General features: G+C 43.6%; 1 protein-coding gene across 2 annotated transcripts; it reads right to left on the reverse strand.

The window, feature by feature from the left end:
• Positions 1-9,307: 9,307 nt before the first annotated feature.
• Positions 9,308-44,866, reverse strand: LOC146072340 (uncharacterized). 2 transcript variants are annotated; one of them, XR_014473072.1, is made up of 4 exons: positions 42,899-43,089; positions 39,903-39,984; positions 9,513-9,661; positions 9,308-9,432 (listed from the first exon to the last, which is right to left on the reverse strand). XR_014473072.1 is itself a non-coding variant. In XM_083179625.1 (4 exons), the coding sequence occupies exons 1-4, from the start codon at positions 44,788-44,790 to the stop codon at positions 9,374-9,376; spliced, it is 309 nt and encodes a 102-aa protein (XP_083035751.1). In that variant the 5' UTR covers positions 44,791-44,866; the 3' UTR covers positions 9,308-9,373. The 2 variants fall into 2 exon arrangements, 1 of the variants encoding a protein (XP_083035751.1); XM_083179625.1 differs by lacking the exon at positions 42,899-43,089 and adding an exon at positions 44,772-44,866.
• Positions 44,867-72,089: the final 27,223 nt, after the last annotated feature.

Genomic DNA, 72,089 nt, shown 5'->3' on the forward strand with positions numbered 1-72,089 from the left:
CAACCTATAGAGAGTGATAAGAAGAAAAGGTTGCCCAAACCAACCATCCAACTACTAATCATTTATCTAGTGCAGTCTTTTAAATGTGAAACTTCTTGATTGTTTAGGGTTACTTATACACTTTCTCTCTCACCAAATCTTGACACAACTCCCTCCATGATATCATTGAACTGAGGCACCTTGTTATGCAAAATAATCTGACAAAATTAAGCAAACCCACACTTCAACCCCATTAATAATTGTTACTACTGTTGGTGCTCTCAGCACCTGTCCCTCAAAGCATCAGCGGAAGCCTCCAGGCATACTGTAGTTGCCAGATCATCCCTTTAATAAGCCCAAGATATATATTACACAGGTTCTTGACTACTTTTCAAACTTTTCAAATTTAATGACAGTTGGTATGAACTCTGTCACCTCCCAACCATACCAGCTGTCATTACATTTGAAAAGTTTGAAAAGTAGTCAAGAACCTGTGTAATATATATCTTGGGCTTATTAAAGGGATGATCTGGCAACTATGCCTCCAGGCTGTTTGTCCTGGTGTGCTCACATCAATGCTTGAGGGCAGTCCGCAGTGTGCCCACACACTGAGAGCCATTAGCGGGTTTCCTGTCAGTGAGCCCTGAGGAGAAGGTGATCCCGCGCTGTGCAGCCCTGCTGAGAAAGGACTGTGCCATTGTAGAGATAGCCTGTCCTGGGTCCTGACAGCTATCCCTGCCGGAGGTAGTGGTCAATCGCCACCAGAGCTCCTGCACATAGCGCCGCAGCACTACCCCCGAAGTCAGCCATCACAGACCTCCAGCTTCAAGTCAGCATGGCTATGCAGACTTCTCTTCAAGATAGACCTCCATATGTCCACTTCTTGCTACAGGATAAGGATAAGTACCTGCACTCATACACCTGCCTGTTATACGTCTGCTATATTCTGATACCTGTAAGTTAACCCTTGACTACCCTCTTAACTCTGTGCTCATTATTAATAAACCTACATTCCTGGTTAAGCCACCAAAAGTATGTCATCTAACAACACCACAAGCACTGCTATATACTCTGCCAACAGGTTATGGACCTAGACCCTGCATGCTTGGAATTTTAACCCCTAAAGTACACAAGTGATAGCACTGTATATAAAAGATCACACAGATAAGTTTGGAGTGACATTTTATAGAAGAGTTAATGAGATGTATAGCACAGGGCACATTATGAGCTTTGCTAAGCTAAAAGGTTCGGAGAACTAATCCACGTCGAAGTTCTCCATGAGGTGCAACTTAAGAGGGAAAAGTTATGGAAGGTCACGTTAGAGACAGGAGAAAGTCCAAACCCAGACGAGGTAGACAAAGCCATCAGAATGATAGGTATAGCTGTGGAGCAGCATGTCTATTCCTTAATTAGTGAGAAAGTGTCAGCTTAGGTGCGTATGAAGATAAAGGTCTGATGAGAAGGAGGCGCATGCTATATGGAACGGAGTTAAAGGGCCTGCAAACAAGAATGATTACATTGATAAAATCTTGTCGATAGCTCAGCAGTTAGCATCTGTGGGGGCACAGGTGTACAAGGAATAAGTAGCAATGGCGCTGCTGCAGAATTTGATGGCAGAATTTGACTAATCAGTAGTTACCTTAGAGTCAAATGACACCAAGCTAATGACTAATATTGTAAGAGCCAAGCTATTGCAGTTCCATTAGTGTATTACCGTAGAGACCATAGCTGAGGATTCTGCCTTGATCACAAAGGGCACAAAGTTTAAGAAGCACAAGTTCAAGTATTTTGTATGTCACAAGATAGGACATAAAGCTTCAGATTGCTGAATGAAAAATACAAGTGGTGTGCAGAAGCAGCATGGCAAGCAAGACGAGTCTGCACTAAATGTAGCAGACAGCCACAGGAAGGATTGCTGGTATGTGGACTTGGGAAACACTAAGCATTTTAGCTGCAATCAACATTGGTTCAATTCTTTAACACCATGTGCACCCGCTACAGTTAGAAGGATCGAGAACAGGGTCCTTACTGCATCTCAACCTGGGTCAATCACAGTATGTTTAAGAAATGGAGGAGAAACAGCTGTTACAGACATGCCAGATTTGGAAAGTAACCTCAATGCTATTATGTGTATTGGAAGAAAAAAGTTACAGAGTCAAGTTTAAAAAGTTTAGGTGTATGGTGCATAATTAAAAGAGAGACTGTAAGTGCTTCAGCAACCTGATGCAACAAATTGTATGTCCTGGACACAGGAATGTTCAGCAAGATGGCCTATGATGACAGAAAATCAATGGAGCTGTGGCAAAAACGATTAGGTCATATGGGATATGAAAACGTTGAAAACTGATGGATGCGATAGTAATAGGAATCACCGTGAGCAATGCTGAAAGACCTGTGTGTGAGCTGCATAAAAGGAAAGCAAGCTTGCAACCCATTTCCAAAGTCAGTCAGTAGAGCAGAGACACCGCTAGTGATTAGTGGCTACAGATACTTTATGACTCTCATCGATGACGCCACAAGAATGACGCACATGTACTTCATTAAAGAAAAAAGTGAAGTAGTCAGCAAAATAGTGGAGTACAAATCCTTAGTGGAGACTTAGACAGGTCTGAAGTTAAAGATCCTGAGATCATGAGATGCAGTATCTACAGTATTGTAATTTACCTAAAGAATTGAGCACCTACAGTCAGGGCCGGCGCTACCCACTCAGCAGAGGATGCAGTGCAGGGATGTGATGGGCAGTGCACTATGTAATATTTTTCTTCTTGACCTTTCTGCTACTTTTGACATTGTGGACCACCCTTTCCTTCTCCAAATCCTTCACTCTCTTGGTCTGTGTGATACTGCTCTCTCCTGGCTACGTCTATGACCTCTCCATCTCTGCCTCCTGTCATGACTGTACCTCCCCTGCAATTCCACTGACAGTATGTGTCCCCCAAGACTCTGTTCTTGGTCCTCTCCTTTTCTCTCTAAATACATCCTCTCTATGGGCCTTATTCTGGTCTGTGCGGCCGGAGCCGAATATGCGGCCAGGACCGTGCGTCCTAATCCCCGCCTTCTGCACGGATCGCTCACTCCGTCCGAATGCGGTAAGCCTCTGACCGCATGGAGCACGAGTGGATTTCTCATGTATACACCTCCTCCATCTTTGGGAACCTCCCCCATCATTCGATGGTCGCAGACCATCGAATGAAGGACCGAGTGGTCAGGCAGCTCCCGCGAGCTCAGACCACTCGGGCATTTCTCCGTGCAAAAGCAGGGATCTGGGCGGGCAGCTGACATCCGGCAATGTCATATGTCCGCCCCCTACACGTGCGTCACGGCCGCATTACCATATGTACGCCCAGCGTTTTCATGTGAACGCCCATGAAACGCAGGGCGTATGCATATGTTAATGAGGCCAAACAACCCTTCACGCCCCTCTCCTCCCCCTGTTCGTAGTGTAAACAATTCATGCGGAATTTATGTCCCATGTATGTCCCTTTCACACATGCGCAGATATGCCTCTGCACATGCGCAAACACAAAACATCGGCGGAACGAACGCACACGGACATATCCGCACCAACCAGAATAAGGGCCTATGTGAGCTCATTCACTGATTTGACTTCCAATATCACCTCTATGTGGATGATACTCAAATCTACCTTTCCTGAAATCTCCTCTCCTCGGATCTCCTCACTTGTATTTCCAGCTGTCTCTCTTCTATAAAAGAGAAAAAGGAAGAAGTAGCGTTAAACCAATTCAAAAGAACAATATTGAAAATAAATAGTGAAAATAAATAAGAAATTGAATAAAAAATGGATGGTCTTTACAAAATTTGAATAAGACATATGGTAAAGCATTACTATATAATAAAATATAGTAATGCTTTACCATATTTCTTATTAAAACTTTGTAAAGACCATCCAATTTGTATAAATTTTCTTTTAAGTATCGTTCTCTTTTGTATATGTATATGCAGGATTGACTACCCTGTTTCTAGTTTCTGAGAAGCTACCCATAATAAGTGCCCCTAGTTCCAACCCCCTTAGAGAGTTGGTTCGATATTTATTTTCCTTTGTCTCTCCGCTATCTCTTCTTGGATGTTCCATTGCTTTCTTAAACTAAACATGTCTAAGACTGATTATCTTCCCACCCTCCCGCATAACCCCACAATTTCACTATCCATTGATGGATCAACTATCTCCTCTAGCCACCAAGTATTAGGCCTTGTCATTATTCTTGATTCCTCTCTCTCCTTTAAACCACACTTCAACACCTCTAACAGTCATTTTGTTTTCCACCTCAAAAATATTTCCAGGATTAGACCCTATCTCACTGAAGGTGCTACAAAGACCCTTATCCACTCAATGGTCATCTCCATACTACTGTAATATCCTACTTTCTGGCCTCCCTGTAAAAAAACTCTCTCCATTCCTATCTATCCTCAATGCTGCTGCCTAGCTCATCTTCCTTTCCAAATGTACTATGTTAACCTCTTCTCTCTTACCAGCCTTACACTGGCTCCCCTTTCCCTTCAAAATACAATTCAAGCTCCTCACACTCACGTACAAAGCAATCACTCCCCAACCTACATATCTAATCTTATCTCTCTTTACACTACCACCCGCCCTCTTCGCTCCACAAATGCACATCGCCTCTCCTGCCAACTGGTTACTTCTGCCCATTCCCGCCTCCAAGATTTTGTCCGTTGTGCTGGGTACCTCTGGAACTTTCTACCTCTCCCTATCAGACTAACTACCTCCCTACAAAACTTTAAAAGGGCTCTCAAGACACACTTCTTCATTAAATATAACCATTTACCATCCTAACCTGTTTATGCTCACTTCTATCCCTGCTGTGTCACCCCAGTTTGTCTGCCCCTTCCCTTCAGAATTTAAGCTCTCACAAGCAGGGCCCTCTCTCCTCATGTGCTTCTCTAAGAATATATTTCTGCCACTTTTATAATTGCACCAGTATCCGCTCTGCAACAGTTTTATTTACCATGTACTCCTAATTTGCAGTTGCTTTTTTTTTTGCTCATCTATGTATTGGCAGGTGTTACAGAACCCTTGTGTTGCCATATAAATAAATTAATAATAATAGATACACTGTAGTAAGTTATTTGTTATTTTGCATTTGTCCCTTCAGGGAAATGTATTTGTCTTTCTCATTACTTCAGTGAAAGGCCATACTGTGCATTTGAGCAATAACAATCACACATACTATACTCACAAATCAAAACAAAAGATCCCACACCAGTGCAAAGCTCGCTTAAATGAAATCCTCTTCTCCCTATTCTTATAAATTATAGGAAAATATACTCCACTATAATTATTATGGAAGGTGGTACCCACTACTTATATATGGATCTGAAACACCCAAATAAAAAAAAGAAAGTATCTTTAGGGTGCACTGAGGTTCAAATAATAATTAAGAATTCACTTTTATTAGGTATCATAAAATATGGCTTCTTGTTTCAATATACATAAGCCTAAATAACGTCCTGGGTGAAATATTAAAATGTCCATGTCGACCTTAAGCTGTGGATCACAGCTTAAACTGTGGATCACAGTGTATACAATAAAATATGTTGTTCAGGCACTGCACTTAAAACAAATAACGTTCAGTAGGTGCCACCATTACAAATGAATGTGATTTTATTTATTCTACCTGATCTGAGGCCAGCTCGATGAGGGTTTGATCTTTCGTGACACTACTAATTGTCTGACAGTGACATTAGCGAGGTGGGGTTGGGATACCTTCAGGAGGCCTTCCCTGCTGAGGAGGTTGTGGAGGAGGTTGCAGAGTGTTTTGGTGAGGAGCTTGATGAGGTGGTTGCTGGTCAGGACACTTCTGGCAGTGGAAAGAAAGTACATATTGCCAAATTTAGTAATGAGGAGAATAGTGCCCTCATCTGTGTCCTCATTAATTTCCACAAACTCATGTTTGGCCTTGGAGCTAAAAAGGTCTCTACACATCGAAAAAATGCAATCTGGGAGAAAGCAAAGGATGCAGTGAATGCAGAGGGCAGTATATAGCGTTCACTTGACAACTGCAAAAAACTATTTTATGATATTAGGGGCGGGATGTACTAAGGGGAAAATGCATTTTCCTATGTATTAATACCACGCCACCACGTTACCGCATTGAAAGGTATCGCAACCTTTGGGTGGCGATACCCTATAGAAGCCTATGGGCTTCTTTTCGCCGACCGACGCCTCCGCCGCAAACCCGCCGACCCCCCCTCCACCTCCCTCTAGCTTACCTTAGTCCAGCTGGATGTATTTTAATACATCCTGCTCTAAGAGACTTGCTGTGAGAGTCCTTTCAGAGGTGAAATTCACTTTCTATGGATGGTGGCAGCCCTCATACCACCTGAACTAATTGATTCCCCTGGGGTAATTGACTCTGATGCTATACATGCTGCTGAGTATTATTGAGCACTTGTACTGAAGGACCAATGGTGTTGTGCATATGTCACTGTGCCATGTCATTGTACTATATACTTTAAGGAGATGCATTCCCAATAACAGCACAATTTATTTTCTTCCAGCAGCATCATGTTTATCTGCCACACTGTAGACACAGAAAGGGGTTTTGTTATTCGCACAGAACCCTCATTATGGTTGAGGAAATTGGGATGGACCCCCTTAAGTAATATTGAAAACTAGGTATGTTCCTTTAATTTCCATATACAGGAGGTGTGCTACCACTGGGCATAAACAAGATATATGAAACCAGAAGAAGAGAGAAGTATGTCACGGCGTGGTGCACCTAAGTGGACTTTGACAAATAAAAGTTAACTTTTATTGACTTTGTATAAAAAGAGCGAAATATAAAAACACACAAAACAAAAACAACATGAATGTGGTGTGTTAAAAAACGGCAGCTCACTCACTCAGCACAATTCGTTAGTAATACGTATATGTCTATTCTGTCGACAGGTGGTCCCTGTTGACACTTAATATATTAAATCAATTCTGATATCTCATGTAGAGGTGTCTAGACGGGGTTGTTTTGCCAATCAGGGGTGCAAGCACTGTGTATGGTCTTCCTGTATGGGTACAAGGGATTGTATGTACCCTGTAAACATAAATAAATAGATAGGCAAGAAGATTCCAATAATGGATTAATGGATATTGCTGCCAAGCAGAGAGGTGAATATTAGCAGTGTGCAATAGTTCTATATATTAGTGCAGATGTGTTTTGCCCTTTCAAGGTCTTACACGGTCAAGATCATATAGATAATTAGAAGGATAGGGTTAATTACCCTTGTTATCCCTTCAAAAGGGCAACAGTGATATTCAGCCTAAATTTACACTGTAGCCTTGTGTCTAGGCAGAGACCTTCTTACTGTACATATTCGTATACAGTTGGAAAAGCACTGTGTGTAATGGTGCTCATAAGTAAGTTGGTTAGATCGTTGTCCTACTGTGGATTACACTATGTAACAGTATCTATGCACTTTAATATGATGCTTCACCTTGTGGGCAGTTGATACAATGTGTAGAGTAGCAAGAGACAGTAGGAGTTTAATACATTGGAAAGTTATATTACACTTTAGTCCTCTGTCTGGGGAGGCCCTTTTATAAGGCACTGTTGAAAACGGTCAACACCAATGTCGACCAGTGAGTGATACACCTGTGTCGACCAGTAGGTGTTGTATAAGTGGCAGAATGTAAATCAGAGCCTGGGAATATTGTGCATAAGGGCACTGCTATCCGCAAAGATCAGCAGTTAGCTATATGCTAGTTCCCATGCTGGTCAATTAGTGGAGCCTGCTATTGGGTAGTTTTGATATAAACGGCGTTGACCCGGCTATAATCAGTGGTAATGCTGGTTATATGCAAATATATGCGGGTAAGCCATATAAATAGTGTAGCAGGCTTGTCCACTTATATGTACAGGTTAACAGAGTGCTCAAGAGTATCTGCTGAAATAAAGCAAGTATAGGAGCTGATTACAGACGTAGAGACCCCGCACGTGGCCGGGTGTAATAATATGTATCGTGGCGTCCCCAGAACCATGTATACTCTACATAGGTCAGTAGGAAGACTAGTGCAATCATACAGTGTGAAAGCTCACCATCTTATCAACACTCCTGTCGGGAAAAATACAGATCAACATACATTCCTAATGTGGCGAGTGAGTGAGCATGCCGCTAGCCGGAGCGCGCTTCGCTTGCAGCTTTTTCAAGGCCAAACCTTGACAGTTTCCTCAGAAGATATGGAAGATATATCTTCTGACGAAACTGTCAGATCCCTATGACACAGAAACGCATAAAGACTGGAATACATCTTTCCCAATTCGACAATCTCCTGCTACATCTCTGATTTCCAATTCATAAGTTGATACCCATGGAGCCGGCTCCTCTAAACCAGAGGGAGACCTGCGGCGATCCCTCTGTGTTAACCCAACTTCAGGACGCCGAGAGCAGCAGCAGGGTATTGGAAGCTAAACAAGTGAGTGTTTGTGGCTGGGGAGAAGTCACTCCCGGCGTCGGCGCCTGTACTACAGTGCTACGCCGATAGAAGCGACTGACCTGTACACCTCCAGCCGCACTGTCATCTCCTCTTTGTTCACACTCCCGGTGGTGGGTTAATTCCAACTACTGCACGCCGGTTGAGTTTCTTTAAAGCATCATCATTTAAAGCACCATCACTTACCACCCCAGCTGCATGGCTTAAAGTCCACCGGATTCACCAGTATCAAAGGTTACAAGGACTCAGTGTATATCATGGACATTTAATATTCAATTCATTCCCCAATAATTTAGTGACCTTTACTGCACACCATAAATCTAAAATTGGCTCTCCTTTTGTTTCATGGACATTCCATCTACCAACGAGAGTGCGTAAGAGCATTATTGGACATTAAGTTCACCTGCATGAAATTTAATTCCCATGAACATTTATCAATTTATATCGTGATAATCAGAGTATGATACCAGTTGTGTGATTTAATTGAGCTAAAGTACCTATATTGGTTTTATATATTTTTAATGTTATAGTGTAATTAATTGCTTTTTAATAAAGATACCACTGTGTGAACAATAGAGTGCGCTCTCCGAATTATTCTGAATAATTGCTATTTTTTACTAAAAGGGGATGTTAGGATTGTGAATTTTTTGTTTATTTCTTTTTGGGTGGGTGGATTTGGGGGGTGGTGGTTTTTGTGGGTGGATTGGATGGTTCTTGAAGTAAATGTTTCACAATTCAAATTGTTTCAAATAAATTAGCAAACCTTATCGTTCAAAACATTAACAATGTGACATTTGTTTTGTAAATAAATATATATTATAAGGTATATATTGTAGAAAAAAACATACATCAATATGCCCAACAAAAAATAACAACAACTGTTGTAAGGTCCACACAAAAAATGTTGTGCCATCCAACCAAAAGCTTCCATCAGGTCGCAGTAAACTGTTTTGCTGTGTTCATAACAGTGTTTTGAAGCAGTTTTTGATCTAACAAAATATAGAAGTAAACCCATTACTTGTTAATAATGGTCACAAGCAACGCAATACAATACTTAACACAAACTTACCTTCAAAACAGTAAAAGCTTGTGCAGGCAGCCTTGCTGGCCAGAAAACACCACTGCATGATCCACTTGTAATCATGGCCAAATGTGATGGCCATACCATATGTAGCAGACACAGCATACAAAGGTGGACAGATGGAAGGTGGTTTTAGGCTAAGATGAAGAAATTATGTTAGAAATAAATGGAATAAAAAACGTAATGAATACATTAATGAAGGTGGGGTAAATTTACCCAAAAGAAAAACACCATTTGCATCCCTACATACAGTTCACCAAGGTTTTTTATGCACATTAACAAGGTTAACATATACCGTAACTGTAACTGTAGTGGATTTGCTACGACAATTCCAATTTTAACTAGCATGTACACTGGTATCAGTTGGTATTTGCAAGGCCACCATTAGTCATAACACCATGGTTTTTAATATTTTTTTGGGCGTTGTGTCCAAATATATTCATAATTACTAATATATGCTGATAATGGAATAACAACTATATGTACTTCAGGGGCAGGCTGGGCCGGGGGGCAGGGTGCCATGTGCCCCCCAGGCCGCTCTATCAAGTACTGCTGCGGGCCGCCCGGTGGTCCAGCTTATTTTTTACCTCCTCCTCCTGTAGGCGGCACCGGCCGCGGCTTTCAGTATACCGCCCCAACTTCAAGAAAATTGCCGCCGTCCTCCTGCATGAGGACATTTCCAGGGACCGGGTAAATATGAGAGGGGCTGACTGATGCCGCATGAAGTGGCGTGGGGGAAGAGCCGGCGGGCGGAGGATGGAGGAAGCCTCTGTTATGTGACTTCTGACCTCAGGTAGTGCTGCTGATGCACGCAAGCCGCTGCCAGTAGTACAAGTTCAGTGTAGAGAGGGGGAAGCACTGCAGGGCCTGCTGTGCACCCAGCGGTCAGTTTGCCGGCAGTCAAAAGACAGATCCGTTATCCTATTATAGATATTCCTGACAGGGGCCCTGTAAGGGATCTTACCTTTTCCCACTACCCCCCAACCCTCTCCTCTAATGTCTAACCCTAACTCCCTGGCAGCTACGGAAGCTCTGCAGGTCCAAAATTAGCTACAAAGCAAACTTATAAGGCCATGCTGCCATGCATAGGCGGCTGTATCATAGTCAGTGAAACTTGCTTGAGCGAGTGACAGCCGAGCTCAATCAAGTATCTATGTATTATCAACTCCAGGCCTAAACTTTTTTTATTAATACATATTTATAAAAAAAAAAACTTCATTTAACGATGCGCTGTTACTTATGGGCCATTGCTCTGGATTTGCCCCCCAGGCTAAGAGTTGCCAGCAAGCCAGCCCCTGATGTACTAAGTACATGAAACAGCATTACTAGTGAAATGTTGTTAGCACAAAAAATGGACCATTCCTACTGCAGAAGTGTATGAAACTTACACACTCATCCGGGTTTGTTTATATGTCACAAAAGCATAATATAGTGCTTATATACACATTTTAAGTAAATTTACATTTATCGGTCAGTAGGGATGCTGCTATGAACAAGCAATGACAACTTTACTATAATATTTGAGATGGGTGTGATGTTCATACAACTGCATTCTTAAAAGGTAGCCCTTACTATTTATTTATTTATTATGTATTTACAGTTTCTTATAGAGTGCAGCATATTCCGTTGCGCTTTACAATTGGAAACAAAAGTGATTAAACAAACTGGGTAGATACAAACCTACATAGAGGTAGGAGGGCCTTGCTCACAAGCTTACAATCTATAGGGATAATAGGAGGGATACAGAATGATAGAATTCCAGAGCATGTCTGTCCCATCAAATTACAAGACAGTCCTGATGGGGTGCAATTAGATATAAATGCTACTGGAGGTTGTGTGGGGGTTCCTGAATATGATAAGCTTGCCTGAAGAGTTGAGTTTTCAGGGAACGCTTGAAAGTTTGGCTAGAGGGGGAAATTTACAAAGATAGGAGTTGTATTTCACATGGGATGTTGCTTTTTGCAAACAATCAGATCCTGTCTAATATCTTCCAGAGGGTGCTAAATAAATAAGAAGTATATTCTGATTGGTTACCCATAGCAACATTCCATGTGAAATACAACTCCCATTTTAGTAAGTTGCACCCCATATGCTTGTAAAGGAGTATATGAATGTTTCTCGATCATTACCATCTGGTAATGAACACAACATTAGAAATGTTAGCCATTAAGGTTGGTGTACTCACCACTGAAGGTACCCTGTATGAGTTGTTGACTTACCTCTATTCCCATTTCTGAACTCTATCTATCCCCAAATCTTACTACTTCCGATGTAGGCTGACTTTCCTCTCCATCCTCAATAAGTGGTAGCTGTTCCACACAGAGTTATGGAGAAAACAGCAGCACATCACAATTTTCGACATGTTTTCAGGCCGATACAACAACAGCCCACCAGACTTGTCAAGACACCTGGGGTGAAATGTAATAGGATGAGAGATTCAGAAAGTGAGAGATTTGGGAAGAAATCTCCAGTTTTTTTAAAGGGGCAATCATTTACACTGCAAAACCAGATTGATTTTGCAGTGTAAATGATTGCCGCTTTAAAAAAACTGGAGATTTCTCCCCAAATCTCTCACTTTCTGAATCTCTCATCCTATTACATTTCACCCCTGAACCTATATTTTAACAGGCCAAAACACCACTCTATCACACATCTGGTGAGCTGATGTGAACAATGAAAATTGTGATCTGCATCAGAATGTGGGATAGACAGTGGAGTCAGCAGCCAGAATAAACAGGGGAACAGGGGAAAAACAATGAATAACATTTAGTACAAATTAAAAACAACATTCTCCATAATTTTCACACACAACAATAGCAGGTTAAAATATGTGAAAAATGATACACACACACACTCATATAATTTTCAAAACCATTGCTGTGATATAGTATCCCTATAAGACTAGGCTAAAGCTGGCCATACATCAGAAAGATCGATCTTAAGATTGATTGCGCTCATGATTGTGTACAATTTCCCTTGAAATCCCCAGAAGTCCTTGGTGGTTTTTGGACACACAATCTACTCACAATCCATCATACAATCAGTCATACAATCCATCTGCTGCATGATTGTATGATTGTGTACACAAGATGTGCACACAATCTGCATACAATCCATCTTACAATCAATTGAGATTGTATGATTGGGTACAATATCTATCTGATGTATGGCCACCTTACAAAAGCCAATGGTTAAATGACTGCCAATCCACCATCTTGGATAAGGAACACAGACACCTGTACTTTTTGTGAAGTTTTGGCTACCTTTTTTGCCATCATCAGGATACCAACATAAAACAATGCTACCATAATATACCTTATCACATGTGCAATCAAACCACAATGGCAGTTTATCAGAAAATAGCATGCTGTTTCATCAATCAACCACAAGAGGGTGCTGTATCCATGTTTGTTGGTGTCATGAAAATTACTAGAGAGATTTCTATTAAGCATGCATTATTGTAATGAAAACTTTCAATTTATTTGCTTAAAATGTGGTGGTCATATTTCAGGTAACACAGACATAAAATTTGCAGATATAATTGATTCTGAGAAGTATAATTTTAATTTATATATATATAATCACCACCATCATATTTATATAGCACTCTATCTACAACAGCGCTCAAGGGTGTAAATTTACTAAGAAGGGAGTTCTATTGAAGATTGGATGTTGCCGATAGCAACCAATCAGATTTTACTTCTTATTTATTTAGCACCTTCTAGAAGACAATAGATATACTGTAACTGATCGGTTGCTATGTACAACATCCCATCTTTCAAGAACTCCCATCTTAGTATATTTACTCCTAGGGGCTTAAAATATAGAATTAACATAACACAGTACAGAAACAATGACGTCTAGAAAAGCCGTAAAATAGAGAGAGCTTGGATACGGTCACTAGGTCGACCTATTTAGGTTGACATGCATTGGGTCGACTACTGAAGGTCGACAACTGAAATAGGTTGACATGACTAAGGTTGACATGGTTGGAAGGTTGACAAAAGCATTAGGTCGACAATGGCCAGGTTCACAGTCAAAGGGGGACATTTACTAACACCACGAATACAAAAAGTCGTATGCATATTTCTCACTACGAATGGCTACGACTGACTACGCATGGTGAAGTCGTAGTAAAATTCGTGTTCCGGAGGATAATTTACTAATGTGGCGTATTTGTGGATTTCGTATTTTTCTATGTCGTATTGTGTCCTAGGTGTACGCTTGTTTTTTGCGTAAGGGATGTCGTGTTTTCGTGACGTATTTTGCATTATCGTAACTTTTCCACGTGGCGTATATAATATTACGACATTCGTAGCACATCTCTACATTTGTGACTAAACAAATACGAAAAATCGTAAATGAAACACGGTTTTTCGTAAATAATGTCACATGCCTGATTAGGTTAATGAAAGTAGATTATTGATTGGTGGTGTGTTTTGTAACTTGGGAGGGTTCTTACAAGCATATATAAGTGGTCTGCGCACCCAAACTCCTTGTGGGTGTAGTTTGGAGTCTGGAGGAGAGTGTTGGTGTGGAGAGTGCTGTTGTAAGGAGAGGCGTAGGTAATAAGTGATATCTGACTGAGTATTGTTGTGTAACTTGTCTAGTCTTACTGTTTGTCCTGTTCATTTTGAAGTGTGTACCTTTTATAGTTTTGTTTTTTCATTTGTGTCCCTAAGTCTATATTTGTGAGTGCTTGTTTGTGTGTGTGTTTGTGTGTGTGAGGGAAGGAGTTGGAGTGTGTTCAGTGTTGTTTGTCCTTATTTTTGATGGCTGACAGTGGTGGAAGTCATGAGGAGATGGGTGAGGTTGAGGAGGTGGGTGAAGTGATGGGAGAGTCGGAGGTGGATGAATATGTGCCTGCGGAGGGTAGAGAGGAGGATGATGATGATGATGGTGGTGAGACTGCTGCTACCTCTAAGCGTGGTAAATAGAAGAAGATACCCATGTTTACCACACAGGAGAGCTGTGCACTTGTGTGCACTATCCTGAACTACAGGATGCAGCTATTTTTAAAGCCAGTCTCTGCAAGACGGAAGGCAGCAATATGGCACGAGGCTGTGGAAGCTGTCAATGCTTTGGGCACCATTGTGCGCGACCTGTAGACTGGAAGTCCTATGAGCACAGCATGTGGATTATGGCGCCAAAAGATGTCCTCAGTCCCCCTGGGGTGATTGATTCCAATCCCCGTCATGCTGGTGAGTATGGATGCTCTATTGTGATAGTACTGTGATAGGTGTATGTGTAGTCCGATATGTGTACTTGCAGGCAGATATGTGTATTTGTAGTCCGAAATGTGCATGTATGTGTAGTCTGTGATTTTGTAGTTGGAAAATTTCGAGATTTCTACTCATGTTCCTTTTCTCCGTTAGAGTATAAGTATAATTATCTGGGATATTGCCAATATTCTGGAGAAATAAAGTAGCGCTTACCAATGAGAAATATTCAAAATGAAAAACATTTAATAGCAAATATAATAAACATAATTCATATATACATTAGAACAATAAAATGGTACCATATAATATGGGGGAAATAAAACCTCTCAAGGCCCTCAATAAGTGCCGATGTAATGGGAATAAAGGTGAATAGGATCCGCTCCTATTTATGCCGTCTAAGTACAGTCCCGAATGGAACGATGAAGTCCTTTTGGACTGGGAGTGTTAGGGGTTTTCCACTGGATTCGATAGTACACAAATAGATGAAGGTATAGTTACCACTGTGTATCCCTTTGGAGATTTGTATCCATATAGGACTGCTGTAGCAAGCTGTTTTCTCCGTTTGAAGGGAGGAGGTAGATGGATTTTCCTCCTGGATAGGAATCACGATGGATGTGGAAAACAAGGTGACAGTGTCCCGGACAAATAAGTTTCCAACAATAGGGATTGGAGACGGCTGGTTGGATCCTGGTGCATACAAAGTACCAATGGCAGTGAGGGGCTGTGAGAGGGAGCAGCTTCCAACGCGTTTCACTGCCTCTAGGGGCAGCTTTTTCAAGGATATGGATATTGCCAATATTCCGCTGTTAGTCTTTAACATCTTATTGTTTTTTTACTGTATATTTGTTTCACCGAAAGAAAGTGTACAGTTTTATACACTATTCACTAGGTTTACGTTTATTTGAAGTAGCACAACTTTGTTTCACTAATAATGTTTTTTTGTACACTGCAGCGTGATGCCCTGTCTGTAAGGACGTCATAGAGGTAACTCCCGGAAGTCTCAGAGGCATGGCATCGCTCCTGTACACTGTGAGAATGTCTATTTAATGTCTCAACATAACAAGAAACTGTTTGTTCATTGATTTTGCACAGCACATATGCTATTATGGTTTGATGTACGACCTGATGAAAAGACCGCATAGGTCTTGAAACGTCGTCAAATGGATTACATAAAGTTTTTATGATTACCACAATACAAAAGCACCATTAAAAACCCGTTTGAGTGCCGTCTCTTTTTTCATGGTTTCCCTACCAAGGATACATATGGGGGTCTACAGATATAAATAAACCCGCGGAAGGCACCTCGGTTTCAGTTGTCTTGTCCAGAGTGCCAAACAACATCCTAATTCAAGTGTATATATATATATACAAATGCAAAATCTATACAAAATCGTAGACAAATTCAATAAACCTAACTATAAGACAAAAATATTATATAACGAACTTACATTGCCTATGATCACCAGATTTCCATATAAATTTAGTACATAATTGTACGAACTTTCCACACTCTCTTTCCCCACCCCGTTGTCTCTTTATATTTTTGCAGTGCAACAAAAAACCCCTATAAAACGGCACTTTGTATCAGGATTGTGTTACAAGTCTTAAACGTATCCTTAAAGAAACAGTTTCCTTTTTTTTGCATAGGATACAAATCTCTCTTGAGATTTTGGACATTTTTAAATCTTGTTTTGTGTGTTCAGGACTTTTTAGATTTGTTACAAATAAAAGATATATGTTTTCAACCTTTATTTGGAACACAAAAATATTTTTTCACAAAAATATTTCTGCACATCAGACCAAGCGCCTGTGATCCCCCATCCACACCCCTTGTTTGTTCTTCAATATTACACAGCTAGAGGATTGTACTAGCAGGAGGAGGAAACAGGCTGCTGGGAAGGGCGCTCTTTGACCAAATTATACAAACCATATTGTATTGCTAAACATCCTAATTCAAGTGTATATATATATATACAAATGCAAAATCTATACAAAATCGTAGACAAATTCAATAAACCTAACTATAAGACAAAAATATTATATAACAAACTTACATTGCCTATGATCACCAGATTTCCATATAAATTTAGTACATAATTGTGTTAACATTTTAGTGTCTTGTTTAGTGAGTTTCAGAGGGAGTAATTGTAATAAGTAAAGCATCCTTGGTAGTATAATTGTTTTAACCACTTCAACTCTGCCCAACAACGACAGAGGAAGAACTTGCCACGTTTCCATGGACTGCTTCGCTTTAGTTATTGCTGGGGTAAAATTAAGCTTATATATCATCTCTGGGGTGCGAGGAATTTGAACTCCTAGATATTTTATGTGTGATGGTTGCATCTTTATTATGCATAAATCTGGGTCTGAATCAAAAATGTTTTTTTGTCCCCTGAGAAGCAGTAGCTCTGATTTTCTTACGTTAACTTTGTAGCCAGAAAAGCTGCCAAAATGCTGTATAATTCTTATTGCTATGGGCAGAGAATGTGCCGGGTGTGACAGAAAAAGCAGCATGTCGTCTACAAACAGGGCAACTCTCATGTCCACACTCCTTATGTTAATTCCCTGATATAGTGGGGATTCACGCAAAGTCACTGCCAGGGGTTCAAGTGCTAAGGCAAAAAGAAGAGGGGACATGGTCTCGTGCCTCTAAGTATGTAAAAAGGGTTGGAAATATTGCCGTTACATAGAAATCTAGACGAGGCCCCCGTATATAATGTTTTTAACCATCGTATAAAAAGTGGCGGAAAACCAAAGTTTCGCAGCGTGTGGAATAAGTGGTCCCAGTGCACCATGTCGAAGGCCTTTTCTGCATCCAGTGATAAAATGGCTGTAGTTGAGTTCGGCGCACTGATATAACCCTTCTGATATTCATTACTGACTGTCTCCCCATTACAAATCCTGTTTGGTCTTCATGTACTATACTAGGGACCACTACCTTAAGATGTTCGGCCAATATTTTAGTTAACATTTTGTAGTCTATATTTAATAGCAATATAGGCCTATACGATGCCAGATCCGATAGATCTCTTCCCGGTTTGGGAAGCACCCTGATATTGGCCATATTAAAACATGCAGGAATTGAGGGGGCTTTGAGAATTGCATTGAACACTGTGACTAGACTAGACATGGTACAATATTATGTTGCAACAGTTTGTAATATTCTGATGTGTAACCATCGGAACCCGGGGCTTTATTTGGTTTCAGGGTAGAGATGGCATTGTATACTTCTTTCTGTGTTATATCCGATATAAGCTTAGCACCTACTTCAGGTTGTATTTGGGGGAGGGGAATATTATTCCAAAAAGTTGTCTTCTGATCATTATTTGACATGGGCTGGTCATATAGTTTCTCATAAAATGCAGGTAGTTCTTGTGCTATCTTAGCGTTATTAGTAGTCAGAATGGAATCAGACCTTTTAAGGGGGTGGATAGTGGAAGGGGATCTCTGACCTTGCAGAAGGTTGGTAAGTAATTTCCGAGATTTATTCCAGAATTTGTGGAAGCTGGAGTCCTTCCTAAAAGAATACCACGCTTCCATTTGTGCGAGCAATGCTTCATGTTTGTTTGTGGCTATATTGTATTGTAATTTCGATTCAGGTGAGGGTTTAGTTTTACAATTTTGGAAGGAGTCTGTAAGGGCCCTTTGAGAGTCTACTTATTCTTGTGTAAGTTTACGTTTTTGAGACGTAGAAAAGGAGATCATTTCTCCCCTTATTGTAGCTTTAGAAGCTTGCCAATATATAATCGGATTGGATTACAGAGTGGCACAGTTGTCCATATGGTATGCATCCCATGCCTTCAATATTTTCTCTTTAAGTTTCGGGGATGTGGCCAGGGAGAAGGGGCAGCGCCAAGAAATATACGATGAGCTATCCTGTGACAGCTTGAGTTTAAACCACAGCGTGGTCTGATAACGTGATTGGCTCTATCATTACCTCCTCTATTTTTGGGAGAAGGGAGTGTGACAAGAAAATGTAATCAATATCTGGCCAGTGGAGGCAGATAGACAAGTAAAATCTTTTTCGGAGGGGTTTAGTACCCTTCACAAGTCAATTAGTTGCACACTTTCGGCCATTGCCTGAATGCCGAATTTGGGCAGTTTATGTCTCTTTTTATTAGGGATTTGTCTATCTAGACTTGGTAATGCAATTAAGTTTAGATCTCCTAGTATGATTGGTAAGTGCATATGTGGAGTGAGCAGTGAAATTATTTTTAACAGAAATGGCTTGGAGTATACATTGGGTGCTTACACTGTCATACATGCAAAGGATTGAGTTTCAATAGAGATATGACAAAGTAAGTAATGCCCCTCTGGGTCTGCTACCACATTGGTCACCATGAGAGGAAGCTGCGCTCTAGCTAAAATAGCCAAACCTCTGGCCTTGGAGTTATAGGGTGCAGCAGCTATCAATTTCTATCCCATAGTACCTAGTTCAGAAGTTTCAGTCTCTGTTAGGTCTGTCTCCTGTATTAGAGCCACATCTAGTTTTAGTTTTTTTAGGTAAATTAAAACATTCTTATGTTTTTGGGCGGAGTTAATTCCCCCAATATTCCAACTACCCAGTTTCTGGGACATCTTCACTGTTGGGCAGTGTAAGATGAGCACCAGCGACAGTCACATCCCTACAAAGAAAAACTAGACACATGGATGTTTTAGCAGTATCTATAGATCTAGTCTCCACCTTAACAGTAGCATTAAACACAGTAGGAATCGGATAAGGAAAGTCAGAGGGGACAGAGGGGGGGCGGGAGAATATAATTTGTGCTGATATACCGGACTTCTGAGGTATCTCAGTGAACAATTTAAACATAGGCCAGTATTCAATGCCTCTGATTCGCCACATTTTACAGCGAATCAGGCAATTCGCCGGGGTTACGGCAAATTTTCTCACAGAAAAATCAATTCGTCCTATTCAATGGACACAATTCGCTGCAAATGAAGAGCGAATGTCTGGCGATTCGCCGATTGTGATTCGTCGGTGATTTTCAATGGGTTTTTTAGTGGAATTTGCCCAGAGTGTATTCAATGCTAGGATGGTGAATTGCTTTCTCCCTGATTTTTGCCATGATTCGCTGTTTTGCATTTGGCATATTTTTTAGGTGAACAGGAAAGTGATCTTTTGAAATAAAGGGTTTTGAGGGGGAAGTTTGGTGTAAAAAAAAATCTGATTTTTTTTCTAAGAAGGGGCATGCTATTTGTAATCATGTGCTTAAAGCACATTAATATATATTTAATTTTAATTAAAAAAAATGTAACATTTTTTTTATACACTTTGGCCAGCAGGGGGCCGGGAACCGAGAGCAGCTCATTAATATTCATTTATTCACTGCACTCTGGTCCCGATCATTACATATGCACGATCGGGACCAGAGTGCAGCAGCTGATGATCCCAGCCCCCTGCCAGCTCTGGGGGGGCTCTGCCAGTGTCCTGGCAGCCCTCCTCAGTGTCAGGCGCAGGCAGGGAGACTTCCATCTCCCTGTCTGCCACCGTCCTCCAGCTCCCTGCGGATTCGCCGCCAGGGGCTCGCTGCCCCTGACAAGTTGAATAGGGTGACATGGAGGGCTGGCAGCGAATGCCCCAGCCCTCCAGAACCCTGCGAATGTGCAGTGAATCCTAAACAGGATTCGCTGCACATTTCGTAAATGTGCATTGAATACTGCACATAGTGTTAAACTCAGTATATGGGAGGGCTAGCTCCTAAGGTTAGCCACCCTATCATTCTATTATACACTTATTTTAATGTTTCACGGCGAACATTATGCTTGACAATTCGCTTTCGAGTATTGAACACAGTAAATATAGCATCTGCATGATATACATCTGGAACCTGAGAGAGAACAACTAAAACAAAACAATAAGCAGGATTGTGTAGTTATCCCTCACTCACAACCACAATGAAAAATAAAATTTTTTATCAAAATAAAAATACTGAAGATTATGAAGAAAAATCACATATGTAAGATGATATAGCAGCTCATTTGAGTGAGCATAGGGGGGTCCATCAAAGGAGAAAAAAGGAAGTCTGAGAGGTACTCCAGTCTGTAAATGTGGATGAAAGAATATTCTGAGGTGTCATAAATGTTTGAACTGCAGTAATAAACATACAACCATTATCCCTTTCAGTCAGATTGTTCGTTGTAAAGGGGGTCCCTCTTGTGGTGATATAAAGAATTGTTAGAGGTATATGAAATAACAAAGATCAGTCACAATCCGACATGTGTTGGGAATCTCGGGTAGACATGTTAGATTCCTTCATCATGCACATTTAGAAAATCTTTGTAGGAAGAGCCCTCAAAAATTCGAAGGCGTGCAGGACAGAGTAGGGCAAATTTCTGTCCATCTCGTATCAGGGCTGAACATATTGGGGAAAAGTCTTTCCTGGCTTTGGTTAGTTCAGTGGAATAATCCTGATATATGAGGATCTTGTGACCTTCCCAAGATATATCTCTCATTCTGCAGGAAGCTGTCCAGAATAGCTCTTTATGTAGATCATTTACTGCCTTTAAAATCACTGCCCGTGGTCTGGCGCCCTCCTGAGACCTCTGTGGGCCTAGTCTGTGTGCCCTTTCAATGACGAGATCATCACATCTATTTTGAATATTGAGCAACTTAGGGAGGGTGAGCTTGATAAAATCATAAAGGTCCTGGCCTTTAACAGACTCTGGTACTGTACTCCTATTATTCGAAGGTTATTTCTTCTGGACCTATTTTCGAGGTCCTGGACATTGTTTTGTAGCTGGTGTATGTATTTAGTATGATCTGCTGTGACCTGTTTCAACTCACATACCTCCCCAAAGGTCTCCCCCACCCTTTGTTCTGTTGACACCATCCTCTGTTGGAGCTGGGCAATTTGCCTGTTTATATCTTCAGTTTGCGCCTTAAGTAAAGAGCTAATAGCCGCCCTCACTGCGGCTACCAAATCCCCATACAGTACAGGGGTCAGTGGGTCAGGGATCTCTTGGGCGGTAGTATTGTGTGTGATGGGGGAGCCCTGGGCAGAGTGTACCTTTGAGCCATCCGGCAAGTCGTCCTCAGAAGCATAAAGGGCTGCAGGTGGCGGACGCCGGCAGCGACACGCTGCCTGTGTCCATCGGCGCCATCTTGGATATGCGGTCCCGTTTCTGTTTGTCTCGCTGGGAGCGGGATTCGGAGCCGGGCATAGCAGAGAAGTACTTGTCCATGCAGCGGGGCAGGTACTTGATCGGAGGGAGGTCAGTTCGTCGTGGCTTGGAGGCTGGATAGCCGTGAAATCGGTGTGAAGGGCGGTGGTGAGAGCGGAGCTGTCTCCCTTAGCTGCTGCTCATCTAGCAGCCGAAACCGGAAGTCCCACAACATGCCTTTAATTTGTGCACATTACAACATAATCCCATAGTGGAGTTTAGAATAGTGTTACATGTAAGTGCATTGCCCATACTGACATCAGCCACAAAAACATTATGATGTTTTTGGCAGGATGCAATGCAATATCGGAATATTTGTTTTCACAAATGGTTAATAGCAAATATTTGTCCACAATGAAATAAAATATACAGGAATAAGTATGTGTAGTTGACATCCCTGACGTCACTTTTATACAATATAAATGGCATGTTACAAATGTGCAATCAGATAGCATCTTCTTTACCATTGTAATTGCAAATTGTTTTACTGATAATCATCTTTGCATTTCACATTTTAGGTGTGGAGATTCCAGAGGCAGGAGACACAGGCATCAGATCTCACCAGCGGTGTTCTACACCGTTTTCAAGGCCACACACACCGTCACCTCCCCAGCCACAAATTCCACAGAGCCCACAGCTGACATTCATCCAAGGACACACTGAAGGTTCTGCTGCTGCAGACTTCTTCACCAACTGAAAACCTAGATGGGTGGTGCGCTATCAACAGCTGCTGGCACTGGGTTGTCAAGCCCAAAGGTTTTGTGGTAAAAAGAGAAAGAAATGTGCCAGCGCTGGCTGAACAATTAGAAAGACCAGACGGTATCTCAAAAAATTTTAACAATTTATTTTATACATATAAAAACAATCAAAAAAATGATAAAAAACACATTAAATGAAATGAGCACATGATTAGGGTGTCCAATCCCGGGATCGGCGGGATCCCGGGATTTGGCCCCAAAAACGCCAGGATTTCAATCCCGGGATTGGAATTTCCAATCCCGGGATTTCGGGATTAAACTGCGCATGCGCAGTTCAATGCCGGGCAGCGTCTGAGCACTCAGACGCTGCCCGGCTTCTCCCATACCCCGCAGTGCGCAGCGTGACGAGGTCACGCTGCGCAGGGCACAGCCGCATATCCGCCTTAGCCACCAAATCGCCTACCCACCCAGCGCTCCCGGCCACCCGCCCGCCCAGCGCTCACGGCCGGACACCTGCCCGCCTGCCCACACAGCGCTCACGGCCGGCCACCCGCCCACCCAGCGCTCACAGCCGGTCACCCGCCCGCCCACCCAGCGCTCACGGCCGGCCACCCGCCCGCCCACCCAGCGCTCACGGCCGGCCACCCGCCCACCCAGCGCTCATGGGCAACCAGCGCTCACGGCCACCCAGCTCTCCCTGCCACCTGCCCGCCCACCCAGCGCTCCCTGCCACCCGCCCCCCCACCCAGCGCTCCCTGCCACCCGCCCCCCCACCCAGCGCTCCCTGCCACCCCGCCTTATGAGACTTTCTACCCGCCCATTCAGCAACCCAGCTCCCGGCTGCACCAGGGACCAGGCTACCGGCCGCCCGCTCAACAACCTGGCTCCACAAATGTAAGCAAATATGCGGGCGGCCAGGGTGTTTTTTATTATTAGGGAAGCCAATCCCGGGATCCCGGGATTGAGCATTTTTCAATCCCGAATCCCGGGATTGAAAAAATGCCCCGGGATTGGCATCCCTACACAGGATGCTTTTGCTTAATGAATTGTGGAATTCTTGTGTAATGATATTATAGTTATATTACCATCTGCTGTTGTCTGGTGTAAGGGCTGTGAGCACCAGAGGGGGAGTGATGATCAAGTCCCATGTAGTGGTTCCCTGGTTGGGGATACGGGCAATTTCTCCCTATTTGGCGTCTTCTCATTTAGGCTGGATACTTAGGAATTGGCTTGAATCCCATAACACGATTTGTAATCCAAATGAAATTAGGAGAGTGTAGACGTCTGTGGGAGAAGGGACATCACTTGTACCAGATGGGAGATGGTCTTTCTTCCAGGTGGCTCAACGCGTTTCCCCGGATGTTTACTGTCCGGCTTCCTCAGGAACTGGTCAGCACATCAGACCAGATGTGAGGCAGCACTGAATGAACAGGCTGGCAACATGAAGGAGCTGGCCAAGCAGAACTTTCGGATCTTCAGGACTGTGGCACAATTGAATAAGGAGATCAGGACAATGAATCAAATTTTATCCCAAAGCCGTGTGGAGTGGCTCCAGTTTGAAAGCAGGATGGTGACATGTGGAGGGGTTATGTCAGCATATGGCAAGCCAGGCCAGGTTCAGGGAGAGAAAAATATCCTTGCGGTGAGAGACACTAGTGCTTCCCAAGCAAGTACAGCTACCCCACAGTCCACCTCAATAAATTCCCACCACGGTGGTCTAACCAACACAAAACTACTGAGGATGGCAATAGGAATAGTAAGGGGCCTAAAGCGTGCCAAAAAATAAAAACCACAGTATTTCTGTCATATAATTTGTCATTTTCCATGGTGCATAATCAGTAAAGTGTTGAAAACAAAAACATGTGTCTTGTTAATTTCAATATCTTACAAATAATGACTTGTTGAAATATACCCAATGCAGACAAGATTTATCGGTTATTCCACACATAAACACATCACATGTACAACTCCCACAAACATATGCAATATGCACACAAAACGTGCTTCCATTACTGATAATCAGTTTTTGGGACATTAATGCACAGGAGGTGTAATCCAGGCCCTCAGGAACCATTATCCACATCAACATAGCTGTGTTGGAAGTACACAATGTGGGTGGACATAAGAAAGATAGGTAGGGTGACATTTAATAGGGAGTGATTTTCTGTTTTTGGCGATTTTTCACGCAAAAATGGCCAAAATTGCACGTTTTTCAGAAATCACCAACTTAATGAGATGCGAATTGCGGCAAAAACTGCACTTTTTGCCGTTAATTCGCACATTCTGAAGTGGCGATTTCTCAATTTGCATCCAGATGTTTTCCCATTGAAAAACATACAATTCGCAATGGGGAATGGGGAATTCGAATTTGGAAATCGCCCCCAAAAAATGTGCAAAAATCGCCAAAAAATATACCAGGTTCTGACTGGCGAATTTGTCAGAAACATGCACAGATCATTGCGATCTGTGCATGGTTCTGGTGTAAAAAAAAAAAGGTAAAACAAAAAAGTGAAGAAAAAAAAAGCGGCGTGGGGTCCCCCCTCTTGAGCATAACCAGCCCCGGGCTCAAAGAGCCGGTCCTGGTTTCATAAAATCACAGGGACAAACAAGTTGGGGTTCCCTGGATTTTCTAAAACCAGCACCAGGCTCAAGGGACAGTCCTGGTTCCCAAAATACGGGGGACAAAATGAGTAGGGGTTCCCCGTAGTTCAAGAACCAGCACCGGGCCCAACCAGCCAGCAGGGTAATGCCACAGCCGGGGGGAAACTTTTTAAGTCGCCCCCCCCCCCCCCCCCTCCCCGGCCAAAGCATTTATCCCTCTGACCGGTCAACATGGGCAGGGGTCCTGGGGGAGTGGGGACCCCCCAAAGAAGGCTTACCTGCCCATGCTGAAGCCCGGGGCTGTCCTTGATGCCCCTGGGTGGTGGGCATCGAGCTGATTATTGTGTTAAAAAGATATAGAAACTATTGTATGCTGCTGTGGAACTATGAGTCCCAGCAAGCCAGCACAACATGCAGGGACTTGGAGAACCACAAGTCCCAGCATGTGGGGCAATAAAGGGCCCGCTGGGACTTGCAGTCCCACAGTAGTACAAATAGTTAAATAAATACACACACACACTGACAGTAAAACTTTATTACACACGGAGCCCATTCATCCAATACTCACCGGGGCTTAGGCCCCCCACCAGCCAATCATGGTCCGGGAAAACCCCCATGCCGGACCATGATTGGCTGGTGGGCGGGCCTAAGTCCCGGTCGGGGGGTGGAGCCCCAGATGTAAGCAGAAGACTGGAGCGTGGTTAGAGCGATGCAGGGCTCCCGCAGAAGCACTGAAGAAGACTTGTGAGTATGTTTTCTATCCACAGGTACCCCAGTGGATACTACTGGACAAGGGGACCGATGCTTCGTGGCAACATAGGTGAGTATTGGATGAATGGGCTCCGCGTGTAATAAAATTTTACTGTCAGTGTGTGTGTATTTATTTAACTATTTGTACTACTGTGGAACTACAAGTCCCAGCAGGCCCTTTATTGCCGCACATGCTGGGAATTGTGGTTCTACAAGTCCCTGCATATGGTGCAGGCTTGCTGAGACTCATAGTTCCACAGCAGTATACAATAGAATTGCTCCATTATACACAGGGCCGGTGCTAGGGTGTTCAGCGCCCTCCTGCAAACTTTACATTTGCGCCCTCCTATACGCTATAAAGAGTCAGCGTGGCACACGCTGAAAAAAAAAAGGTGTATAATGTCCATAGTAAAAGTGCCTCTTATACACATAATGTGCCCAGTAGCAGCATTGCTATAACTAGACAATTTTGTGCCCTGTAGCAGAAAAGGAATTTGTGCCTCACCACACACATGAAACAGTGCGCGCCGAAGGCACTTCAAAAATGTAGGTAGGGGGTTCATGGGGAAGGGGCATGGCCACATAATAGTACCAATTAACATTACACCACATATTAGTGTCCATTACATCACACAGTAGTGCCACTTATACGTATTGCACCAGCTACAGCTCCTTAGGCACACAGCGCAAAGTAGAGCCCCTTCGGTGCAGCGATTTTTGGGGGGGCGTGGCCTATAATCGCGAGGCCATGCTCCCATTTTTCGCCGCTGTGGGGCATGCCCAGCAGCTCTATGAGCCCCTCTGCCTGCAAGAAAAGACGCTGTGCGCATGCGCACAGCATCTATTCACGGACTACAGGGTGGGACTCCCAACTGCCGCCCCCCCGCCGCGGGACACTGCCGGCGGCGGGAGGGACGTGGGAATGCCACAAAATACCGGGACATTCCCGCGATAAGCGGGACAGTTGGGAGGTATGTGCCAGTGACGATGCCTGTAGTTCAGTCTGACAGGCGCAGTGGAAGCCGATCGCAATAGAGGATGGCAGCAGAGCAGGTAGAGCACCTACAGCAGTGGCGTAACTACAGAGGGTGCAGGGGATGCAACTGCTATGGGGCCCGCCAGACCGGCATCTTAGGGGGGGCCCGGGTCCAGCAGGTCATCCCCTGCACCCTCTTAAATGTTTCATGCCGGCTTTGAGACAGTCCTGTGCAAGTGTGCGGCTGCGCTGGATCCGGAAGCAGCGCTGGAAGAGGGGCGGGGCATACTGACACCCCTCCCCGGCTGCGTCGCTCCGCACTTCAAACGGCTGGGACTCGGCTGCAATATTCAGCATCAGTGATGGCTCTGCCGATGTGACAGCCAATGGAAGCTGCACAGCGGAGCTGCACTCAGAGGCCCCGTCCACCCAGTGGTTGTCTGGAGGAGATGTCTGGATACAACGCCCGGAAGGGCAGTGAGTGAATTGTGTATATGGGGCAGTGGGTGCAGTCAGTGAGTGACAGTAAGTAACTTCTATGTGTAACAGTGTGTGCATGCTGTGTGTGTGGGTGATGTGTGTGTAACAGTGTGTTCGTGCTGTGTGTGTGGGTGATGTGTGTGTGTGTGTGTGCTGTGTGTGTGACAGCGTGTGTGTGCTGTGTGTGTGACAGTGGGTGCGTGCACATTGTGTAATGTAGTATGTGTCTGTCCTGGCACTGGTGGGGGCCCTTTCCATATTTTGCTATGGGGCCCATAAAGGACTAGTTACGCCCCTGACCTACAGTATCCACCCAGTGCCATAAACTGCTGTGCATTTAATAGAGAGAAAGAGAGAGAGAGAGAAAAAGAGAGAGAGAGAGAAAAAGAGAGAGAGAGAGAAAAAGAGAGAGAGAGAGAAAAAGAGAGAGAGAGAGAGAAAGAGAGAGAGAGAAAAAGAGAGAGAGAGAGAAAGAGAGAGAAAGAGAGAGAAAGAGAGAGAGAGAGAGAGAGAGAGAGAGAGAGAGAGAGAGAGAGAGAGAGAGAGAGAGAGAGAGAGAGAGAGAGAGAGAGAAGAGAGAGAGAGAGAGAGAGAGAGAGAGAGAGAGAGAGAGAGAGAGAAAGGCCAGGGGCAGAGAGAGAGTGAACAAGAGAGAGAGAACAGGGGCAGAGAGAGAGAGCGAACAAGGGGGCGGAGAGAGACAATGACTGGGCAGCAGCAAATATATATATATAATACATAGGGGGAGGGGCCCTAAACTGCACACCCTGGACATATGAGGTGCTACCTGCTGAGACTTGTAGTGCAGCAAGCAGGAGGAGGAGTTTGCAGGTGCACACTAAATATATATGCTAGACCTTTTAATATCTTGCTATATTGCATTTGAGGTTATTAGCATAGTAATGGCCATTAGTATCGGCTTGTCCACCGCGTCCAGGTTACCTCATTAGGACAAGTCCCTAACACTACTCTGGGACAGGTCCAGGGCACAGGGCCCTCAGGCCAGCCCAGCAGAACCACCCCATGGCATCACATTAGTGTAAAATTAAAGTGATAGTAAAAGGGATAGGGGAAATTATATGTGATAGGACTTACCAAGGTAAGAAGTAATAATAAATGTGAAGGGTGCTACATATATATTAAACAAACTATAGGGGTGATTGAAAGTATACGATATGATGCCATGGAGCAGCCCAGCAACAGCAGCCCAAAGAGCCCTGAGCCCCAAACACGGTCCCACAGACTAACACTCAGCATATATGTATAGTAGGACTTACCCTCATAGTGCCAAGCTGAGGTGTGCAGTCTTGAATGTTGGGACTCCAACCTAATTAAAATCAATTTGGGACAGGTGGGTGGGGTGCAAGTTTAGGAGGAAGGCGTCTCTAGTTCCTTCCAGTGTGTATGAATACACATTATATAGTACATAGGGGGAGGGGCCCTAAACTGCACACCCTGGACATATGAGGTGCTACCTGCTGAGACTTGTAGTGCAGCAAGCAGGAGGAGGAGTTTGCAGGTGCACACTAAATATATATGCTAGACCTTTTAATATCTTGCTATATTGCATTTGAGGTTATTAGCATAGTAATGGCCATTAGTATCGGCTTGTCCACCGCGTCCAGGTAACCTGGACGCGGTGGACAAGCCGATACTAATGGCCATTACTATGCTAATAACCTCAAATGCAATATAGCAAGATATTAAAAGGTCTAGCATATATATTAAGTGTGCACCTGCAAACTCCTCCTCCTGCTTGCTGCACTACAAGTCTCAGCAGGTAGCACCTCATATGTCCAGGGTGTGCAGTTTAGGGCCCCTCCCCCTATGTACTATATATTGTGTATTCATACACACTGGAAGGAACTAGAGACGCCTTCCTCCTAAACTTGCACCCCACCCACCTGTCCCAAATTGATTTTAATTAGGTTGGAGTCCCAACATTCAAGACTGCACACCTCAGCTTGGCACTATGAGGGTAAGTCCTACTATACATATATGCTGAGTGTTAGTCTGTGGGACCGTGTTTGGGGCTCAGGGCTCTTTGGGTTGCTGTTGCTGGGCTGCTCCATGGCATCATATCGTATACTTTCAATCACCCCTTTAGTTTGTTTAATATATATGTAGCACCCTTCACATTTATTATTACTTCTTACCTTGGTAAGTCCTATCACATATAATTTCCCCTATCCCTTTTACTATCACTTTAATTTTACACTAATGTGATGCCATGGGGTGGTTCTGCTGGGCTGGCCTGGGGGGCCCTGTGCCCTGGACCTGTCCCAGAGTAGTGTTAGGGACTTGTCCTAATGAGGTAACCTGGACGCGGTGGACAAGCCGATACTAATGGCCATTACTATGCTAATAACCTCAAATGCAATATAGCAAGATATTAAAAGGTCTAGCATATATATTTAGTGTGCACCTGCAAACTCCTCCTCCTACTTGCTATATATATAATAGTTTAAAGGCTCAATAAGTGAATACAGTGCTTCCTTTTTATATCATTTTCATGGTCAGAAACTCACTTTTTACTGTGGACTGGTAGCCATGTGTGAGGCAGAATACTAGATCAGTTCAGGTAACTGCAGCATGTATGCTCTGACTGCACACTGAGTGAGTCCTGTCACTGACCTCTGCTCTGCTGTCCGAGTGAGGAGAACAGTGAGGCCGATTAGGCTTGCCCTCTGGCACGTATGAAAGACCCTCTGTTACTCGGGTGACCCTGCTTGCGAGGAAGTGGGTCAAGTGGTGTGCTCTTCTGACCTAAGCATATTGCATCAGATAAACTGATTATTCAGGCTTTGTCATGCAGTGCACACCTAGTTCCTGAATTTTTACAGAAACTGCATCATAGGTACTGATTCCAGAAACACATTGGATCGTATCGTGTATCTATGTCCAAGCTTATACAGTTAGAAGTCCGGATACTTCAGAGTAGAGCATCAAATAACATGGTAACACTGAAATCAGACTCTAAATTCGTGCTATTTTGTAACAGGCAGGGTTCATACTTCAAACATGATCATACAATGGGCGGTATTCAATGAGAATACCTGCGAGGTGCAGCGAATCCTTTTTAGGATTCGCTGCACATTCGCCACGTTCCGGAGCCGGCGGGCTCCGGTAACCAACGTGTCAGGGGCTCGCTGCCCCTGACTGGCGAATATGAGCTCCTGCGGCGTATGCCGCAGGGAGCCTGAGGACGGTGGCAGGCAGAGAGATGGAAGTCTCTCTGCCTAGCCCAGAACGTTTGTGGGGGTTAGGTGGGCTCCCCGGGTGCCAGGCAGCACAGGCTGCCCCCCGGGGGTGCCAGCAGGGGACCTATATTCACTATACCCGATCGTAACGATCGGGTGCAGTCAATATATGAATATGTAATGAGCGGCTCGGCTCCGGCGCCCCCTGCTGGCTGCTGTGTAAAAAAAAAAAATATATATATTTTTTTAAATTAAATATATATTCATGTGCTTACAGCGATTTAATGAGCCATTCGCAGTTTCACTGTACCGGCCGTGTGTACTTACACGTGCATGGCTCAATCTTTGAGACAAGCATATGCTACTGGCAGGATCAAATTGACCCTGCACTGGACTTAGTCTAATCAGGGGAACCTGGAAATTTGCCCAGACAGCAGCATCCCTACTTCATTGCTCTGTTTACATACTCCCTTCCTGTGCATAACAAAGCCCGCTCACCCTCCATACCTATAAGGTCCATCAAATAGTTGATGGCAACCAGCACGTTGAAAGTATTAGAGGAGAAGGGTGACCTCTCCCATTTATATACATTTATTCCGCCCGGAGCAACAGGTATATGAAGCAGGGCAGCAGACGCTTTTCACAGAGGGCTTTCATCTCTCACCTTTACCTGATCCCCTACAAGGTAGGGTCTATCCCCACAATACCCATAAAAGCCCACTATTACCAAGTGGCAGCTGACATTTGGAGTAGGCAGTCTGCCAGAAGGGAAAGGGGACTTTCCGTCTTCCAACCAGACTCTCCCACCTTGTCACGGGTATATAAAGTCGGTTGGGATCACAAACGCCTATAGGGCACACTCAGGCCTCCAACCCAGACTTTTCAGCTACTTTATCTCTCTCTCCCATTCTCTCTCCAGCTTTTTTCTTGTCCCTAAATAACCCTAACCCTCCTTCCCCTCCCTCCCTTCTTTCCCAGGTGTTTTTCCCGGCCCCTGTCACATTGCGGGAGAAAGAGGCAGTTAATACAGCTACCTGTATTCTTAAACAAACTGTGTGCAAAAATCCACACACACATTTTTGTGACACCCAGCGAACTATCACGGGAATATGCATTTGTGCAGTTGATTAACCTATTCCTCGTGACAGGCCACCTGCCTGCCTGACTGAAGTGTTATAGTTACCAGTATAAACGTATAACTATTGTGGAATCACATAACCAAAATTAGGAAAGGAACCATTGATCAATTTATTGATACGCTCTTTTCTCTCACACTGGTCAGGCAACTAGAGTTAAAATCTATTTGCACGACACTGTGTAAAATACTTGATTCAATAAATAATATAATCATCCTTCCTAGGGAATACCAATAGTAAGGCTGTACTAAGCCTGTATGGAGTATCCTCTTGTATAGTTAAGATGGCCAGTAATTACTGGCACATTTCCTGTCAGGGAATTGAAACTAATTGTACAGATTGTATGATCATGGTGGAAGTGTTAATTCTGCTTGTTACAAAATAGCACGCATTTCTAAACTATATACATTGTATGATCATGTTTGAAGTATGAACCCTGCCTGTTACAAAATAGCACGAATTTAGAGTCTGATTTCAGTGTTACCATGTTATTTGATGCTCTACTCTGAAGTATTCGGACTTGTAACTGTATAAGCTTGGACATAGATACACGATACGATCCAATGTGTTTCTGGAATCAGTACCTATGATGCAGTTTCTGTATAAAATTCAGGAACTAGGTGTGCACTGCATGACAAAGCCTGAATAATCAGTTTATCTGATGCAATACGCTTAGGTCAGAAGAGCACACCACTTGACCCCCTTCCTCGCAAGCAGGGTCACCCGAGTAACAGAGGGTCTTTCATACGTGCCAGAGGGCAAGCCTATTAGGCCTCACTCTCTATACCTACATAAACTAACCTCTGCAGAGGTAACACAAGAGGACACAGTGCCCGGTGGGCACAGATATCTAAGTGTGAATTAATACATGTTTTCTATGTTTGTGTGTTAAGTTAACGCCTGAAAACGTATGTCTAGCACTTATTTTATTGAGAATTAATAACATTTTTAAACCTTTACAATATACCCAGGAATGGATCATGCCATCTCATCTCTTTATGTGTGACTAGCATTCCCAATGTCTATACAGCTCTATTTAAGGACTTTTGCCCTCACAGAAGGGATCCAACTAAGGAGCTGCTAACACCATCAGTATCCCCCTAGAGCTTGTATCCAGACATCCCACTCCCAGTATACCTTTGACCTGTAAAACATTCCAATAAATGTTTTCAATCGATTACTGTATGTAATCACAGCCAAAGAGTGCCCCAAAAAAGAGAGAGTCGTTCCTCCTTCTCCTTTCTACATACATTTTACTCTCTAGGGTGCACCTCCACTCCTTTGATCTGTAAGGGAACCCCTGTTCTCTCATACTGTCAATTTATTGTGGACTTATAGACTCAACCTTCATATTTATTCACGTATATTAAAACCTGTGCACTGGTCCAACCCCCCCTCCCCTTTTCCCTCAAAGTAAACGTGCTGCTTAGTGTGCCATATCAGCCCAGGGGTGCTGCTTTGTGTGCTGTATTATTCCAGGGGTGCTGCCATGTGCGCTGTATAAATACAGGGGTGCCCCATGTATGCTTTATCAGTCCAGGGGTTGTGCCACACTCTTGTGTCACTTAGCAAAGTCACCCGGTTACCTCAGTGCAAACTTTTGGCTTAAAAAAACAATATTGTGAGTTTTTTTCTACAAACCAGCTTGTTATTTTTGGTGTCTAAACATTAAGCTTAGTGGTGGGATTATTTGCTAGGGGCACCAACAAAAATCTTGCCATGGGCATCAAATTGGCTAGGGCCGGCTCTGCTTCCAGACGTCTATAGCAACTTTGGTTTCTTCATTAAAGTATCAAAATCTCTTGATAGTAGTTTCTGATAAATCCTGTGGACAAATTTGTGGTATATGTAGGTTGAAATTTTCACTTCTTCTTTAATTTCTTGGGAGACATTTCCATTGATTTCTCTTCTAATTCCTTTAAGGCTTCTTTTTCTTGTTGGTTCCAATCCTCCCTATCTGGATCTGGTTCTGTACTAACAATTTCTGTTTTTCTCCCCAAAAACTTTTTTAGGAGCAATTTCCTAGTAAAGAGATGTAGGTATATTTCCAGTTCGAATCTATTCATATTCTTTGATTGTGAAAAAGTAAGTCCCTCTGATAGGACATCTATTAGTCCCTGAATTAGCATCTTATCTGTCAGGTTCATTATTTGTAACTTGTCTTTTTCTAATATTTTCTGTGACTTTTGTTCTTCTTCTTTATCCTGTCCTCCCAGTGTCATGTTTCTCTTTTTCTTAGATTTCTTTTTGCTTCTTCTTGTTTTATACCGGGACCGTTCGTGGAATGCCAACCTCCAACTAAAAAAATGTGTTTCTTTTAAGGTAATCTGATGTTTATGATGTTTCACCTTCGGATGATTCCATTACAGAGGAGCTATAGTCAGATGTATTTGGTTCTTCATACCTTGATTTTCTAGAGTTCCAACTGAAAATCCCATTATAAAGGAAATCATTTTGTCCCTTACATACAGTATGTCCATTGTTTTCTCTCTTTAATCATTTTCTCAAACTCATCCACCTCCCCTTTAAATTTTTCATACATCTTTCTAAATTGATCATGGTCCTTCAATTTTTCACTTGTTCTTTTGATTTCTTTAGTTATGTTATCCAATTTGCGTGTTTCTTGTTTGATTAATATTTGTATCAACTCTTTGGAACATCTCAGAAGTGAGGTCTTCCACTCCCTTTTCAGGTCCTCATCGTTCTCATACTCTGGGGCTATTTTTGGATGTAGTCCCCTTGGGACAAGTTGTTGTTTGACATAATTCTCTAATGTGATTTTATTCCATACCATCTTTGTTTGTTTGTACAATAGATCCTTTAACAGAACTAAATAATAAGTCGATTTTGTCTGCTGACTGGATGATTCCCCTTCTGTGGAGTCTCCAAACATGGATTCTATCTCTCCTGATCTATTGTCTAAGTCTTTACTTAGACTAAAGGTGGCTATAATCTCTATTCTCTGTAAACACTATCTATATACAATCAGTTTTTTGGTATTCAATATTTTGCGATTGTTTTTATCCCCTATACTTCAGTATAGATAATTCTTTATTATCATGCTGGAATCAGGAGTCTTTGACAGCCATTAGCAGGGGCGGGCTGGGCCGGGGGGCAGGGTGCCACATGCCCCCCGGGCTGGTATCTGCTGGCTGGGGCTGGGCCAGCTGTGTGCATCTTGCCGCAGCCGCCGCCTCCTCCGGGTCCAGCCGCAGCGCAGACAGCCTTCTGTAAGGCGACGGCCCCTCACATAATGGCCGCCGCCCTGGAGGAGACAGACACTAGAGGTACTGCCATACCTTTAGTGTCTGCAGGGTCGGAGCTACGTTAAACCAGCTGCGTATAAGTGCTGGCCACTAGGGGGCGCTGCTAAGTTTGATAAACAAAAGAATGAAGGATGTCTCTAAAAAAGACATCCTTCAGTGGCCATGCCATGTGACTTACCAGCCCTCTGGCTGCAGTCACCAGTCACTAGTGTGGTCACCAGCACCACACACAGCCAGAGATGTCGGCAGCTTCAGTGCACTGCTGCCTCTTCCCCTCAGCCAGACCTTGACCTTTTGATTGTGTTGACCCTTTGATTATGTCAACCTAATGCATGTTGTCCTTTTTCATATGTCGGCCTTCTGTTTGTCGACCTAGTGACTGTCCACCTAGACACTGTTGACCTAATTACTGGAAACCATTTATGTCTATGTGAGGAGTTGGCCAGAGAGTGTTTGAAAGGAGTAGGGGTGCTATTATTTAGCTTTGCCTAGGGCACCAAGAAATCTTGCACCGGCCCTGAGTGTCTGTCAGTGCAGCCAGTGTTACCTGGAAGTGCGGATTCAGGTAGTTTAAGGAACGATAGAGTATAGTTCCCCTTCAGTTAGAGTTATTGCATTGTGTAATAGGACTTTTCCATTATCCCAGCCAGTTCCTCTTCTGCATATGTAACTATTTCCCCACCTGTATGTACCCTGGCTCCCCTATGCCAAAAAATATATCACTCCCCCTGGCAACAAGCCCCCCCCCCCCCCCCAATATGGAGTGCTACATGCCCCTTCCTTCAGCAATGAGCAAGTAGCACTCCATAGCAGCAAGCATGTAATTTACCCTAGCAATGAGCATGTAACCCCTGGCATCGAGCAATATACCCCTGACAGTGAGCATGTAGCTAAGCAGCAGTTATGTGTTATAATATATAATAGGCATTATTATGTTTATTGGGCATTACAGCGTGTGGCATTATGTTTATTGGGCCTTACATTGTTGGTATTATGTGTAATGGGCATTACGGTGTGTGGCATTATGTTTAATTGGCATTACGGTGTGTGGCATTGTTTAATGGGCATTATGGTGTTGGCTTTATGTGTAATGGGCATTATTGTGTGTGGCATGTGTAATGGGCATTACGGTGTTGGCATTATGTGTAATGGGTATTATGGTGTGTGGCATTATGTTTGATGGGCATTATGGTGTTGGCTTTATGTGTAATGGGCATTACAGTGTGTGGCATTATGTGTAATGGGCATTTCATGGTAAAATTTTGCAACGCGCCTTCGGCGCGCACTGTCCCCGTTTCTAGTGTATGTGTGTGTGGGGTAATGATTGTTGGTACTTATGTATTATCTGGGCTCCCATGTTAAATGCACCCCATTTTTTCATACCCCTACTATCCAACTACGCATGGAGTTGATTTTATATAGTGTGGCGAGTGCAACGAGCCACCGTGCCCGAAGCGTGGCGAGCGGACGCGGTCTCATAAGAAAAACGGGAGCCCAGATATTACATAAGTACCTGATTGTTTAATCCTTGCTGCATACTAGAGGGAAAAAGGGAGAGGGTAGGGTAGTGAATCGATGGCGGTGGGCCACTTGCTTGTGTTGCCCCCCAGGCTGAAAGTTGCCAGCCAGCCCCTGGCCATTAGAAATGTAGAAACACTGCACGCATATGACAGTACATGTCTGTCACACCAGGGGGCTTAGTCGACAAGACTGAGACCTCTGGTGGGGACCTGGACCGGTACCTGAACCGGGGAGGTTGGAGAGGACCCTTGCGCATGAACTGTGCGACAGTGCACCCAGAGCCAATAAGCAGTCAGAGGTAAAAGTACAACCAGATTTATTATGCAGAAGGTTGTAACGGTACAGGCAGTAAAGTATGCAGGAGTAATGACAGTTCATGCAGATTGCAATACTTTACAGATGTGATGAATGGTATCGATGGTGGAACATCGGATCCGGATATCGGATATGGAAGCTGTGGGTCCGGAATGACGGACGGAAAGCTGGAGCTTGACTGTGGGTCCGGAATGACGGACGGAAGCTGGACTGGAGATCCGGAATATCGGACTAACGATGATGATGTGGGAACATCGATGGTGGATGATGCTGGAGCATCGGAGGACCAGAGTCCCGGAGCTAGGCTTGGTCGCTGGGCTGAAGAGGCAGGCTCACAGGTGATGGAATCACCTGGACTTCACAGGAGATGGAATAACCTGGAATACACTGCAGCATGGAAGACAACACCAGCAGAGAAATACACTTGCACGGAGACAAGGACAGCTGACCATACACTGGAGACAACTGAAGCACTAGCAATGCTTCTGAGAGCTCCCTGCATACTTATACCCACTGGGTGGCCAGGATTGGCCGGGCAGGTATGACAGGGAGATCAGAACCAACGGGATTGGACAGTACAGACATGTGACTGGGAAGAACATGGCAGCCCCCATGTCTGCTATGGCGGGAAAGTGTGTTTGTGCACACCATGCTGGATTCTGGGAGCAATGGCGGCGAACAGGTGGATTGCCGTGCACTGGGGACTGTCACTGGGAGACAGGAGAGCGGTGCGCCACGCAGCCGCGGACTCAGCAGCGCTGAGAGGACTGGAGGATGGCAGCTGTGATGGCGCACGGCAGACAGGACGCCGACAGGGATGACGTCTGGACCGCAAGCTGAACCTGCGGAGGCACTTAGCCGGTAAGAAAGTCTGTCTGACAGCTCGGATCGTGACAATGTCATTCTTATCGCAGCTACCTGTGAGGCCTTGGTACCAGTGAAAATACAACTGGCAACAAAGAAATGGTTTTAGTGTAGGAGTATAGCGCTCAGGTGTTCTCATAAAATAGGTTTTATATCACCATATGTCCAATAAATCTCCTGGTAAGAATTCAGTATGTCCAATAGGTCTGACAATGTGTGAGGAATCCCCAGATTTTCTCTATATAAAACAGAGAAACACAAATGGTGCAAATAGCGTTTTAAAACATGAAATTTTAATTATAAGTTGCACTCACAGACAGACGATTTTGATAGCATATAGAGGGAGTCCCAAGGCAAATCAGCAACCACAGATGTTTTAAATAGTAAGCGTCCTGAGCAGCACCCGGTTCAGACCAGTCAGCTGCTCCACACTCGAGCTGTATGCAGTACGCCGTTCCACCAAGGGCAAGTTCACCTCCTCTGCCACACTTAACGTGTTTCTGGAATAGTCCCTTCTTCAGAAGTGTGGCTTTTTGGTTACTCGACAGGGTTTAAATACCCTGTGCTTAATGTGATCTAATCGGAACTGTTTTCCGGTGTTCACGCTCGTGAACCCGGAAACAATATGGCCGTGTGTTCCATTCGGCCGGAAGTATGCATTGTTTGCGTTCCACTTCACCGGAAGCGCCCGTCTCCGGTGCTAGCTATAATAATACACAAATTCTAAATATCTTTTTCTCCAGTACATAAACTCCGCTCATTATTGCAAGATATATTAGGAGACAGATAGTTGTAAAAAGAAATAAGAGGATACATATAAATGTATTGCTGAACAATTCACATTTGCATTGGGGTAATAATTCGATTTAAAGTGACCATGCATTAATTGAGTATATAAATATATCTTAAAAATAAATATTTTATATGTATCCTCATATTGTTTCCGGGTTCACGAGTGTGAACACCTGAATACAGTTCCGATTAGATCACATTAAGCACAGGGTATTTAAACCATGTCGAGTAAACAGAAAGCCACACTTCTGAAGAAGGGACTATTCCAGAAACGCGTTAAGTGTGGCAGAGGAGGTGAACTTGCCCTTGGTGGAACAGCGTACTGCATACAGCTCGAGTGTGGAGCAGCTGACTGGTCCGGACCGGGTGCTGCTCAGGACGCTTGCTATTTAAAACATCTGTGGTTGCTGATTTGCCTTGGGACTCCCTCTATATGCTATCAAAATCGTCTGTCTGTGAGTGCAACTTATAATTAAAATTTCATGTTTTAAAACGTTATTTGCACCATTTGTGTTTCTCTGTTTTATATAGAGAAAATCTGGGGATTCCTCACACATTGTCAGACCTATTTGACATACTGAATTCTTACCAGATTTATTGGACATATGGTGATATAAAACCTATTTTATGAGAACACCTGAGCGCTATACTCCTACACTAAAACCATTTCTCTGTTGCCTATTGTATTTGAGTGGTATGGGGATGTCACTCTTTGTGTAGTGTGGTTAAGCTGCTATAGGAAATTTAAGCGCACTTTAGCACGAAAGCACTTTTTCTCTCCAAGTGAAAATACAACTGCCAAGAAAAATGTATAGGCAAATGTATTAGTACACACTCATATGTATGCTGCACAGTGATGAAGCAATGAAATAGTATAGCACACTTGATAAGAATTAGAATAGCAAGATAATAATTATACAACAAAATAGATACTCTGTATTACCGATGCACAAAAAAAAATAAGAATCACCATAACAGCCAATAACGGCAATTAATAGGCTAATGTAATATGGGAGCATTAGTCTGATATAAATTAGACATTGAACCAACAGAGATAAACATATACAGTATATGATATATCATCCCTCATAGACAAATCTTTGCCTGCTGAATACTAAGCCACTATAAATACCTATTAAAACTATCAGTTTATGGTTAAATTGTCATAGGCAATTGCAGGGGGAGTTTTTGGTTGCCTGGAAATCCCCCTCCTATTGGCAAGTGCCTTAAATTCTGAAAACAATTGCACTGGTATATAATATGATCAGTAGAGCTGCCACCACATCATGCAGTGTAAAGGACAGAGCGGAGCTGCTGTATACGTGGATCTAAGCCCACAAACATCGCAATGGACCAGACAGTAGCTGCCAGGAGGAAGAGACAGGAGCCTTACCATGAAGTGGGAGATTGTGAGCTTAGAAAGTGCAGTACTGGTTCTATTATGCGCACTGGAATCTGCTGTGCTATATAAGAAACTGTAAACAAATAAATAAATATTATGTTTGTGCATTTATTTATTATATTTTTAACCTTTTCCTGACCACTTATCTTATTTAAATGTTTGATAAAGCCTATACTATAAACCATCTGTACTGTTAAATATCAATACTGTATTCCATACAGTATCCAGTGTATAAAAAGATCTATTTTCGTGGCTGTTACTGCTCCCCCAGACTCCCGTACTTACTCCAGTGGGAGATTTTTTATTACATTTGGAAACCCCCCTCTACAAATCCTGCGTTTGCCACTGAATGTGATTGTGCAGTAAGGAGTAAAAATACCCATTGAAGACATCAGTGACTGAAATCGAGAATATAAGATATACTACTCTAAAGAGTTCCATCAAAGAAGTGCAATTTCCTGTAACCTTACAAATAACCAGACAAGACCTAATACTGCAACTGTTACAAATAAGAGTTGCCACTTAGCCTGAAAAAATGAAAATAAGGCTACAAATATAATGTAGCAAGATAGAGCTATATATATTACAACATATGAGTATAAAGGAAACATAAACAGGCACTTTTTCAAGAGACAACTAAAATGAAAACAGAATATAAAGGCTCACACTGTGTTATATTAAATATAAATAAAGAAAACTAGGATAAGAATAAGATTATATTGGTACAGTCAGTCATTTATTTTCCCAATAGGGGTCCCATATGGAATTGGAGAATCTGAATGTGCAGTAGAAATTCCGGGACAATAATTAATGCCTCATGAAAACATCTTACCCCCTTCAGTGGAGTTTTTTTCTTTTTAAGGAGCGCTCCCAACTAGGCTATTTTTTTCAGGGGAAAAAAACCCACCACTGTAACTCCCAGGTCCGGGCAGCGCCAATGAACAGCGCCCCCGGCAACCCGGCTGTGTGCAGTGTGACATTACAAGGTCATTCCACACACCGCCGGGGGAAGTAGGCAGGGCCGGGCAGCTGCTGAAGCTGAGCGCAGCACTGATCTCAGCGCTCAGCTCAGTGGTGCTGCCTGGCAGGAGAGAGTACAGGCAGTGGCACTCCTGAGAATTTTCCGGGGTTTGCCAGTCTGCACACTGGAGCATAAACCGGAAAATTTTCTGGAGTGCCACTGAAGGGGTTAAGAAGCACACAATATATGAACACATGGGGTGAAATGTAATAGGATGAGAGATTCAGAAAGTGAGAGATTTGGGAAGAAATCTCCAGTTTTTTTAAAGGGGCAATCATTTACACTGCAAAACCAGATTGATTTTGCAGTGTAAATGATTGCCGCTTTAAAAAAACTGGAGATTTCTTCCCAAATCTCTCACTTTCTGAATCTCTCATCCTATTACATTTCACCCCAGGAATCATCTTTTTAGTCACAATTTCTTAACTTTTTTTTACATACATTGTATATGGCATAAAATGGCATACAATAAACCTAGGCTGAACTAGATGGACGCAATGCAATGTGATGCAATTGTATATACAATTTAAAATTGTATAAGCACCTTAATAGGTGCTTACAATGTTAAATGCACCCCCACGCCACCGCCACTATCAACACCAATCGGAAGCGTGGCAAGCGCAGCGAGCCCGCTAGGGGCGGCGGTACGCGTCCTCCAACCTTTTCATACCCCCACTATCCATGTCGGCGTGGAGTTGATTTTATATGCGCTCGCCACCGAGACCAAAGCGCCACACTATATAAAATCAACTCCACGCCGACGTGGATAGTGGGGGTATGAAAAGGTCGGAGGACGCGTACCACTGCCCCTCGCGGGCTCACTGCGCTCGCCATGCTTCTGGTTGGCATTGATAGTACGGGTGGCGTGGGGGTGCTTTTAACATTAAAAACACCCATTAGGGTGCTTATACAATTTAAAATCGTATACCATTGTATATGCCATACAATGGCATACAATTCAATGGTATACAATTTTAAATTGTACAATGGCATTCAATTCGATGGTATACAATTTTAAATTGTATAACATCGGCTAACATCATATCGCATCGCATACTATCGTATGCCTTATGGTTATGGAGTGCACCTCATGGAGATAATCTCTTCAGCTCTGGAAATATAGATTCATACCTATTGAGATCAAGAAGACATCGGACAAAGAAAACACTACGGGTTCATACCATTCTATACTTACCGTGAATTTGGGTAAGCCCATTTAATATTTCCTTGGAGGGATGATGTAATGGTTAGCATTACTGCCTAGGTCATGGGATCTTAGTGCGGAGTTTGTATATTCTCCCCAAACTTGCGTGGGTTTACTCCGGGTGCTCCAGTTTCCTCCCACAATCCAAAAATATACTGGTAGGTTAATTGGCTCCAAACAATATTAACTCTAGAATGTCTGTGCATGTACATGTTGTAGGGAATATAGATAGTAAGCTCCACTGGGGCAGGGACTGATGTGAATGTTCGAATATTCTCTGTAAAGCGCTGCGGAATATGTGTGCGCTACAGATGGAGCCCTCCTCATTTAGTCCTTTAATAGGATAAAGTGAGTAATAGGATTACTCTGATAATCCCCATACTGTATTGTTCTACGTATTGTATTGCTGCTGAAAACAATAGGATAGCCATGGCTAGCCATGGTGAGCCATGACCTAAGGAACAAAGTTGAAAGGGGTTCCAACTGTTTATAAGAAACTGTTATAATTATAATAATAATAATAATATTAATAGTTACACCCTTGCCTAGAGGGCCTTCAGGGACTTTCAGGGTTCTCCTGGATTGGTGGTCCATGTCCAATTCAAATTATTTATGACCAATATAATAGCTTTGGCACGGACACAGGCAGTGGCACTCCCAGGAATTTTTATAGGTGCTTTTATAAATGAACTGACGTTTCGGGGTTCTAAGACCGCGTTTTCAAGGTGAAAAACAACCAACACGTGTACAAAGAGGTCCTACCTTAAATACACACAGTAGGAGAAGCGCAAGACATTTCCCATCTGTGGCTGTGGTCAGCTGGCTTCCGGGCTGCGGGACTTCCGGTGAAGTCATTTTGTGGCATACTCTGTTTACTTGTATCTCGGCAACCCATAAGCGTGCATAGTAACCCACTCCTTCAATGGATCTAGCCCTGTCGGCTTCTGTGCAGCGGCCACGGGGGGGGGGGATATCTAAAATAACGACAGTGACAATATTTTAGAGATGGTGCATGGAGCTTAGAATACAATAGTGTGTGACAACAAATTCATTAATGTAAAAGTGTAATCAAATATTAGTAAATCATAAAATCTTATATAAAATGCATATTATTACACTAAATAGTTAAACAGCTGGTTAGCGGCTATTGCTTAATATTAAACCTTTAATTACTTATCGTTATAGTTATAGCTATAATGCTGATAAGAACTATATAAAGACATTCCATGGCAGTCTTTCGTTAAACAATGCGGATTGCATGGATATAGAAGTTAAGCTGTGTACACACGGGGGGGAGATATATTGCTCAGCAATATATTGCTAGCAATATTTTGCTGAGCAATATATTGCTCAGTGTCTCCTTTTCATCAGCGACCAGAGATGGTCGCTGATGAAAAGGAACCTCTGCCAGGGGAGCCGCAGAGGTAATCAGCTGGTCGCAGGAGCAAGCTCCTGTGACCAGCAATTAGAATGGGGCTGAAAATGGGAGCACACACCCGGTGATTTATCGCCGGGGCACACTCCCATCACTGGCAATATGGTCCCCAGTGACCAAATTTCCAGAGATTATGGCCCATATCGCCCCCGTGTGTACACAGCCATAGATACACTTTGTTTCTCTTTTGAGGAGGGTTCCCGCTCTGTCTCCACCTCTCATTGAACGAGGTATGTGGTCTATGACCATATGTCTTAAATCAGATATTTTGTGACCTTTGTCCAGAAAGTGGCGTGCTACTGGTTGATCCGGATGTTTTTTGGTTAATGCCGCTTTTATGGCAGACCGATGCTGTGAAGGAGTGGGTTACTATGCACGCTTATGGGTTGCCGAGATACAAGTAAACAGAGTATGCCACAAAATGACTTCACCGGAAGTCCCGCAGCCCGGAAGCCAGCTGACCACAGCCACAGATGGTCTTGCCTACATACATTAATTTACACGGGCATGTTAAATGACCAATATAATAGGCAAATTGTGGACATGCATAAGTGAATCCTGTCCATTACCACATAACTATCCCAAAGGATGAGATGTAAACACAATTTATTCAACATTTTTTACTGATTTGTAGCAAATGAGAAACTTTTGGCTTAGTGGTGCCCTGAAAAACATTCTGATACTCAAGGGTGCCAGATTTAAAAAAGTTTGGGAACTGCTGGTATAGTCCATAATGCAGTGGTTCCCAAACTTTTTTTGAATCATGGCACCCTAGAGCATCAAAATGTTTTCAAGGCACCCCTAGGCCAAATGTTTCTTATTGAGAAATATAGGAAAAAATATTAAATTAAGTACATTGTGTGTATATGTCACATTTATGTGGTGAGGGTCAGGATTTGCTCCTGTTTGTCCACATATATTATGATTGGCAGCTACAAGCACTAGTTTTGCCTGTTACATTGACCATTAATAATATGAATTGATCCTGGTCCACCAACCCAAGGCACCCCTGCAATTGTCCTGAGGCACCCCGGGGAGCCTAGGCACACAGTTTGGGAACCACTGCCATAAAGGATGATTTAAATACAAGAGGAAGTTACATTTTTGTCACCGAAAACTTCCTTGCATATTACACCTCTTCTTATTTTTATCAGCTTTATCTGTGTGGTCAGCGCTGGTGATAAACATCAAATGACTAACCTTTGTGACATCCACCCATGAATACTCAAGCTTTAGAAAGTCCCTGTCACTAGTTGGTGCATCCAGCATGGAAAAGAATCCAGTCATCAGTCATTTTTTCCTACTTTCTCACAAAACCTCTGTAAGACAGTATATAAGCACAGTATATATAAGCACAATTGATCATTTGTATTGTATTCTAAAAGATCAAGTTCTCTGGGAGTACATCATGATTAGATTCATCATCATACCATTGTTTCTGTGCTACACGGGAGTAAATTCAGCACCTGTTGCTATGCACTGCTATACTAGATTTCCATGTGATGAATTTATTGAGTCTATTTGGAAGAATATGGAAAATTTTGAGGTATGTTACTTTTAGTTGTTATGAAGTGCTTTTTAACAATTACTTTTTAACCTGAGTTTAGGAGTCTGGTTACAAACCAGTTGCATCTATGTTTAAATACTACTTACTTACCAACTTCTCTGGGCAGTCCTTTGGAGCGGGCAGTCTGGCATTGTATAGCAGCAGTGGGAGTTAAGATGACCAGATTCAGCGGGGCCCGGGGGACATGTTATCAGATCCTCCATGGTCTGCCCACTGTGACACCACTCTCTAATGTACTTACTAATTTCGTGTCATTATTTGGGTGAAGTTCTGCAAAGTGCAGAATAATGGGTTAAAAGATAGAAGACAAATATATGGGGGTGTTATTTATGGGACAGGTGTTATAAACATTGCAGCTGGGAGTTACAGGTGCTGTTAAAAACATTTAAACATTACAGCAAAATCAACCTTTTTTATTTTTTCCAATTTTTTTTCAATATGACTAGAATGCACCAGGAGACTGTGTTGATTAATTTGATTTATATGACAGTGGTATATTTGTGTGACTGTCTCTAAAACTACATATGAAGTGTTAAAATGGGGAGGCCATGACTTTTTTCTATGCCATGTTCCATTATGCTTCTGTTTTTATCAATATTTTGAATTCCTGATCCAAAGCCAAAACATGAGAATAAAATTAGAACCTCTCTGCCTCTCCTTGCCACCCTCTGCCTCTCCCTGACACTGTGAATGTGAACATGGGTTAGGGTGTAGGAGGGGGTGCTAGATGGGGTCCAGACAGTCGGGATCCTGACAGTCATTTACCCAACGTCGGGATCCCGACTGTCAAAACGCCGACAGCCGGGTGCCCGACGACCACCCGCTATTTTCCTTCATGGGGGTCCACGACTCCCATAGAGGGAGAGTAGAATTGGTGGCTCGTAGCGTGGCGAGTGCAGCGAACACGCAAGGGGCTTTTTTGCGCTCGCCATGCTGTCTCAGTCCGGGCAGTCGGGATCCTGATGTCGGGCTAATGACTGTCGGGATCCCGACTGTCGGAACCCCATACCACACACCTGTAGGAGGTAGCCCAAATTGTATTTTTGCACCTGGGCTCACAAGCCACAAGTTCTGCCACTGACATCCTGTCACCCATTGCGACATTAGCAATCTGTACTGTACTGTACCTGTACTGTATCTGTATGGACGCGAGCGATTAGTAACAAAAGGGCAGCTCTCCCGAGTCGAGAGTCTCCATGCACATGTGCAGAGTGAAGTGGCAGATGTGTGGCATGCTGGGAGGGATCTGATTGTATCCCTCAAACATTACAATAAGGAAAGTAGAATATAGGCTTCTATAGGTTAACTCCAGCTATAGCTGTTATTACCCACCACATTGGAACCCCAGTGCCCAGGCTTTAGTACAGTGTTTTTCAACCACCGTGCTGTGGCACACTAGTGTGCCTTGAGCTGTTCTCAAGTGTGCCCCCAGATCTAGAGATGCCCAAACCAGTGTACAGCCACCACCAGTTCAACTGTTATTTACTGGTCTCTTCTTTTCATGTTAAGGGCAAATGTATTTTATTTTTGTTACCTTTGGGGACCTGTGTGATTGTTTTTATATGGGGGCCAATAGGTTTTTTTTTTTTTTCCTGCCAATGTGTTTTGCCCTGTGGGGATCTCATGGTGTGCCATGGCAATTTTAAAATCTTATTTAGTGTGCCGCAAGGTAAAATGGTTGAAAATCACTGCTTTAGTACATTTGGAAAAGTAGTAAAAAAAAGCAACAATAAAATAACACAGGGTTATTTCTTTACGGTCAGAGCAGTCAAACTTTGGAACTCTTTTCCTGGAGAAGTGGTGTCGACAAACAAAATACATAAGGTTGGATAAACATTTATCGGTTAAAAACATCCATGGGTACAAATAAGAAACGTAATCTGTCTTTAAAATATCAGAACATACTATACAACAAGGGATAACCTATTATAAACCTAGGTTGAACTAGATGGACGCAAGTCTTTATTCAGCCTTACCTACTATGTAACTACAGTATGTAACTATGTTTTTACTGCATTTTTTCACCTCAAGTCATGCACAGCTACACATATGAAAGTAATCAGTACAGTCTCTTGCTGCATCCCAGTCGCATTACTTTTGGACTAGTACTTCTTTTCCACCAAAAAGCAGGTCCGACCCAGGTTTCTGGATATGGCTCCAACCCGGTTCAAACCCTACACTAGACCTGGAACCCGGGATATTCCCGGGTCAGCCACATTTGCATTGTACCAGGGTCTGGCCTGCATGTCACTTAAGCTGCGTACCCACGGTAAGATATAGTGCACAATCTAGCACACTATCTAGCCAGTTTCGAATAGCATGCTAGATAGTGCACTATATCTTACCGTGGGTATGTACTATCCGACGTACGATGCGCGCTCCCGCTAGTCGTATGGGAGGGAGCTGATTGGGTGAACATGCAACCCAATTCTGTCTAGAAAGCATAAGGTAGTATAGTGTAGTATAGCTGTGACGTCAGATCGTTTGCTATATCTTATGCACAACCTTATTTTAAGCACAAATCTTATGCTTTTTAACCACCAGGACTTTTCTGGGGAATTGTTTATGATATCTTACGGAACATAAATCGTACCGTGGGTATGCACCTTTACAGACACTACCTTGAGGCAGACCTCTGCATACACAGCCAATCAGCAGCTTTTAAGCATAATCTGGGTTAGATAACCTGTTTGAGCTGTTTCCATTTCACCATTACCCTGATCCATCCCTGGTGACTACCAGGGTTGAATTCCCAGGGCACTTGCCTAGGTTATTGCAGCAGTGGAAAAGGGGTATAAGACACATTTTTGGGCAACAGAAGATGTCAGAGTTGTACAGGACCTGGTGGCTTGGTCAGACCAGGCATCATGCCCTGTGGGGCCTATTGGGCCGTGGGTATGAAGGCACAGCTGTATTTGAAAAGAGACATTTTAAAAATTAGTGAGAGGACAAAGAAGTCTGTGCTCCCAGCATGTAGTAATGTAAGTGATAAATAGCCTTTCTCTTAAGATTGCTGAAAACACTAAATTCATTATCTATAATAAGAGTTGAGAAGACTCTTGTGCATGATCCAATAATACGTCTAAAGCGTGTTATTGAATAATGCTCCTATTGGCCACTTGCGATGCTAATACTCACACAACAGCTGATATTTTTTCCTAATCACTTTTGGATTTGAATGCAAATATCAATATTAAAATAAATAATTTTAATGCTTCTGTTTTATTTAGTTCCACAATGTCAGAACACAAGCAAAGGATGTGACCAACCACAAACTAGTAAGATTACTCTGAATTTGTGCGCTCATCCTGCCCACTTCTCTAATGCTGTCTTGTGTAATGAGTGTGATTCCTGTAGCTGTGATAATGCAAATCTTCTTCTAACTGTGTAAATTACACATAAACCAGTTCTCTTTTGGAGTCACCGGAATAAATTTCCACCTGTATTTAGAACATTCGGAGAGACGCATCTATGCATCAGCACAATTCCCATCAAACTGCTGATGAAATTAGCGCCATCATCAAAATATCACATTTTGTTCAGCCTTAGCCTTAGTGCATACCTCCCAAATTTTTCATTTAATAATGCGAGACCTGCCGCGCCGGAGGCATGTCCAATATAAAAAAGGGATGGGGCATCAAGCCCAGAGAGCATAGTCCATTTAGGGGCACTTTCAATGCTCCCTGAGATGCTGTGCAGCCCCCACCTCCCTCTCTGTATCGAAAAATGCTGTTTAATGATCACCGGCTGTTTTGCAAAAGCAGAGTAGAGGTTATCGCCAGCTCCACCCAACTGCCCCCCCCCCCCCCCACTATGACCCGTGGGAGGGACAGCAGGAAAGTCTCCAATTAGGGGGACTGCTATAATCAAGACAGTGGGAAGGTATGTTAGTGCAGGAAATGTCTGGATCTAAGCATATGCTTACCCCTGAATAGCTCATAATTCCATGCCCTCAATTCCCTAATGGTATATCAGATACTGGGTATGGGTAAAAAGTAACTGGACCCGGAGTCCTGTCTGGGGGGGCTTCACATGACAGTTGTCACCTGGGAGACCAGGATGAGGGGGAGAATAAAGCCTCCCTGTATGGTTCAGGCATGTAGCAAAAACCGGAACGGTCCGGACCACACAGGGAGGCTGTAATCTCCCCTTCCCCATGTCCCTGGTGAAAGCTATAACAAGCATCCCCCCAGATGGGACGGGTGTTGGTTGTTAGGTCTACAAAATTAGGCCGACAAGCATTGGGTCGACAGGCAGCAAGGTCGACATGGGTCTAGGTCGACCTTGCTCGCTTCGTTCACAATGCTTCGGGCACGGTGCCTTGCTGCGCTCGGCACACTATTATCTTTCTCCCACCACGCCCTAGTGGATGGTAGGGCATGAAATACCGCCTGTCAGCACATGTCGGCTCCAAAAAAAATAGTGAAAAACCCCATGTGGACCTTTTGACTGTCGACCTTGCCCATGTCGACCTAATGCTTGTTTCGACCGAATGACATGTTGACCTAGACCAATTTCGACCTTGACCCATGTCAACCTAAACCCTGTCGAACTAGTGGTGTCGACCCAATGCTTGTCGACCTAGTTGTTGTAGACCTAATGACTGTATCCCGATGGGACACCCCCCCCAGCGGTCCGGGGTATTATCCAGGTCCGGTTTTAACATAGTCCCCTCGTTCCATCCTTCATTAACATAGTGCCATTGTGTACATACAATCCACGCTGATAGGCATTTGTTCTAAGTCCAGCTGATTACCCAAGTCCGGCTTGTTGTCGGGGCCTCACAGCCAATTCCTGAGCGTAATATTGTACATTTGCCATTTACACCCACACCCCTCCCTCCATTGCAGTGCTTAGTATTTTCTATATCTTTTGTTTGTTTGGCAGACATGGCCAAGCCTATCATATTTACCATGCCTCCCCAAATGCCCGGACCTGGATGGCGCTAAACAGATGAACATGGTATATATCCTCATTCTAAATATATTTACCTGTACCTGTCAGCAGCATACTCTCTTCCTTGTGTAATGCTGGGTACACACTAGGCAAAGCGTAACCAGCGCAACCTCTTAAGCAACAGTGGGGATTCGACATCTGCAAGTGCATACACACCTGATGGCAGCAATGGAGCGGGCGCTGGGGCCATGTTGTATTCCACAGTGTGGCCCCTGATTCCGATGTTGTCCATCATATTGCATGGACAGATGAAGGAGGATGTTGCTGGCGATGCGCGGTAACATACACGCTAGAAACTATTTAGATTTTGACATTCTGGTCTGTTGGAATTGACAAAAAAAAAAGATAAATGGGACTTTCGAGCTACGAACATTAGTTTAGTCAGGTTTAGTTACTTCGCACAGCTAAGCACAGCCATAAAGAGCACAACCAGCATGATAACCAGCATCAATTATATATCGTGCTGGCTAGTAATATTAGTATGTTTGTCATTTCTTATTGTCTGAGGGCTAGTTTAATATGGTACTGCATAAAAACAGACTTGTAAAACTAAAACAAAAATGATTGTGGTTGCAATATCAGGAATTGGGATATAGTGTATGGCAGTAGATGGCAGCAGCGTTGCTGTCATCTACTGCCATACAGTAAGCTTCTAATATAAGAATTCTAAAAATAGCATTTTACAATGGCTTTCTTCAGAGATAAAGACACAGAGAAAATACTTTCTCACACATATGCCAGGTGCATGCATCCTGTATTGGTTTGCAAGGTCCTATAGCAGTAGTGTAACTAAACATTTTGCTCCCCCCCACAGTTAACCCGCAACATCTGCATATGTTATTTACTGAAACTTGGTCTTCAATAAACATTTTTGTTATTGCTATAGAAATAGTAATAATAATTATTATTATTATTATTATTATATGAAGAGCTAAAGGCCCCCTTACATTATGCGATTTGGGCACGATTTTGCCCGATTCGGATGAATCGGGCCGTGAAATCGTCCCAAATCGCATATGGTGACATCCCCTCCGACCCGATGAGCGGCCCCGTGCGCATCGGATCGGAGATGGGAGGTCGGACGGGCTGCACATAAGATTTGCTAAATCTTATGTGCTGCCCGGAGCCAAGCTCCCCCACAACAGGGGACCTACCAGAGTCAGGTGCAGGGAGCCGGGCAGCATCAGCGGGAGCAGGGGGGGCGGCGCAGAGTACCAGGGAGCCGGGCAGGAGAAGACGCTGCAGCAGCAGCACTTCAAAAAAAAAAGGGCCATACAAACGCATAGGAAGCCATTCATTGGCTGAGACCTGCCCGGCTCCCTGCACCCCGACCCCCCCCCTGCCCACTCTCTGTTTGCGGGCATATTCCTGCTGCTGTCCCCCGCTCCCATTGTCCCTGCAGCTCCCCGGGAGTGGCATGTGATAAATCGCATGCGATTCATCACATGCAAAACTTGGCACATGAAGTGCCATCGCATGTGATCCCTCCCGGGGAGCTGCTGGGACAATCGGGTCCGACTTGTCGTTATGACAAGTCGGACAAATGTAAGGGGGCCTTAAGTGTTATTATTTATATGTGAATTCATACTAATGCTGCTTTCAAATTGCCTAAACGTTTGTGACCCGGTATATTACCGTTTTAAACCTCTTTCACACTGCACATAAATACCAGGTCTCAAGCAGGTTTTCAGTGTGAAAGCAGGACAGACAGTAGCTATAAGACAGCGTAGTGCATATGTAATGAGGCGCTCATTACATATGTACATATGTAATGAACGCAGTGCATATGAATGAGCGTCTCATTACATATGCACTGCGCTCATTACATATGCACAAATGTAATGAGCAGCTCATTACATATGCACTGCGCTCTCATAGCTACTGCCTGAGTCCTATATACCGCTTCAGAGCCATTCACACTGCATAAAAAAAAGGCTCTGAACCGTGTAGGACTCTGCTTTTTACCCGTTTGCAAATACCGGTTATTTGTAACCGGTAAATGCAGACTGGTGATTTCACACTGCAGCTCTAACCGTTTTAAAAGGCTAAAAAATCGGCAATATACCAGTTAAGAGCTGCAGTGTGAAAGAGGTATAAAGCTGCTTTTCTTTTTTGTAGCATCATGTTGTGTTATTATAATAAATAAAATAATGCTATTTGCATCCTTTAAAACATGCATTTTTATAATATTTTTTCTGCTATATTTCTATTTAGATCCAATGCAACCTGAACACATTTAAAAAAGATATAAAGGATAAATATCACTGCAAGGTAGGCTCTGTGTTCTTCTTTCTGTCACATCATACAAAGGCACATATGATCTGGGGCATGGCAGTGCGTTGCCAGTTACCTCAGCAATAGGACAGAGGCCTCCTATAAGAATGTATTTCTGGGGTGTGCGCCCACTGCACATGCACTACTCAGAAAAGTGGACCTTGGGTAGGGATCAAAGGGTTGACAGTGTCTAGGTCGACTGTCAATAACTTAACACTGACAAAAGGTTAACATGCACAAGGTCAACATTGACAAAATGTTTACATGGATAAGATCAACTCTTGAAAAGGTGATGGATTTTTTTTGCTTTTTTTTTTTTTTTGAGTCAATGTGGACACCTAAGCACATGGACCCCCAATTAGCGTAGTGCTTTCCTTTGCCTTGTGCACTTTACCTTTCCCATATGGAGTCCATCTGGATGGTAAAGTATGACATTTAAAAAAAAAAAAACTCATGCGGATCTTTTCATGTGATGACCATTGCCATGTGATAATTTTGCTTGTGTCAACCGTTTGTCACTGTCAACATTCTTGTTGACCTCATGCATCAGTTGCTCCATCAACTATTGCACTCACCCTATGGAGGTGCATAATCTCCATCTGACCATGATTTTCAGTGTCAAAGCAATTACATCTCCTCTGTCTATAGAAACAGTCGCTGCTTGTTACACTCCCACATGGTCATCTGATTCAAAGCAGAAACACCTACAGAAATTGCACGGATATGCATTCAATTTTTGATCTGCATCTTTGCTCAATAAACATTGGGTCACAGATGTTCAGCACAGATGCATGTGCAGATGGAATACATTGAGCTACTTGTGCCTGACATCACTACTGCGATCAACTTTAAATCAGGCCATTTATTTCTGACTCACCTCACAGTGCAACCTGGTTTCTCCAGGTGTATTGTCACTTTCACCTAGGGATGCCCATCGTTGCCATTGCCCTCGATGGTTGCCATGCAATGGACGACCATCAATTTATTTATTTATTTATTTGCAGTTTCTTATATAGCGCAGCAGATTCCGTTGCGCTTTACAAGAGTAATGTTTTAAAAATTGTTTTTACCCATCCATTATCTTTAATTGATTGGCCTGTGGGTCAATCAAAACATGGGGGCGGGGCTTCAAGGGTGTCGGGAGTGGAACTATGCTCCATGTCCGGCCCCTTGGAGGGAGAAAAAAGGGGAAAAAATATTTATTTATGCTTGACATCCATGGAGGGAAACCATCTGGTTCTCTCCCATCAATGGCAAAACTATTCTACATCGACCATAAACCATAGATTATTTAAAATCATCGATGTGCAATGGCCATCCCTACCTCTTTGCTTCCTTTCCAACTTAGAATAACCCTATTATCTTCTAGTATTTGAAAAAAACATCTCTATCTGTTAGTTAGAAATCAGTTATGCAGCTATCAATAGATATATCTAAGCAGTGGTTTTCCTTAGCCAACAAACTGCTACAGTTCCAGATCACTTAACAGGATTTCATGAAAAATAAGAGCATGTGATTATTTAAGAACTAGTCAGCCTCAAAGTTCTACAGCTACTTTCATAGGCGTGTGCAGCACATTTTATTAGGGGGTGCACCACCTATTGTGCATGTCTAACAACACCCATTGGGTGCGTCTAACACCACCAATCAGGCGTGTCTACCATCATCTATTGGCACTCACTACAATATAAAAGTCTCTCAGCCACAACATAATCTCCGGCCTATTTCAGTCAGTTTTTAATCTTCTTATTACTCTATGTAACAGTTCATGCAAATAAAGTCAAAAACATATATGGATGACACAGGTATGTAGTGATATGACAATGGTCTAGTACAGTTAACAATGCAAAACACACATAATTGAATGATGGGCGCTTCTTTTAATAGAATACAGTTCTAAAAAGCAAAAGTCTTTGGTAAAAGGTATTGCTGGTTGCTAGCGGTAGAGAGGTGTTTATAAGGGCGGGCACATTAGGGGGTGCCTGTGCACCCCTAACACTCTATGTGCGCACGCCTATGGCTACTTTATGCTACTGGAAACAGAACATCAAAATACAATCTGTTATGGCACCACCTTAATAACAGAACAGGAAATGTTCTACACCAGCAAAGCAAAAAAAAAAAACGAGTAATGTAAATTTGGATACAATTTACATTAAAGACAAGTGTAAAATGCGGCCTAAAAAAAGCTGCAATTGCATGTGTTTGCAGCAGTAGCATACAGTGTGTCTGGGTTACACCAGAAGGCACAATGCAATACTATACCTCCTAGCCATTGGCAGATGTGTGGCCAAACGTCACTATCCTGGACTCACTGGCAGTTGGTGTGGCTCCCAAAACATCCGCTGAGTAGTGTGGGCGCTGGATTTGCAGGTACATCGATTTCTTGCAAGCTCTCTCCCTGCATACAGTTTTTAATTTATTCTTGCAAAGTATTCAAGTATCACATTGGGAATTCAGCCAAATTTTTCAATTTATTTGCAGATTATGATAATGATCAGATTATGATAAAATAGGCATCTAAACATGTGCGTAAGTATAGTGGGTGCAAGGGTTGCCATTTCTATGTGGCCCAGAGTCTTAGGGGGGACTGGAACCAGATAAGTTGAATTTCATAGATTTGCCTTCTAAGCAATTGAGTCTGATCCATTGCCTGCCTGAATTGTGTGACATTGCATTTTCAGTGAGAGGAGTGTGTAGTGTATGTTATAATGGTAAGGGGCATTGTAGTGTGGCATAATGTGAACTGGAGGCCACTGTAATGCGGCACACTATGAACTGCTCAGTTGTAATTTGGAGTGCCCTATAAATTTACATAATAAAAACTTTAATGTTGAACAATATGACATTGAGGCACTACAGTGTGTCATAATATGAACAGGCACTCTAATGAGGCATAATATATCTTATTCAGATAAGAACTGAGTTGTGGAAGCAGCAGCGATAGCTTTGTATTGTAATCCAGCAGTCGAGGTTTATTACTAGAAGTAGATGCGTGCAAGCTGCCTATCACAGAGGCCAGGAAATCTCTGTGGAACAATGGACATTCCACTGTGACACCTCTGTTTTGGGAAATGGGGCCATAGACACTCCTACTCTGGCTTTGTGTATAGTGCTCTCAAGAAGCACTGGAACACAGGCCCCTTCAATATGTTGTTACTAGGGAGCCCACAAAGATCTGCCCCTACAGTAAATGTATTTTGTGGCTGGCTGTACACCAGTGTGTCCTATAATATGCAGTGGTTTCTAGTACAACACAACAAAATATTCATAGGATTTTTTAGTGTTATGGAATTATGTTTGGCCCAAAAGTAAAATCATAATAAATACTGGGGGGAATTTAATAGGATGAGAGATTCAGAAAATGAGAGATTTGGTGAAAAATCTTGTTTTTTTTTTTTTAAGCTGCAATCATTTACACTGCAAAACCAGTTTGATTTTGAAGTGTAAATGATTGCCGCTTTAAAAAACTGGAGATTTCTTACTAAATCTCTCACTTTCTAAATCTCCCATCCTATTAAATTTCACCCATAGGGGTTATACTGATTCACTTGGAAAGGCACAATCACTCTCTAATGGGCAAAACCATATGCACTGCAGGGGGTGTGGTTTGTGACTCCGACCGTCGGGATCCTGACAGTCATTATCCCGACGCCGGGATCCCGACTGCCCGGAGTCAGACAGCATGGCGAGCGCAAAAAAGCCCCTTGCGGGCTTGCTACGCTCGCCACGCTGTGCGAGCCACCTATTCTATTCTCCCTCTATGGGGGTAGTGGACCCCCACGAGGGAAAATAGCGGGTGGCCGTTGGGCACCCGGCGGTCGGCGTTTTGACAGTCGGTGTCCCGACGTCGGGTAAATGACTGTCGGGATCCCAACTGTCGGGAACCCATCCGGCACCCCACTGCAGGTGGGGCTGATGTAATGTGTGCAGAGAGAGTTAAGGTGCGTACACACGTACAGATTTTCTGTCTGATCTATTTGATGGGAACAAAAACCTGGAAATGTATGGGAGCAACTGACAATCAAAAAATTCTTCCCAAACACTTGAAAACAGACAGTGATCAGTCTGACAAATTGTTTAAATCATTCTGATATAACAAATTTATCAAAGCATATATTTTTTTTCTGTTTTCCTGCATTTGGGTGGAAATTTTGATTGTCATATGCTCCGATACATTTCCAGGTTTTTGTCGTACCAGATAAATCAGACAGAAAATCTGTAGGTGTGTACGCACCTTTAGATTTGGGTGGGGGGTGTACTTCAAACTGATATCTATATTGCATTGTAAAAAGAAAGCAGCCAGTATTTACCATGCACAGAAACAACAAAACACCCAAAGGGATGCAGTTTAAATCCCGGCAGTCGGGATCCCGGCGTTCAGAATCCCGAAGCTGGAATCCCGACCGCCGAAATCCCGACACTTTCTCCCTCCGTGGGTGTCACCCCTGGAGGGAGAATAAATTAGCGTGCCGAGCGTAGCGAGGCACCGGGCCCGCTGCGTGGCGAGCGCAGCGAGCCTGCTAGGGGGAGCGATCCAAGTCCCCCCCTTGTCGGGATTTCGGAGGTAGGGATTCCGGCGTCAGGATTTTGAACGCCGGGATCCCGACCGCTGGGATTTCATACTGAATCCCACCCAAATCTAACTCTCCCTGCACATGTTACATCAGCCCCACCTGCAGTGCACATGGTTTTGTCCATTACAGAGTGATTGTGCCTTTCTAGATGCTGGCTGGTTAGTCAGGCTGTTTTGTAACACTAATTAGCCAGTGAAGGCAGATCCCCAGCCTACCAGCCCCCAGTGATATATGAGATGTATACAGTTCAAATAACACTGAATCAATCAGCCAGCACTGACCATACCTCCCAACATGACCCTCTCCAGGAGGGACACAATGCTCTGCTCCTGGACTTCCCTCTTAATGCATGATTACCTTCATATTTGTTGAACAGGTAAATTGCTAAGAAAGGTAACACAGGTAAAGCGGTGCAGACCTAAATCACACTAGGTGATTTTGGGTCAGGTGCGCCTGACCTGAGTTGTATTTCTCAGCAGCTGCTCTGTGACAGGATAGTTAGTCCTGTACTGAATAAACAAAAGCAAAAAGAGAAAGGTTTGAGTAGCGCTAAATAAAATGATGGTTTATGCGTATAACTATACAGAAAAAAATAAGCATAAAAAATCAGATTGGTTAGATCTATCACAAAAATTGAATAGTCATTCTAAAAAAGACATGTAGCCAGAATATATGAATGTAATAAAAACAATTTTGTTAAAAAGGAAATCTATAATCTCACCAAACCAAACCATAGAGATGGATTTGACCCGGAGAGTCCCAAACGTCGAAACGGAGCAACAGTGGTGTCCCCAAATCGGCAATGTGGGGAGTCCCAAACGTCCAAATGGAGCAACAGTGGTGTCCCCAAATCGGCAATATGGAGGGCGGACAAGATGTAGTTTTCAGGAGTGGCCCAAGGTGGCACAAATTACCAACTCCTACCGCTAGGTGGAATAAAGCGGGATGGTGTCCTCAACCTCTACTATAGTTGCGGAAGACTCTGAGATTACAAACCCACCCAAACACCACTCGGACCCCCTTCCATTCGGATTACAATTCTTCCACAACTATAGTAGAGGTTGAGGACACCATCCCTCTTTATTCCACCTAGCGGTAGGAGTTGGTAATTTGTGCCACCTTGGGCGACTCCTGAAAACTACATCTTGTCCTCCCTCCATATTGCCGATTTGGGGACACCACTGTTGCTCCATTTGGACGTTTGGGACTCCCCACATTGCCGATTTGGGGACACCACTGTTGCTCCGTTTGGACGTTTGGGACTCTCCGGGTCAAATCCATCTCTATGGTTTGGTTTGGTGAGACTATAGATTTCCTTTTTAATAAAATTGTTTTTATTACATTCATATATTCTGGCTACATGTCTTTTTTATAATGACTATTAAATTTTTGTGATAGATCTAACCAATCTGATTTTTTATGCTTATTTTTTCTGTATAGTTATACGCATAAACCATAATTTTATTTAGCGCTGCTCAAACCTTTCTCTTTTTCCTTTTGCTTCAACACAGGTGATGACAATCATACATTAAGATGGAAGTGCAGGAGTAGATCAACGAGTCCCTCCTGGAGAGGGTCATGTTGGGAGGTATGACTGACTGCCCCCAATGTTTAAAGAATGTAAAAAGGTGAAGGAGGCCATTTAACTGTGCCAGCAGCAACAGGGAGTGAGTACTACCAAACGAAAGCAGGTGAGAAAAAAATTACTTCTTTTTCCATGGCTGTATCTATAATGAGTGCAGTTTATATATGTGCCCATCATACTTGCCTACTTTTAATTTCACCTCTCCGGGAGAAGCCCAGAGAGGCAACACGTCAGGTGGGCGGAAGCAAGTCTGACATCACATGGCCCTGCCCCCCATGCCGGAAAACTCAGTGATTCGCGGTCCGCGGAGAGGGGGTGGGGCTTAAATGACGCGAAATGATGCAATCACGTCATTTTAGCCCCGCCTCTCTCCACGGACCCGCAATTTCAGGTAATTGCACAAGCGGGCAAGGGGGGATCGGGGCAATTAGCAGAATGCGGGAGACTTGCCCACCTTCCCGGGGGGGGGGGGGGCAGGGAGAAGGACCCGATTTCCGGGAGGCTCCCGGCCATTCTGGGAGGGTAGGCAAGCCTGGTGTCTAATAACAAGGGAAGAGAAGAAAGACTGTTATGTACGTGACGCAAAAAAAAGAAAAATTAATAAAATGAAAAAAATGAAAAAGAAAAATTAATAAAATGTAACCTTTAATTGTTTATTTTAAGATTTGCGACATATAAAAACAATTGCCAAGGAGGCAAAGAGGAAGAAACAAAGTGTTTTTAAAAAAGGGGATGTAGATCCTCTCAAATTGAACCCCAATGTCCTGTTCCCAGTGTAATTGCTAGATTAGGTGCGTGTTGCTGTATATCTTACAGGACCAGGTCCTGATGAAGCTGGTGGCGACACGTGCGTTGACCAGACACACTTAGTGTGTGAAATATCCCCATGTCCCCTTCCCCTATGAAATGTATTTTGATTGATGTATAGGGCGTTACAGTATCCACTCACAGAGGGCGCATCTGATAGGAGCTGTGGGGTCAGAACCTGACCACGGTCTCCCAAGACTCAGATGTGATTACAGCACGCCAGTGCAAATACAGCACCCGGCCGGTGCGTCCCTCTGTTAGGCGCAGTGTCAAGTGACGGAGCGCGACGCGGGTCTGCGAGTTGGAGAATCACAGCCTCACCACTGACTGTGATCTCCCCATAGACACCGACGCACTACCAGCACAGCCGGGAACAGTGGCATACGTACAAGCCACTTTCCCTGCGGAGAGGAACCAAACAAACCTGCGGAGAACACTAACAGCCGATTTGTGTTCCCAATATCAGATCTAACGGGTACACCTTAGATGTGAAATACGGCACGTAGGTATACTACCAGCCGGCCCCGTATTCTGTTATTATTTAAGACTGTGCTACACACTGCGCAATATCTGTGCAGATACTAGGCGGCAACCCTTTTTTTGATGTTTAAAAGGACCAAACAGACATATTTACTTTGCTGTCCTAATTTATCTGCACAGTCCTTGGGAGCAATCTGTGTTATAAACTAATATTAAACAAAAGTAACTTAATTAAGTGAAAATTGTAACAGATTTGTTCATTTCATGAGTGGGTACACACTGTAAGATATACAGCAACACGCACCTAATCTAGCAATTACACTGGGAACAGGACATTGGGGTTCAATTTGAGAGGATCTATATGCCCTTTTTTAAAAACACTTTGTTCTTCCTTTGCACTTCCGGTACTTGTGAGTTATCTGGGCTGCCGATTTTTTGATTGTATGCCTTAAGTTAAGGCATACAATCAGATGCGATGCGATGCGATATCGCATCGCATGCGACCATCGGATGCGATGACCCGATTTTTCCATAGGAATCAATGTTAAAATGGACTGAGTCCATTTTAACATGGAATTCAATGGGAAAAAGGGGTCCTTTTCATACCCCTACTATCCAAGTGGGCATGGAGTTGGATATAAACCTGTGGCGAGCGTAGCGAGCCACCGAGCCCGAAGCGTGGCGAGCGAAGCGAGCCCCGCGAGGGGACGGTATTCTGTGTCCGCTCGCCACGCTTCGGGCTCGGTGGCTCGCTACGCTCGCCACAGGTTTATATCCAACTCCATGCCCACTTGGATAGTAGGGGTATGAAAAGAACCCCTTTTTCCCATTGAATTCCATGTTAAAATGGACTCAGTCCATTTTAACATTGATTCCTATGGAAAAATCGGGTCATCGCATCGCATCGCATCGCATCCGATGGTCGCATGCGATGCGATGCGATGTGCCCGATCCGATCCGATTTAGAAATCGGACGCCCAGATAACTCACAAGTACCGCACTTCCTCTTTGCCTCCTTGGCAATTGTTTTTATATGTCGCAAATCTTAAAATAAACAATTAAAGGTTACATTTTATTAATTTTTCTTGCCCTAACAGTGCGTCACGTACATAACAGTCTTTCTTCTCTTCCCTTGTTATTGCTCAAATTACTGTTGAAGTGACAGCACACCCCACATAATAAAGTCTATGAATATAGATTGAAACAAGGGGTTACCTTATAAACACTGCCAGTGCGATTGTTCACCCCCCCCCTCTTTTTAAGCCTGGTGTCCATACCGCACACCTACCTGTTTTCAGCTCTATTCCTATGGGAGTGCCATGAGGACAAACCCCCTTTACCTGTGGCCACGCCCCTAATTCATACCTATTTTCTATGCAGCCGTGTTGGAGGGTATGTGATGTTTCTGTGGCAGTTTCATCAGTGAGTATCTCTGACCTCTACCTTAACCCTCCCCTTAGTGCCTAACCCTAACCTCTCCTCCCACAGATTAACCCCAACCCTCCCCTTCCGCAGCCCAACCCCAACTGTCAGCATCCTGTGGGCCAGATACACTAAGCTTCAAAAGTGATAAAAGGGAGAGTGATGAACAGCCATCCAATCAGCTCCTACCTGCCATGTCACAGGCTGTGTTTGGAAAATGTCAGGCAGGAGCTGGCTGGCTGTTTATCCCTCTCCATTTTATCACTTTTGAAACTTAGAGCATCTGGCCCTGTGACTATCTTAATTTAATTTGTCAGGCATTAACAGTGTGATCTTGTCTACTTTCTAAAGATGTTGACATAACTGTTGCATTGTGTGAGGACATGATTGTTGACATAGTGGTAAATAGTAAATGATAATGCCTACTCAACAGATACTTACTCTGGGACTATAAAGCATAGAGCTTATGTGAATTGCATGCCAGAATGTGAAATTTTGGGAGATATTTATTGGCATATTTATAATGGGTGCAGTTTGCATCAGTGCACAGGAGACCCTCAGTCCCAAGGGGGCCCACATAATACCTGCTGCTCCTATTTTTGTTAATAATTACCATCCAGATTCCCACGACGCCAGCGGCCTGGGGGGCGTGGCCTAGCGGCAAATGGAGTAGGACGCGTGCCTGCACTGCTCCTGACCCAGTACTCCTGTAATCATCCTGTGTCGGCGGGGAATTACCCTGCGCCTGGCTCCGGAGAGATTCCCCTGTCTGTGGCGCACTGCCGGCGCCATCTTGGAGCGGAGGAAGACGAGCGCTGACCAGACGCTGACCAGACGCCTGCTGAGCGGTATCGCCCGGGGGAGGACGCTCAGGGACCTCGCTGCGCCCGCTACCACCGGACCCCCCTCGCCGGCGAGGGTGCGGGGACTGACGACCCCTGAACCGGGCTGGGAGAGGCCTGCAACCCCCGCGTGCGCCCGGACTGGTACCCGCCGGCTGCGGGACACCAGAACCGACGGGCTCCCTGAAACAACACCTGTGCCTGTGGAGCGGAACGGAGAGGGGGCGACGACCGCTGCGCCTGCTGCCCGGGATCTCCTGGCCGGTTTCAAAGAATACCGGGCCTGCAAAATAGTGAGTACCCGCCGCCATCTTGGAGGCGCCCCCCCTGCAGCTGCTGTGCTATCCGGAGAACTGTGGCCCCTCTGAGATCAACCCCTTGAGTAGGGGGAGCGGTGAGAGGCACAGTGACTGACTCCACTGCCCTGGAGTGGGGACCCCCTGCATAATTGCCGATACCTGCAGGAGAAAAGCTCCTGCCAAATAGTGAGCAGCCCCCACCATCTTGGGACAAGGACACTGCAGTACCCCTGTTCTGCCTGTGCTACCTGATGGTGCACAAGATAACACTGATATATCCCTCATATAAAAAGCTGCCTGCCTGGGGCTGCAGGTGGAGTGTGCTGCCTTGCTTCACAGAGCTGATTGACCCCAGCATCCTGTCCTATCACTGTGCTTAGTTCGTATAATGGTCTGTTATAACTGTCACTAAGGATCACACGTGATACCTCATACTCCTCTAAAGCGGGCTTATAATTGTGAACCCCCGTGCTGTGACTTTGATTGTGGTGCGACCCCAAGCCCTGATACTCTGGACACCTGATAATAAGCTCTTGCTGCTGACACCCCCCTAGTGGCGATACGAGGCGGCTGTAGCTTTCCCTATCTGGGAGACCTCCTGTTGCTCTATGGGCCGAAGGAACGGCTCTACTGCTGCGGCACGGCTGGCCAAGTTTGCTAGAGAAGAACGAGCACCAACCACCCTCTATAGCGCCCCCTCCGCCTAGTGTACCGGCCTCCTCTGGGTCCTCCTCCCCTGAACCCGTGATGGCGGAACCCACTGAAGTGACCCTGGCACAACTTTTGCCATTACTGATTCGGAGAAACGCCTGACTGGTATGGTAGCGGAGGTGAAAATTGATATATCCTTTATACATCAGGACATGCAGAAACTGAGAGATTGGGTAGAGGAGACTGAGACCCGGATCTCTACGTTAGAAGATACCACTGCACCTATCCCTAACCGCCTCTCCGCACTGGAATCACAAATGTCAACATGTCAGCAAAAGTTGACTGATATGGAGGGGAGGCTCAGGAGGAATAATGTACGCTTTGTGGGACTTCCTGAGAAGGCGGAGGGCGCAAACCCAGAATCCTTCCTTGAATCCTGGATGGTGTCCCTGTTTGGGAAGGATGCATTCACCCCCCAATTTGCAGTGGAGAGAGCGCATAGGGTTCCCACGCGCCCACTACCCCCTGGCGCACCACCGCGTACGTTTATTGCAAAGTTTCTTCATTATAAAGACCGGGACACTGTTCTCAGGTTGGCGAGGGTGAAGGGTCCCCTTGAATTTGAGGGCAAACGGGTGGCAGCTTTCCAGGACTTCTCAGTCGAGGTCCAGAAATCCCGGTCACAGTTCACGGGTGTTAAGCAGCGCCTGCGCTCCCTGCAGCTGAAGTACTCCATGCTCTACCCTGCACGACTGCGAGTGGTTGCTGGCGCTCGGACCCATTTCTTTGATTCACCACAAGCGGCCTCAACGTGGATGGACACACAACCGGCTCCCCGGGAACTCCCTCCTTAAACTATTTGAGTGTCCCGCTATACGGGGTTGTGCCCAACCTGTGTAAGATGACTAGTTATGTTATAATACCTTCGATTGCAATGCTGTATGGGGGATATACTCTCTCAGACATGTTTTCTTTATGAGAGGTCTACTCCCCCCTGACCAAACATATTGTGGTCAGGATCACCATGTTCTTTAGGCCATAGTAATAGTTGCCCCTTAGGTGTTTATTGTTTTCTATTAGAACGACTGTCACACAGGGTTTACCGTTAGGGAAGAAGTATACCTATGTTCGGGTGGGTATGCCGGGAGGGGGTGGGGTGTTGTTATTTTTTTATGTTAGGTTTTTTGTTTTCATTGAAGTGTGTGCATTACTCCTCTATATGTTTCTCTGGGTGGCATGTGGGCTGGGAGGAATTGATCATCCAAGACCGGTAATGTGTTATTTACTCCTGCCTTTTCCTTCCCCCCTTGACATAAAATGGTGAATGTCATAGGATGGAATGTTAGGGGTCTTAATTACCGAGTCAAACGTACATTGGTATTGAATCAACTTAAGACTCGTTCCCCGGGTATTGTATGTCTCTTTGAAACTCACCTTGTGGGCAGCCGTGTATTAGCTCTGAAAAAACCCTGGGTGGGGTGGTCCTTCCACTCCGTTTTTCATCCTAACTCTAGAGGTGTGTCAGTTCTAATACATAAGAATATGGGCTTCAGATGCCAAAAGGTCCAGATAGACCCCAGAGGCTGTTATGTATTCCTGGCGGGTACCTTACACAACTCTCCTGTTGTATTGTTAGCTATCTATAACCCTCCTCCCTATCAGCCCACTATAATTAATAAGGCGTGTACTTTTATGCAGGACTTCCCCTCATATCCAGTTATATGTGTTGGGGACTTTAACGCTGTCATGGATGAGTCTTTGGATAGATGGAGGCCTGCCCCCGGGGGTGGACGGAGCGGAGCTACGTCCTTCGCTCGACTTGTTGCTGAGGTGGGTTTGGTGGATGTTTGGAGGCTTAGGTTTCCATCGGCCAAATGTTACTCCTGCTTCTCGAGTACACACAGAGTTTTTTCTCGTATTGATATGGCCCTGATTTCTAGACGACTGATCCCCTCTGTGACCGCCATTGAGTATTTACCCCGGGGTGTTTCGGACCACTCCCCTGTATACCTTTCGGTGGAATTAGAGGCGGAGTTGGAGAGGCAGAGTGCAGAGCTGGAACAGAGAACTTGGCCTCTGGGCTTGAGGTGGACCGTGTGGAATGGCTTGTAGTCCATAAACAATGGAATGAGCTGCTATTAGACAAATCTAAAAGGCGGAGAAAAAGAAAAAAACTGCGCAATGGGAAACACTAATATTCAGTAGAATTTATTCTATACAATAATCAATGTATATAACGTATGTGGCCACAACCGATATAAAATTAGGACATAAAATACATCCACATAAAAATAAAAAATGAATATATAAAATATATATAAAATATATATAAAATATATATATAAAAAAATCTGAATAGCACCAATCACGCACAATAACAGAAATTAGTAGGTGCCTCTGCAAATTAGTATTGCAGGTTAGTGGATTAGTTGTTTGAGTCCATATAATCAAACTGATGTAGTTTTACTTAGATGTAATTAGTAAAATTGCAACATGCAGAAGTTGTTATCAGCATACCATCAGAATGGGTTATATAAGTTGCCTGGCCAGACAAAAAAAGATTTTGTAAAAAAATTGGGTATATACCTTTGGAGACCTGTGGCAGATTACAGTCTCTGATGCCTTCCAGTTGCTAGAACTGAATTTCCATATTTGGTGCAACTATATCCGGAGTTTGTGACACCAGTGGCTGTAGAAATGAAAAGCAGGTCTCCTCAGTGCAGAGTGCCAAAATCTTCAGTGATCAGGAGAAATGGAGATAAGTCTCTAACGCGTTTCCCCACCTGCTGTAAGCGTCGGCGGCTTCCTCAGAGAGAGAGAGTATATTGTGCACGATATACTCTCTCTCTCTCTGAGGAAGCCGCCGACACTTACAGCAGGCGGGGAAACGCGTTAGAGACTTATCTCCATTTCTCCTGATCACTGAAGATTTTGGCACTCTGCACTAAGGAGACCTGCTTTTCATTTCTACAGCCACTGGTGTCACAAACTCCGGATATAGTTGCACCAAATATGGAAATTCAGTTCTAGCAACTGGGAGGCATCAGAGACTGTAATCTGCCACAGGTCTCCAAAGGTATATACCCAATTTTTTTACAAAATCTTTTTTTGTCTGGCCAGGCAACTTATATAACCCATTCTGATGGTATGCTGATAACAACTTCTGCATGTTGCAATTTTACTAATTATATCTAAGTAAAACTACATCAGTTTGATTATATGGACTCTCTGGATCTAACCTTACAAGTTCTCAAACAACTAATCCACTAACCTGCAATACTAATTAGCAGAGGCACCTACTAATTTCTGTTATTGTGCGTGATTGGTGCTATTCAGATTTTTTTATATATATTTTATATATATTTTATATATATTTTATATATTCATTTTTTATTTTTATGTGGATGTATTTTATGTCCTAATTTTATATCGGTTGTGGCCACATACCTTATGTACATTGATTATTGTATAGAATAAATTCTACTGAATATTAGTGTTTCCCATTGCGCAGTTTTTTTCTTTTTCTCTGTTTGTTCCTACTGGGATTATATTGAGCAGTCCCAATAAACAGCAGCATTAGTGGAAACACTGGTAATATATTTAGGGTTCTAACTACGTCCAGATTGCTTAGCGCTGGTCTTTTCTTTCTTTCAAATCTAAAAGGCGCCTGCTGTTTCAATCCCACGATTTCTATACTCAAGGTGATAGATCTGGTAAATTCCTGGCTTATCTGGCCAGGGAGAACCTTCCTCCTGCCGTTGTGCACAGCGTGCGGCAGGAGGACAGCGTAATATGCACTGGGACCCTACCAGTTGCAACCTCCTTTTATAATCATTTTAAGGAAGTATATAGATCCCGGGTAACTTATACCTCTGCGGAATTGACCGAATATCTGAATAATATCACCACCCCCAGTTTAAGCGCTGACTCTAGAAGTTTCCTGGATGCCCCTTTTACGCTGGAGGAGGTGGAGGGGGCAATTAAAGCATTCCCCAACTCTAAGGCCCCAGGAGTGGATGGACTCCCTATTGAAGTATACAAAACCCATATAGCCTTCTTTGCCCCTAGACTATTATCCCTTTATAATAACCTGTTGTAGCAGGGCTCCCTACCTCCCTCTATGGCGTAAGCGCTGATAGTTTTCATTCCGAAACCCGGTAAAGACCCATTATCCCCCGACTCGTACCGGCCCATATCCTTGTTATCTACCGATATTAAGATATTGGCTAAACTACTGTCTGTGCATTTAAATGCGGTTGTACTAGAATTGGTACATGCCGATCAAACTGGCTTTATGCCTGGTAGATCAACGACCCTCAATCTACGACGCCTCTTTACCTACCTACAGTGGGCTAGAGAAGACATGGACGACGCGGTCATAGTCTCATTGGACGCGGCCCGCGCATTTGACTCAGTGAAGTGGGTCTATTTATGGGATGTCCTGGGTAAATTTGGGATAGGACCGAACTACTTGGCGTGGATTAGGCTGTTGTATTCTGGCCCGGACGCCCGGATAATGGTTAATGGTTTCACCACAGCCTCCTTTGACTTGGGCGGGCGAATGCACGCAGTACCGAATGGATCTGAAATAGGCCCAAGGTGTGTAAAAAAGGCTCTGTTGAGGGCTGCCAGTCATCAAGCTCCCTGCTGCTTCTGTGAGCTCCCTCAAGGAGCTCCGTTCACTGATCCTTGCTGTAGGAGTGTGGGAACAGCGGCAGGGTAGGTCATTACAACAGAAGATGGGGTGTCAGCAACGGAGGTAGCAGCGGCGATATTGAGAGTGCATAGGCAGCTCATGGTTGGTGTATTTTTAGAGAAAAAAAAGCCTGATATGGCTGTGGACTAGATTTGGGGGGACAGAACATTGTCGCAAGCTCTATACATGCATGTGCGATGTAATCAATTATCGCATTGCTAATTACAGTATGTCAATATTATTGGAGCACATTCACATCTGAGGATAATAAAAAGGTTTCCACCAGCCATCAAATGCACACATGTTGTGCAATGACAATACTTACTGTACACATGTATTGGTTTCTGTTATATCATAACAAGATAATTCAAGTCGATTATATAAATGAACAATAAAGTGTCCATATTAAAATTAATAGATATGTGCAGTATATGAATATATTATGCATAACTAATTCACTACTTTTTATTTATATTTAAGGACATAAATTACAAGAATACAAATGAATGCTTCATTTATCAAGCACTGGAATGTATACCATGCAACTGCAAGGTGAGATCACTTTTATTTTCCGCTTCACAAGATAATAATCAGATACATTTTATATGGATACGACTTTTATTAGGAACGTATTTCTATAGCCCTGTACACACTAGATGACTGGCACCGCAGGCAATATAGTAAACGATATCGGCCATGGCCGCAGGTGGGCGAATTGAGCATACACACTGAAGGATATCGGTAAACAATATTATTCAGTGATGTCAAAGGGACCCACTGTACATGCAGGTACAGGTAATTGGATATATACTGAGTATAGTCCAAATCATGTCAAAAAGGTCCATATCGTATAAGGGTATAAACACCTTAAGGTTTTCTCATGCTAAAGATTTTCTGTTTCTTGCAGGTCCCCCCCACAGTCTGCATCGAGCCCGATCCCAAATCTCCAACAATGCCTTTAAAATACGCCTTAAAAATATTTATTTCTACAATAGCTCGTGAATTACACTCCACAATACACTCCAAGGAAAGCTGTGAGAAAGTGAGAGGGCTTCAATAACACACTTTCCCATATATATATGTACTCATATATATGTACAGTATGAGTATATATATATATATATATATATATATATATATATACTCATACTGGAATGGACACTCATAAATGCATTTGTCAACAATGTAATTAATTATTATCCTGAAAATTAGCACTCCTGCTATGGTATATTAGACAATCTAAGCTACTGCTGCTGCAAGAATCATCAGAATTTCAACTGCAATATTTGAAATGGAATTATTTATTACTCTGTTTGGAAGAAAGTGGCAGATTGTAAATACACTTATACCCCCAATACAGTGCTGCAATAACCTGGATGATTACTGGATTAATCCAGGTTGTGGCTCAGTGTAAAAGGGTTATTGGGAACAACCCAGGCATGGGCATGTAAAGATAAGGGGGTAGGGGGGCATGCAGTATCTAGGCCCCTACTCTCAGGGCCGGCAACAGAATCTTGGGGCCCTATACAACCCTATTTTCAATATATCAATACTCAAGTACAGAATACTAGCAAATATGTGTGATACGGTCAAATTATCGACCACACTTAGGTCGACAATCATTAGGTCGACACCGTTGGGTCGACAGGGGGAAGGTCGACAGGTGTCTAGGTCGACATAGGTGAAGGTCGACATAGGACAAGGTCGCCATGCGTTTAGGTCGACATAGTGTTAGGTTGACATGGGTTATGTCGACTGGTCGGAAGGTCGACAATTTTTTTTTACTGTTTTTTTGAGCCGACATGTGCTGACATGCGATATTTCATGCCCCACTATCCACTAGGGTGTGGTGGTAGAATAAAAGTGTGCCGAGCGCAGCGAGGCACCGTGCCCGAAGCATTGCGAGCGAAGTGAGCGATGCGAGGGACTGCGGTTGCCTTCCAACTGTGTCCATGTCAACTGTGTTGACATTTGGGTAAAAAACAGTATAAAAAAAAACCATAGCGACCTTCCGACCTGTCAACATAATCCATGTCAAACTAAACCCATGTCGACCTTGTCCTATGTCGACCTAGACACCTGTCGACCTTCACCTAAGTCGACCTAGACACCTGTCGACCTTCCCCGCTGTCGACCCAATGGTGTCGACCTAATGACTGTCGACCTAAGTGTGGTCGATAAAACAATCCACACCCCAAATATGTGTAGGAAGAAAAGCATGCATGAGGCCTTCCTGCGATGAAAGCATGTTATTTTTTTGTTGGCCGTTCAAAAGGTTTTTTACAGGACGCAGGAGTCTGGGGGGCGGACACCGGACATTTAGTGGGAGTGCTAAGAAAAATGCAGGCGTGCCAAAAATAAAAAGGCTAGGAGTGTATGGGGAAACACTATATTTAGGGGAGGGTTTGTGATGTCAGCTCTAGACCAGATATGCCTTTTCCCATCACACCGCTGAGTATGTCTCTGACTACTCTGAGCCTGCAATGACTTGTGCCCAGTTCAAAAATCATTCGATACTGAGCCTGTTACAATGGGTTTTGGACATATTCACAAAGCTGCAGATAGATGTGTAGCTGTACACATCCATTCTATAGTGGGCACATTCATTTGCAGGGCAGAACTTCACTCTGGCGGGACGGTGGCTTCACTGAACGCTGCCATGCAAGTTCATATTAGGTCAATTAGGTCTGAATTTCCCCCTTAGTGCATATGGGAAATGCAGCCAGAACTTGAAATGGGCATTTCGGCTAACCTTTTCCAAGATATATATATACATATCAATATATATATATATATATATATATATATATATATATATATATATATATATATATATATATATATATATATATCTAGATCTTTATATATAGATCTAGATATATATATATATATATATATATATCATATAATATAATATATGTGTCCCTGATGATGAGGTATGTTCCTCTTGTTACTTCCTGATGAAAGTCTGTTGGAGTGCCGCCATCATCTCTATTTGGTCTATTTAAATCTTTCTGTACTTCGGAATTTGGATTGCAAAAAGTACATGATTGTTGCAGTTTTTATAGAAATTTAGTGTGTTTTTTTTATCAATATAGATTAATTGATTTTGTTTATTTTTAAAATGAACCAAAATCTGAATCCCAAACAAAACACATGAGGGTAGTTTGGTCAAAAGCAAAACACAATGATGAATTAGAACCAAAATCAATAATTGAGTGTCCATGCATATTTCTAGTCTTACCTGCATTTACCAGTGTTGCATAACACAGCCCATAATGAGCACAGAATAAAATACTAATATCATAGAGACAATTGATAAATATAATGAACTTGTTATAATGATTAATTATCTGTAAAACACCAGTCAAAGGTCCATTTGTGTTTCCAAGAGATTAGCTCTAATACCCCTTTTACACTAGAGCCTTGACCCAGATTATTGCCCCTCCACTCCAGGCCAGGGCTTGGTGTAAATAATGTAAAAAAAATAACCTGAGTCCTGTTCCCCGGGTGTCTGACCCGGCAAATGCTCAGGGCTTCCCAGGAGCCAGGGGAGCACATACCTCCAGACTGCAGCATCCTGCGGTCAGTCCGGAAGTTGGGCAGGGACCACGTACAGCCTCTGTTGCTGTCTACAGTACTATGCAGACAGCAGCGGAGGTGGGAGGACAGAACGAAGCTGGGGGCGCATGGAGGCTTAGGGTAGCCCAGCAGCTTTCCTGGGTGCTCGGCTTGCCCCCAGCATGTCGGTCAGCATCGTGGGGGTCTCAGCTGTTGGGTTTCCTGGCGATTGGAGATGATGTCACCTACAAGTGATGGCCCAGGGTCCACCTTCGCCGGTGCTGCCCACCCGGCCTAATGAAGGGGGCTGCCGGTGATAAAGTAGTATAACTGATGTTTGGTGTTATATTAAGTAATTAGAGGAATGTTATAGTTCCCCAGAATTTATATACATTATTTATTACCTATTGTAACAAAAATGTGTGCAAAGAAGATGTTAACCTTAATGCAAATTCATTTAACTGGAAACTTCGAGTGTTTTTCACAATAAATATGATCAATGTTAATGTTTTATTAATTTGTTAATGTGAAAAATTCGTCAAGCGATATTTGTTTTCCATGTACATTATACTTTTATGTATTCAGTAACTTATTGGGCAGGATAATTACTGTAGGTTCACTCACTCAAGATAAAAGGCAGTACTTTTGTTTATTGTATATATATTTATTCATTAATTAAGTTAATATTTATTTTTATATCATTGTTTGCATCTGCGATATTAATGCATTATTTGTTAATCATTGTTATTAAACACAACAACACAAGAGAACACAATAACACAGGAAAGCTTATGGTGTGTA

Source organism: Crinia signifera, chromosome 4 (genome assembly GCF_055691185.1).
Source record: "Crinia signifera chromosome 4, ASM5569118v1, whole genome shotgun sequence".
NCBI lineage: Eukaryota > Metazoa > Chordata > Amphibia > Anura > Myobatrachidae > Crinia > Crinia signifera.

What these genes read in the sequence shown, in the direction of transcription:
- LOC146072340 (XM_083179625.1), bottom strand. An exon ending in TCACAATCTCCCACTTCATG is followed by an intron (nt 9,662 to 39,902) that starts GTAAGGCTCCTG and finishes TCTTCATCTTAG; the next exon opens with CCTAAAACCACCTTCCATCT. An exon ending in AAGCTTTTACTGTTTTGAAG is followed by an intron (nt 9,433 to 9,512) that starts GTAAGTTTGTGT and finishes ATATTTTGTTAG; the next exon opens with ATCAAAAACTGCTTCAAAAC.